This window comes from Cyanistes caeruleus, chromosome Z, assembly GCF_971803275.1.
Source record: "Cyanistes caeruleus chromosome Z, bCyaCae1.hap1.1, whole genome shotgun sequence".
NCBI classification, from domain to species: Eukaryota; Metazoa; Chordata; class Aves; order Passeriformes; family Paridae; genus Cyanistes; species Cyanistes caeruleus.
In genome coordinates this window covers 5,896,826-5,967,923 of record NC_141732.1, presented here as the reverse complement: position 1 = coordinate 5,967,923, position 71,098 = coordinate 5,896,826, and the positions used below count along the sequence as shown (strand labels likewise).

The 71,098-nt window shown below is 45.4% G+C and overlaps 2 protein-coding genes across 4 annotated transcripts in view; both read left to right on the top strand.

The window, feature by feature from the left end:
- Positions 1-39,777: 39,777 nt before the first annotated feature.
- On the top strand, positions 39,778-54,568 carry LOC111941184 (serine/threonine-protein kinase PAK 2-like). Of its 3 annotated transcripts, XM_086867782.1 has the most exons (15): positions 39,778-40,038; positions 40,938-40,975; positions 41,418-41,540; positions 44,468-44,602; positions 44,880-45,224; positions 45,671-45,835; positions 46,157-46,271; positions 47,654-47,717; positions 48,419-48,467; positions 49,211-49,323; positions 50,002-50,119; positions 50,806-50,905; positions 51,348-51,544; positions 53,267-53,404; positions 54,198-54,568. In XM_086867782.1, exons 1-15 carry the CDS (start codon positions 39,960-39,962, stop codon positions 54,294-54,296), a joined length of 1,878 nt encoding a protein of 625 aa, XP_086723908.1. In that variant the 5' UTR covers positions 39,778-39,959; the 3' UTR covers positions 54,297-54,568. The 3 variants fall into 3 exon arrangements, with proteins under 3 accessions (XP_086723908.1, XP_086723910.1, XP_086723909.1); XM_086867784.1 differs by lacking the exon at positions 41,418-41,540 and having other exon boundaries at positions 39,795-40,038; XM_086867783.1 differs by lacking the exons at positions 53,267-53,404; positions 54,198-54,568 and having other exon boundaries at positions 39,795-40,038; positions 51,348-51,728.
- Positions 54,569-68,647: 14,079 nt separating this feature from the next.
- Positions 68,648-71,098, top strand: part of LOC147648027 (uncharacterized) — a 12,707-nt gene continuing 10,256 nt past the window's right edge. The window contains exon 1 of the mRNA XM_086867823.1: positions 68,648-71,098. This exon is cut by the window's right edge and continues 975 nt beyond it. The gene's annotated coding sequence lies outside the window, so the exon portion shown is untranslated.

Here is a 71,098-nt window from a genome sequence, read left to right as displayed (position 1 = left end):
CCCTATCTACTATTCCCTTGTTCACATGACAACAGAGACAAAAACTTTGGAACTTTGGTGGTTAAAACAGTCTTAATTCCTGCTACAGTCTTTTCACCAGTCTTTGTAGAGAAACAGAAGTTTCTTTCCGTTAATTTATGGAGTTTCTCACAAGAAAACTATTTTTTGTTATAGTTCTCCATTGCCCTGATGTCAGCTGCCCAGAGCAGCTAGTATCAGAGCTCACTTCTCCCATTTCACATCACTCTGAGGTGTGTATCCAGCATCACTCTCTGCTGGAGAGCAAGTAACACAGGATTTGCTGTCCTTGTAAGGCCATAGTGTCTCTTAGAAGTCACTGCAAAAAGTGGTGTCAGTATGAAGACACAGAGAGCAGCCAATCCAGGTCTGCTCCAGAAGCTTCAGGCTGAAGACAGAGAAGTCAAACACCTAAGGCAGCAGCACTTCACCCCTGAGTCTAGGGATGGCATTTTAAGGATGAGGTATTCAAAAGCAAAAGTCTTCTTCATCTGTTTCTGTGAGCTTCACCAGAAAACAGTTTTTCTCATTGCCCCCCAAGGCTTCAAATTTTCGCTTCACTGTTTCCAGCACTTCACTATATCACAATCACTCTACTTTTTACTCGAAATTTTCACTTTGAACACTCTATTCCTCCCGATATACTGTCATGAATTAAAGGAGTTCTTTCAGGACCTTATTGTCCATCTCCATAGCTTTAACAGAAAAATATTTCATCTTAATTAAAGCATCTTCTTAATTCTCTACCTTTCCTGAAGCTTCTTTTCTTTCTTGTCACTGGTAGTTTATAAAGTCTCTTTTCATGTTGATCACTCTCTTTTTCCTTCTCTGGATAAAAAAAATTAATCTGCAAGTCTCATCTGGGTAATGAAAGGGTTAAAATCTTGCCCAAGCTTTGTAGATGGTTCTGTGACCTCTGCCGGTGCAGGAGCTGGAGCTGTCTGCGATGGAAGATTCTTCATGGCTGTTCTGGAAAGTGTAGTCGCCGCTTTAGCCTGCTGGAGGTTCAGAGCCTCTTTCTTTCTTCACTCGGCAGTCTCTAGTAAATTTAGTCACAGTAAAACCTGCAGCCGAGCCAGAGATCGGCCCGGCCTGGCCAGAGACCGGGGAAAGCCTTCCACAGGCCCCATCTCCCGGCCGGGAGCCGCTGGGCCCAGCCCAGCCCCCGCCCGGCCACATGGCCTGGGCAGGGAACGGGAGGCCGGAGCTCTGTTACCTTTCACAGCCAGGAAAACAAAAAGTACCAAAGTGCCCTGACTTTACATCTTAAGGTAGGGTTCACAAGTTGATCTCCCTTTTCAATGGTTAAAATTGCTGCCAATTCCCAGTAATGACCAATAATTGGTCAGGAGAAGACACTCCTTTCAGTCCCCAGCAACTTCAACTTCCTTAGCTCTCACAACCACCTTAAAGGTAAAGTCACCTCATGACAACATGATAGTCAGAAAACCATTGTTATTGTCCTGAAGCCATGGGGTGTTTCCTTTAAGAGGAAGAAAAAAACAAAAGATAGAACCATAAAATAGAAAATGAAAAGTTAGAAAAAAGTTAGAAAAGTTAGAAAAGAAAATAGAAAGTTAGAAAAAAGGATAACTGTTTTACTAGGCATGTTTTGAAACACTTGTATGTTTTTCTTCTAGTGTACCTTGACTAAATGATGCATTTTTTTGATTGAATATGTAAAATTTTGATTAAAATTTTTTTTAAAAAAATTCTCTAATCAGTCTCATGTGATTACTTATGGATATATAGCAGCACACTTGAGATTTACACTGGAGATACTTTTTGTAGCTTCTTAGAATCATAGAACCATACTGCCTTGGGTAGAGCCATGGCTTGGGTTGCAAGGCACTTAAAGATCATCTTGTCCCAACACTCCTGCCATGGTCAGGAACAGCTTCCACTAGACCAGGTTGCTCAGAGCCCCAGCCTCACCTTGCACACTCAGCTCCTCAACTGAGCACCCACTGAGCCACAACAGCAGCACTGAGCAGTGCTGGAAGCTGCACTGTGTCCCAAAAGCCAGAGTGTGTTCAGGCAGTGCAGGGAGGATTTGGGAGGAAGGCTTTGCTTTATGAGGCATTGAAGAAAGAGGGAAGAAAGAGAAAAAGGAAGCAGAGATCCCATGGGAGAGGATCACCAGGGCTGGGACCAGCATTGATCCAGCCAAGGGTGTCCAGGGTATTGTGAGCTCTCCACCCAGGCTCTGTGGGGGTACCTTTTTATAGGTAAGGCCATGTAGCCTCCCTGCAGTCCTGTCAGACTTTGCCAGTGGTTCTGAAAACAAGAGGCACAAGGACACCATTAAGACTCTTCTCCCATCCTCCCTGACACCACTGTAAACCTGTGGGAGCCTGCTGATCTTTTTCCTAAAAGCTTGTCTGGTGAAGTTTTTGTCATCTTGTGGCAAGCATAGAACTGCAAGAAATTTCCTGTGGGAAGGGATGGATGGGTGAATCATATGATTTCATGCAGAGGATTGGCACTGACTTGGCTGGAGATGGTGTCGTGTTTCCAGGGTTGTGGCATGGTAGCCATCGAGGATTGCCAGGGATGGTTTGTGCCCATTTCACTGCAGTGGTATTAGGGGAAGCTCTGCTGCTGGAGAGCAAGTAACACAGGATTTGCTGTCCTTGTAAGGCCATAGTGTCTCTTAGAAGTCACTGCAAAAAGTGGTGTCAGTATGAAGACACAGAGAGCAGCCAATCCATGTATGCTCCAGAGCCTCAGGCTGAAGACAGAAAAGTCAAACACCTAAGGCAGCAGCACTTCACCCAAGTATAGAGAGTGGTTTGAGGTGGAAGGCTGAATGCTGCTTAAAGTTATATTTTTAAAAGGTTTGAAGTTATTCTTCCTCTCCAGGTCTGACTTTCCAGCCATGTGATGTACTCACAGAATGTTTTTACTGCATGTGTTTTGCATTCAGTGTTATTAGGACAAAAATGGCTATTTTGAAAGCATGTATCTTATGAAATCTTGAAGCCATTCTAAGCCTGTATATGTGGCTGTCACATTTGGAAAGGAAGAGGAGGTTGAGGTCAAGTGGTGGGGAAAATCCCCCAAGCCTCCAGTACTGACATCCACCCCTTTTCTCACTTCTGCTCTGCTCCCAGCCTCTCCTTCAAGGACAGCTGAACACGATGGCTGAGCCCAACAAGAATATCACTCTATCAATCTTCATCTTGTGCAGGCAGCTGGCCAAGTTCTTTTTGTGTCAGGGAGGCAGACTTGGTCAGAGGAAAGCCAGCCCTGATTCTGACTTTTGTGGCTGCCAGGGTGAAGACTGTGTTTTAAGGTTTGTAACCTGAAAGATTTTCCACCTTACCTGGAGATTCCCCTGGGAACTCCCAGCTGAAGACATTCAATTCTCACTCTTCTTTCCTCAAAAGGATAAAGATTTGGGGGCTGGCTATAGACTCAAAATGCACAATCAACAACTACCTACATTCTTTTATATGTTCAGCCACATTCAGTTAAGATATTAGCTCGACAAGCCTGAGCCAGGACAGTCCCTTCTTTCTGAAGACCAAGGATACTTGTTCATATACAAAGACATTCTAAAGACTTTTTATTCATTAACCTGATGAGTTCTGCTCTTTCCAACAACAAAATCTTCTCACCTGCAGCAGGTGGGGACCACCCCATGCACAGGTGCAGCTTCACAAGCACTGCAAGCTGGGATGCTCAGATCTGGTTTGCACCAGGGCTTCTCCCCACTGTGAGCAGGCATGGGACAGAGGAGTAGTGACAGGCTTCTGGGAAAGCCAGCAGGGTGCCAACCCCCCATCACATTCCTCTGCCAAGGACACTGTGCCCTGCCCCACTCCCAGCAGTTTCCAGCAGCCTTCTGCTCTTCAGGGATATTCCTGCTTTGTTCCCCAGCTATGAACTTGCAGACTTAAATCCAAGCTACACCAAACCTCCCAAGCTCATACAATCATTTTTAACAGGTATATAAAGCAACTGTAATTTACTGAATTGGTGTCTTTATAATTGTAATATTCAGAAGCTCTTTTTCCATATAAGGCTGTTGAGGTTTTATTTTTTTCCTGTTTGGCATAGAGTGTTTTTTTATTTCTCCTTTGGTTTTATAGGGATGTGGACAGAAATGACAGCCAGAAACACACAGGTCTAAGGAGTATGTGGACATTACACATCCTTAAAGGCAATTGACAGCAAGAGTGAAATGTGACCCAGAATAAGGATGTGCCTCTAAAACCTCTGTCTCAGCCCACACTCTCAACAGCAGCACTCTTGCATGCTCCGTCCACCAGCAGCAGTCCCCAAGTGCCCAAGGGAAGGCACCCCAGCAGAATTCACCCCGTGCTCCCCAAGTCACCGTTCCTTGTGCTGCTGCACTGACGAGCTGTAGGAGTAGCCCCTGGCCCAGACAAAGCAAGACCCAAGTCTCAGGCTGTGGATGCTAAATGCAAGCGGCAAGCAGGGAACCCAGTGTCTGTGGAAAAGCAAGTCACATAACTTTCTCAGGCTTGAATGAGAAAGTAGCCTGGGAAATCATAAGGAGGAATCCAAATAATCATTAGAAATAGAAGACAGCCTTGCAGGTGTTTTCAGTTTCTTGTTTTACTGCAAGAGAAGGTCAAGCGGTGGTGTAGAACACTGACCAATGATGGTAATGTCTTAGTTTACTGACCAATAAGAATTTTACTTTTCTGGACCTTTGCATACTTGTCTATAAAACAAGATCTGCAGTAATAAACCTTGCCCTCCTGTTCAAATCACAAGAGACTCCATGTCGTTACTACCTCACTGTCCCCAATATAGTGAGACATCAGGATTTATAGAGGTGACATGTTCTTGAATTTCACTTGAAAAAGAACAGAAGGGCAACAATGGATCAGGTGTTCAATCACAAAACACCCCAAGATGTCTCATATACAGGGGGCTAAACATTGTAGGCATGCAGACAATTGAGGAATTGGTAAAATAGTCTCCAAGAAAGAAAGGGGCATTCACAGCCCCTTTGAATGTTGCCAGATATTGTCCTTCCTCAGTCAATTTCATATCCTTCCCCAAAAGAAGGTTATGGCATTGCTGGACACACCTCTACCCTGTCAGCTGAAGAAATTAATGGCACGAGACTTAGGTAAAAGACTAGACTTCAAAATCCCTTTAGGTCTGTGCAGGAATCAATATCTGTGTCTCTCTAGAAAGACTGGTTGTGACAGATTATTTTGGAAAAAACTGTAAAACAGACAGAGTCTCCATAAAGACATTTCAAGCCACTTTAAAATCTGTTGATGAGCCTTGCCTCCAACACTTCTCCATGTGTTTTATAGAACACTTGCAAAAGATCTGGATATTCCTTGGCTCACTGACAAGATGAGGCCATGATCTCCAGGCAGTCCTGGCAGCTGCTTCAGCTGACAGCTTAGAGCAGCCCATAACACATTCCTCTGTAACCCTCCCAAACAAGCTGACTGGGGGAGGGGGTTGTCCAAACTCCTACTCTTTGGACCACTTAAGGCAAAGAGTGTGCATTAAGGAGAACGGTTGGAAAACACCCCTATATGTATCATAAAGAATTTCCATTTCCTCAAATATTTTCTTAAAATGCGGGCAACCTCATAGTAGAGGTACTGAGCTTCAACCTTTTCCTGATAAATTTATTTCACTAGACAAACATACGTCTTGAAGAAAATAATTGGCCAGAAGAAAAAAGCCACTTCGATATGATACAAGCAACAATGAGAGAAGGAGTTGTCACAAGGGAAATTTCTTTATTCTTAAAGTTCAATAATATCATCTTTGAAATCCATTAACTTACTCAACTTCTTTGAACTAATTCTACATTTTTAGAAAGTCATCTATTGCTCAATGCTACCTACTGTTCAATACTAATGAAAATAATCCTAAAAACCTAATCTTCTAGTTGTGATAAAAAATCCAGAGTTCATAGATATTTCTGGCTGAAGCAGTTGCCTGGTGCCAGGACTCCACTTAATGCTTGTCAAATTCAGATATGAGGCTCTGATGAATATGTGACAGCTTGTTGTGGAGGTACAGGCACCTGTTCTTCATTTCAAAGTAGCTGGGGCTACCCTATGAAGGAGAAATAAAAAAATAAAAAAAATAGGGCAGGCAAAGACTTCTGCAGAGTTTACAAGATGTGCTTTGCTTTAAAAAGGCCTTGAGCCAGACTCAGCAGTAACCACGCTCTGCAGATCTGGTGTCAAACATACCTGTTGTATCTGCTGATAATCTGCTAGGATTCGATGAAGCAGCATCTTCAAGAAAAAACACACAAAGAATGTTTCACTACCACCATAAAATGCAAACTTTACTAAAGCACTACAATTGCACTCCATTTGACTTCCGAGATTTTCTTCTCTGTGAGCCACCACTCTTCTGGGAGGTTTGCAACAACAAATCCCCAACTCCCAGTATCACCCAAGATCTGCAATTAAGCCTCTCAACAGGCACCAGAAGGAGCACATGCTCTAAGACTCTGCTTGGGACACCTCTCACCCTACGGATTGTTCTCAGACAGCTCAAAAAGGGTTTTATGGGCAGGGTCTTGTGAAAAATCTGACCCAGCCCAAGCAGTGTCTGAGCATATATGCCAATTCCTCAGTTTCCCTGCATCTCACTGAGCAGCTCCAGGGAATCCAAAGGACTGCCCTGATGAAGCACAGTCTTCATGGCTTTATCCTTCTCTACCTGATGGGCTTCAGAGCCTATGGTCACAGACTTCCATTGTTCCTGAAGCTGTGTGAAGTGCTCTCTGATCTTGTCAATCTGAGTATATAAATTTTGGTATTCCTCATACTCTGCACTGAAGTCATCCTTGTAGCGCTGGCGTTGGTCCAAGGAGACTATGGCTACGTATTTTCTAATGGAAAAATCAGACTATTTTTCTAGGAGTGTACTCTAAGAGAACATTCTGATATGTTTCTATTCCAGAAAGCACACTTGTACTGTTACACCAAGCACGTGGTGAATGTCAAACACAGACCCCCAAACTCTCAGTCAGTCATTCTGGGACTCAATGATTCTACATACAAGCTGATGTACTTCAAGAGAATGAAGTCAGGTAGCTCTAAAAATCTGCCACATTTCTATGACACCTAGTAACTACTGTTTTATATTGTAGAGGTTCTCTTCATTAGCAAGTGGATCACATTTAGGAAATATCAGCACTGATTTCCAATGTCAAAGGACTAACAAACACAGCATCTTCAGGGAGAGGAGAAACATTGCCTAATTTTATCTTCTTTCTGGGTAGGAAAACTTTTTCATTTACATTTCTTTTTGAAAATCCATCTGCAATACTATTTTGGCAGGGACTGCATTTCTATTGAGTTGGGTGCAGAGTTGGACTTTTGAGCTTCATTTTTGTCTGTCTAACAGCAAAGTGAGTTAAGGATAAAATTTCATTTTTCTAGTGAGCAGCAGTTACATCACTGACCATTGAAAAGAGGCACTTGTATTACAGGCACAAGAACAAACTGCAGACTGGTCTGAAACCACAACTAAACCCCAAATCATATCACCTCTTAAGGAGGGCAGAACTCATTAATGCTTGAAGCCACTGATGGGAGTAAAGCCTTCTTCATTCCCTTCCCCCTCAAATCAACACAAGTGCAGTTCTATCAAACTCATGACACAAATCCAAGATGAAGTGGCAATGAGAATAATAGATATCACTTCAACACTGCCACACCAGTACTTCTGCTCCTCTGGCCCTGAAGACCGGTTTCTTTTTGGATGACAAGAACTTTCCTCATGGGAATGAATCCTTCAAAGCATCTGAGATTAATATTTACAAACAGGAAATCTTTAACAACTTGAAATTCATACCAAGACAGACAACATATACGATTGATGAACCCCAGGCCAGCTGCACCTGACTGGTGTGCTGCATGGTTTTGAAAAGAGAACTGCAGAGGCCTTTTAGCATTTTGGGAGGTAGCGGAGAAGCAATAGCCTGGACTACTGGCTTTTGCCCAGGGACATCCCCTAGCAAGAGCCCTACCACAGGCCTCCCTCAGCTGCTCCTCTGCAGGGCCCTCAGCCTCCCCACAGAACATCCCTGGCTGTATCCAATATGAGCCAGGGCCCTGCCGCGCCTGCTCCAAAGGCCGCAGCTGCCCCAGAGCCCAAGGGCTGCAGGAGGCATGACTGCCCTTGCCAACATCACAGCTCTGACAGAAGCTGAGAGCAATTCCCACTGCTTTATACCACACACACACACACACACACACACACACTTCCCCCTCCCCTCCTGCACTGCAAATCCCATGACAGGATGCAGCACCACTGCTGCAGCTGGCCCTGGGCACCTGCACTGCATCAAGGAAGGGCCTTTCCAGGCCTAACCCACCTCGGTGCTCATCTCAGCTCAGAGCCTTGGAGGCCCAGCCAAACCTTCCCCAACTTATCCTTTCCACACAGGAAACAGCTTGACACTGCACCCCACTGAGAGTGGCAAGGGTTAATGGCAGTTTTACTCACCTCAAGTCGTCTGGTTGGTTGGCTGTTGCAGAGCATGTAGAGGCAATGGAAGTATCTTTTGTTTCGCCTGCAGAAAAGTAGGATCTTAATTATAAGGTCTTTAGATATCCAAAAACACCCACTGGATGGACTTGAACAAGTCCTTTTAGAGCTTCCTTCTCACAGCAAATTACTCTGAAAAAGCTACAACATTTTATCATAGGAGGGCACATGTGATTTTCTCCACAGTAGCCAGTCCCAGGGTTTAGAAAGAGGATGGCCACTTTGTTCTACAGGTTCTGCATTGCTACATGGTGTAGCAGAAGTATAAACAGAAGTGTCAAAGGGGTAATAAAACTGGAGAGAAATAGCAATAATCACAGTATGTTCAATATAACTGGTAAGCTTTGGGGTGGGCATTTCATTTCCAAAAGTGCATTTGCTCTCATGGCTCAGTCCACACAAAAGCTTCAGCCTAAGCCCCAACTTGAAACACAGTACAGATTTTTCCAACAGCAGCCGGGCAGAATTTTCTAACAGGCTTCTGGAGAACAATGCTCACATCTTTAGAGACTCAAGCAGGAATCTTTCCAAAGACATCCCCAGGTTTGCAGCTACCATGTGTATGTGCAGAAGAAATGTGCAAAGACCGTCTCAAGGCACCTGTCTCTACAAGCACAGCACCACTTGTAAGAGTGCACACTCTACACATGCCTCCAGGCTAAAAAAACCTTGTCATTTGCAAGTTCAACCTCCAAAAGGGACAAGACATAGATTTAACAATACAACTGAACTCTGCCCTAGTGGGTGTGTCCCTGTGATCACAAATCAAGTGCTCCTTTTGGATATTCTGTTTAGCTTTTCAATGCTGTTTTCAGTCTGTACCACTTCTAGAGCTTTTGAAGACAGAAATTATGTAGCTAGAATGGAGAGGAGCTCCCAGGCCACTTCAAACTACAGCAAACCACAGGCCAGGTTTTGTAGCTTCCATGGAGTTTCCATGGAAAGGCTGAGTTCAAAAAACAACAATCAAATCATTGAGATGCTTACATGTTTCAATAAACTAGTCTGCAGTAAATGGGTGATAGGTTTCTATCTCCAGCATGCAGACTTGAAAAGCTGCTGATGGAAAAAGTGGTGGCTCAATCAACTGTCTGAGCCAACTGTGTGTTTACTAGAAATCAAATGGAAAGAAAAAATCCATTCCCTGTGACTTTCTAGTGCCTGGCTCTTCCTTTTAACCACGTTCTCCCAACAGCAATCTATTGGACATTTCTTTCTTCTTGATTGGTTTTGCACTACAGAGGGAGAATTTCTAAAAATTAAGAGTTTTAGATAAGGTTGCACAAGCACAGATTTCTGGCCTTTGCTGCTGCTGTCTTTTAAAACAAGAGTTACTATGGAATGGAATGGCAGAAAAAAGAGTCTTGGTTTTTCATGACCATCAAGCAAGGAATAATGGTAGAGCAGAAATGTAGAGCAGTGCCTTTATGTATGCAGCCTTCAAAGCTGCCTTTTCAGCAGGTGCAAGAACACAATTATCTACTTGAGAACACTGTCCAAGACGGATGTTCCCATAAGAGATAAGGCAGCACAAGAGGAATTTGAGAGAAGCACAGATGGAATGAAGGAAAGCACCAGCCTTGGCCTAACAGTGCTGAAGGTTTGCAATTAGGACACCAGACAAACATTCCACTGTGGGTAAGGGAATAAACACTTCCATCACTTCTAGCCCAAGGTGTGGGAACATCTGGATCCACTATAAAGGTGGTACTTCCAGAGCAACTTGGGAACCCCCACCACCAAGAAGACCAGAGTGAAGAAGGACCAATTGGACAACAGAGAATCCAGGTGGTACTGATATCTTCCTACTTAATGTCTTACTCTTCTCCCACCCTGCCTCTCTTCCCTAATTTCTTTTTATCTCCCAAGTTTGCATTTCCTGTTAAATAACATTTTTACTATTAACACTGGAAAAGGACTGCATTTGCACTTTAATTTGGGCAGAAGCTTCTCTTAATAACCAAATCTTTACACCACGGTTATTCCCCCAGGACTTAGGAAAGGCAGCGCATTAATACCTTCATCGAATTCCCAGGGACACAGCTGCTTCAGCCTCCCCAGTTGGTTTTTCTTTCCATTAGAATTGGGGATCTCCTCCTGCACCCCAGAAGGCTCTGGGATGCTAGAACTCTGAAATTTGTCTTGTTCTTGCACCTCACAGGTGCAGGGGGAAACGGAGCCAACACTTGGAGACATGTTCAAAGTGGAAGTGGATGTGGAAGGCAGCAGCAAGGAAGAGAAGTGGCCATCAGCTGCTGGCTGGTTGTAACTGAGCTGGCGAGCAATTCTCCGCTTATTGCTCATCACAGGACCACGAAAGTCAGAAGCCAGAGGCCGTTTCTGCAACAATAACAAAAGAACTCATTCATCTATATCCATACATCTATGGATCTAGTATCTAGATCAGGTTTCTCTCCCATTCTGGAAAAGTAGCATTTCTGAACTTGCCGTGCTTGAAAACACATCTGAACTGAGAACAACATTGAAACCAGGAAGTACTGCAGGTAAATACATTCTCTGTCTCATTTCTTGTTTCACATCTTAAGACTTAGCAAGTCTTTCTCCAAGTTATGGGAGAAAGACACTCCCTTCAGCAGCTCTATCAAAGGTTTCCCCAAAGAGGGAGAGGTCTGGTCTGTTTTGTCTAGGTCTCAATTTCCACTAGTACACACTAGGAAGAGACTCAGCTTTTGCTGTCACACACCCACATGATTTACTAAAGAGGCATCTGACTGGCTTCAGGTTTTATGTGGTAAAGACGGGATTAATCTTCACTGCCACAATCTGTCAGTACAAGGTGTGATGATTGGTTGTGAATTCTCATCAGGCTGAACAAAAACCTCAGTCACATGTAAGGAATTCCTGTGCTTTCAACAAGAGTGACCTTCACTCCAGCAGCCACCCCACACTTTACACTCAAAAGCTCATAGCTAGGAATCTTGAAATTTTTATAAGAGAGTTTCACAAGTGGTGACTAAGGGGCCCTCACTTTTCCTCAGTGCCCTTCAATCATCTCTCAGCACCTCCCAAGGACCTTCTCAAAGGTGCTGGCTCCAAAGCCACAGCACACGGCCACAAGTTCCCCACTCCCACTGCAAACTTCAGGTCCGAGAATGGAGTAGAAGAGGACAGCCATGCTGTGCCCAGTCAGAGTGAGACAGGAGAAAAATAAAGGCAGAGAGAGACACAAGAGAGAATATCAAGGGTCTGGAGATCCTGCATTAGTCCTGACATGTGCATAGTCTGGAGCTGGAGTCAACAATGAGAGTGAAAGAGAGAGAGAGAGAGAGAGAGAGAGAGAGAGAGAGAGAGAGAGAGAGAAAGAGAGGGGAAAGAGAGTGTGAGGGCCCCATCTGCTCCACCATGCTGCAGCCTCTCATGTACAGTAGATTTCTCATGTGCTTCTGTCGCACATGCACAGCTAATCCTTAGAGCCCTTCTGCAGGGAATGAGTTGAGGGTGGAGACTGCCTACAGTCATAAAGGCTTCTATGCAGACCACACCAGAGTAGTGAGAGACACCATGGCAGAGCTACGAGACAGGCTGTCTCAACAGAAGGCAGAGAGAGAAGCCCAGCAAAGCTGGTTCCAATCTTGGTTTGACCAATCTCCGTGGCTAACCACCCTGGTGTCTACCCTGACTGGACCAGTTGTGATGATTTTACTTGTGTTAATTTTCGGACCATGTATTTTAAATAAGCTTGTGTCCTTTGTTTAGAGCCAACTAGAAAAAGTTAATATTCTGCTTATAGAAAGGCAATGGATGCTCTAAAAATGCACTTAGTCACTGCATGTGTCTTATATTTACTAATGAAAACTGCAGTATCCATTTTATAAGCTTTTAGCCTTTTAGTTAAGTATAGTGTATCCTATATTTTATTCAAGTTTATACTATCTATTTTTAAAACTTTTATAATATAGATAAGTTAGACAAAGTGTTTAGAGATACGTATATAGAAAATAACATTAGAACTTTTTAAGACTAATACACCTTATATTCTAGCAAATTAGTTATGCATAGACGGGGGGAATATGTTGAAGAAAGGGTCTTGCGTTCAGAACACATCGGGTTGTGACAGAAAGATAGAGTCACCCCCCTTCTCCACATAGTATGGTAATGACTTCTGCAATTAACCAATAGCACCTAGCTGTGATGAAAGCAGATGGGAGTACCATAGTAACCCTAGGTTATAAAATGTCAAATTCTCCTGCAATAAACACCATTTTCGCCATCCATCACATTGATGTCTTGTGGGTAAATGGTCTGAGTGGCCAAGGGGGACCGCCGTGCTGGCTCTGAACCAGGGTGTTGCCTTGCTTGAAAAGCTGCAGTTACACTGGGAAATAATACTTTTACTGATGGAGAAATGAGATTTTAGAATTTTTAATAACTCTTTAAATAATAAGTACAGTAACTGTTAGATACTCTATTACAAAACAGTAAGAGAATAACGATAAAATAACTACAAGGATAACAAAGGTTAATTGTAAGAGAAATAGACGAGAGTTATTGGAGAGAGTGGTTCATGGTGGCTTTTCATCATCTTGCAGTGGTGCTACTGGACCTTTCAGTTGCCTAGTGTGGGTCCAACATTTCTCTAGTGTCCAGATGGCTGTCTCTGTGGTTAATTGAACTTGGAATGGACCTTCCCATGATGGAGTCAGGGACTTTTCTTTCCATGTTTTAATAAGTACCCAGTCTGCAGGGGAGATGTTATATAGACTGAAGTCTAAAGGAGGATTCTGGGATAAGAGACCTCTTTCCCTGAAGTCATTTAGATTCTGGGCAGTCACTTGAATATATTTTTGCATGTTCACATTCCCACACTCTTTAGCAGTTACCTCATATGGGGTGATTAAGTAGGGTAATGCGTATAACATTTTGTAAGGCGAGCAGCCTAAGTCTGCTCTGGGTTGAGTCTGGATTCTAAGAAGGGCAAGAGGTAGGCACTTTGTCCAAGCCCACTTAGTTTCTAACATTAATTTGGTTAATGTTTTGATGGTCTGGTTCATGCGCTCTACCCTCCCCGCACTTTGAGGATGCCAGGGGTTTTGTAGTTTTCAAGTTATTCCTAATTGCTGAGCTACTTGTTGCAATACTAATGATGTAAAATGGGTACCTTGATCAGAATCAATTTTACTTATAATTCCGTATTTTGGGACTATCTGTTCCAGGATTACCTTACTCACTGTTTGAGCAGTAGCACTGACAGCTGGAAACGCTTCAACCCAGTGGGTAAGGTGATCTACAATTATTAATAAATACTTCCATCTTTGGACCTGGGGCAGTTCAATTTGAATACGTTGGAAGGGTCTAACTGCAATTTCTATTCCCACAGGTCTTGTTTTCCTCGTTAATTTCCTACTGACTTTTTGGTATATTATACAACCTTTGTTGTACTTTGGTTAGCTAATTCAGAGATTCCCTGACATCCGGAAGTTCGAAGAAAGTGGTCTGCCACTTTCTAAAGCTTTAGATCCCCAATGTGTGGATTGGTGGAGATTCCATAATATTTCCCTAGTAAGCTCTTTATTTAACATCTGGTGGCCATCAGCGAGATGCCTGTCCTGTCCCTCTGGATCTTCTTTCCCATCCAGTGATAAGAGCTTTTGTTTTTCATTGTCTTTAAAAGTAGGGATAGGAAGAGCATTTGGTATGCTCTCAGGTGTATCTTTTTGATGGAAACAGTATATTTCTACTTCAAGAGCATCCTCTTTCACAGGGTGTTTCCTCTGGTTTCTTGGGAATTCCCTTTTTGATGACCTGGAACATGTACTATTGCAATTTCTTCAGGTAACTTAAGTTCTTCCAGAATTTTTAATATGAGTTCTTTGTGTAGAATGTCTTTGCCTTTTGATGTCAGAAACCCTCTTGCAGCCCGAAATTTCCCGAATGTGTGGGCTACTCCATAGGCATATTTAGAATCTGTATAAATTGTTCCAGTAGCTCAGTCCAGTCTGCGCAATGCCTTTTCCAAGGCATGTAACTTGCATACCTGGGCAGACCAGGAAGGTGGTAATTTTCCTTTTTCTAGCACACATTCTAGCACACACTGTTTTCCATTTATGATGGAGTAGCCAGGGCACCTCTTTCCATTTACTACTCTGGATGATCTATCAATAAACAGCATTTCTCCTTTATCTAACGGACTCTCCAGGAGATCGTCTTCAATTTTTGTTTGTAAATTTATAATATCTATATAGTTGTGCATGAGATCCTGTTTTTGGGGTGTTCCATATAAAAACTCTGCAGGATTGGTATGTGTGGTTGTTTTCAAGGTTACATTGGTGAAATGAATGAGGGTGCTCTCACATTGTGTAATACACATTGTGTATTGTATCTCACATTGTGTTAGCCATTCAACTGCTCGTTGTTTAAGAATAGTCTGGATGGAGTGTGGAGTGTATAGCATCAGATTTCCCCCGAAGGTGAGTTTTTGGCTCTCTGTTACTAGGATGGCTGCTGCAGCAACTGACTGAATGCATGTTGGCCATCCCTGGGACACAAGGTCCATTAATTTGGACAAGTAGGCTACTGGTTTATGGATTCCAGCCCACTCTTGGGCCAAGACCCCGTAGGCAATTCCTTTCTCCACATTAACATACTGGTGAAAATCCTTTTCTAGAGAAGGAAGGGATAAAACTGGGGCTCAAATCAATTTTTGCTTCAAATTTTCTAAATTTTTATTATCTTTTTGAGTCCAATTAATAGGTTCTGATTCAGTTAACTTTTCATATAAAAAATTGACACATTGTGTGTATTCCCCAATCCATAATCTACAAGACCCAATTAAGCCTAATAATTGTCTGTCTTCCCTCTTTGTTTGGGGAGGTTGTAAATTTAGAATTCCTTCTATCCTTTTGGTACTCAGTTTTCTGGTACCATGACTAATTATGTGTCCTAAATATTTTATTTCTTGCTGAACAAATTGCAATTTAGATTTGGATACTCTTAGTCCATTCTTTCCTAGAAAATTCAGTAATTGAATAGTGCTCAATTTCACAGTAGATTATTGCTCTCCAGAAAGTAGCAAATCATCTGCATAGTGTGTTACCTGTATTCCTGAAGGTGGAGAAAAGGAACTTAACAGGCTCTCCAAGGCTTGACGAAAGAGTGTGGGAGATTCCGTATACCCTTGGGGTAGCCAGGTCCAGGTGAGCTGCTGTTTCGTCTCTGTGTCTGGATCTTCCCAGGTGAAGGCAAACAGGTGCCTGAAATGAGAATCTAAAGGGCATGACCAAAATGCATCTTTCAGATCAATTACTGAGAACCAAGAGTGTGTAGGGGGTAACTTACTTAACAAAGCGTAAGGGTTTTCAACTAATGGGTATGCTGCTTGCACTCTTTTATTTATTTCACATAGGTCTTGAGCTAGCCTGTAAGTATTACCAGGCTTTTTGTTGGCTAGAATTGGGTTCTTGTATGAAGAAGTGCATGGTTCTAATATATTATCATGCAACAGTTTGATTATGATGGGTTTTAGCCCATCTCTTTTGGTCTTTGAAAGAGGATACTGGGGTACTTTTACTGGTTTAATGTCTGGAAGGAGATTAATTACAATGGGTGTAATATCCATTCTACCTCTGTTACCTGGTTGGGCCCACACTATAGAATTGATGAGTTGTTCATCTTGTGTGGATAAAATAAACAATTTGACTCTCACCTGCCCTGCTTGGGGAACCACTCCCACTTTCAAAGGTATCTGGTGATCCTGGCCAAGCAAGTTGTTACCTGCTTGAGGTAAAAAGAGCAAATCTCCTTCTCTGGTTAATCCATTGCCTTTTATAGTAACATTCTTAATGATGGGAACAGGGAAGGATTCTCCTTTGGCACCACAAATATTTAAAGTGTCTTTGGTTATTGTGCATCCGTTTGGTTTCTCAACCACACAAGTTCTCTCTGCTCCTGTGTCCACTAAAAATTCCATTAATTGCTCTTGGGGTCCTATTCTTAATTTTATCAAGGGCTCTTGGAGATATTTTTGTGTCCCAAGAGGAAGAGCCCCTGACCCCTTCAATTCTCCAAGGGTTGATTCTCCACTTGGAGAATCTCTAGGTCTTTCATTTTCTTAAAACAGCGGGATTCTGTATGACCTACTTTCTTACAATAAAAACAAATTAGTTTCTTTAATTGAATATTCTCCCCATCCTGCTTAGTTAGTTTAAAAGTTTGGACAGCAGCCATAAACTTAGCTTTGGCTTTCATTTTCTCTTCATCTCACTGAACATAAACCTTCTGTGCTTCACCCAGTAACTCATCTAAATCTTTCTCTGGCCATCGATCTAATTTTTCTTATTTTCATTTTATGTCAGGCCAGGAATGCAACACGAAGTAGACTTTAAGCATTGTCGTTCCCCCTTCACTGTTTAGATCTATTTCTGAATACAATTGGATGTTATTCCTCAAGTGAGTCATCCAAGCAGTTGGGCTTTTGTCATTTTCTTGTTCACCACAAAAGGCTTTCCTCATGTTATTAACTCTGGGGACTGCTTCTTTTACTCCTTTGACAATTAAGGTTCTGTAATCTGCCATGCTTCTCCTTCCTTGGTCTGAATTAGGGTCCAAATCTGGATCTATTAATGGTAATTTGTTCTCTCCAATTGGTCCTACATTATTTTCTCTATCCCATATATTAATTCCGGTCCAAGTAATTTTTCTCCTCTCTAGAGAGAAAAGGGTTTGCATGATTGAATTTAATTCCTTCCAAGTGTAAATACTAGGGCCTAAGAACTGGTTGAATTGTTCTGAGAGACCCACTGGGTCACTTAATGACACTTCCATTTCCTTTTTAAAATTCCTTACTTCTGAAGAGGTGAGATGTACATTCACATACCCTATTCCACCTTGCGCTCCCCACGTTGGGACTTCTCTGAGGGGTAGCATCTTTGGTTCAGCTCTACTACTGGAACCAGTGGAATATTTCTGTGTTGTAAGAGTTTTTCTCCAAGTGAAGAAGGCTGGACCTTCTTGACTGGAAGGAATTTCTGGTACAGTTGCATTTGTACTTTGGTTGGAGAAGGATGGTAGATCACATCTTACTTTTATTTTCAATTTCTACAGTCCTCCTGGTTGGGTGACTCATTGAGGCTTCCAATGACTCAGCTGCAATTGCAGCTGATTCGTCAGAAGGTGCAATAGGGGGGAGGAAATTCCATGGGTCCCACTTAGCTTGGTTGAATTTCCTTTTAGTGTCTTTATCATTGGTCATTACAGGGAGGATTTGGATTGTTTTATCTGTCTCGTTTTTCTTTGTCTACATTCCAATTTATACCAGATTTCTGCACATTGTAATTCAATTGAGTTTATATTTGATTTATTTTGAATATAATTGTTAAGACCTTTATTAATCCCCATCTCGGTAGATCCCATGTTTCTGCCAACGAAGACCCCCCTGTTTCAATTTTTTCTTTGCCCATTTAAACATGCAATATTCAATTATAAGCTGTGGATCTTTATCTTTAGTAAGTTGATGTTCTTCCCATTGCATTAACACGATTCCCAGGGGACTCTCGGGGAAGATACTGTATTTCTGTAACTGCTTGTTGTTCTTCCTATTCTTTTGTCTCATTTTGATATTAAGAGGAACAAAATAACTAAATATATATATATATCAAGAAATATTGAATTAACTTAGGTATGTACAATAAAATGAATAGAAAAGCTGTATAAAACAATGGTGGGAAATATTAAACCTTGGGAATCAATATGGAGTACTGTGGGAGCTACAAAAATAAAAACTAAAACACTCAAAACAGCTGACTTCTTGTGAGAGGAAATATGGTTCCCTCTTCACAGGAGGTGGGAGAAATCAATATGACTGTCTAGAGAAATAGCTGACAATTTAAAGGAAAAAGATCAGAATAGTGGCCCCACCTGCTACAATAAACAAAATAAGGTTCCGGTAGGTGCTAATTTAAAATGGTGGCCCTGCCCACCTAAGATACTGGACACTCTAAATGATTAGAATACAAATAGTAAAAGAAAAATAATTAAAAATATTACAAAGTACAAAATTGGTATTTTAATATTAAAAAAAACAGCGCACGATAATACAATAGTCCACTGGATGATACTATCTGTAGCAACTGAAAGAATAAAGGTACTGGCTAACACTGGCCATAAAAATCTAATTCAAAATAGATCACACATATACAACCCTCAAGTAACTTACAATAGTGGCACTGCCCACCAGTAATTAACAACTGTCTAAATAAAATATACTTTAAATAATAAACGGTTCAAGTAAACAAAATAAGAATCTAATATTCCACAATAATATTTATAACGTAATATGCAACATAATATATAATATCCGCAACACTCTAATAGAGGTGAGTGAGTTCTAGACTTCACACATTTAGATGCACAGCCATAACTTTAAAATAGGGCTCACACTGCCCCCCCAGTCAAAATGGTCTGTCCTCCTTTTGAAGAGTGACAGCTTTTGATCCCCTCTCCCTCTCAGAGCCCCGTGGGGAGGAATGGATCTCTCACTGCACTCTCCACATCATGAACTTGTCACTTGTTCCTCACTCACACTGAGGTTGGCCACACCTCACACTCACACTCTGCACACAGGTCCCACTGGGAGATCACTCTAAAATAAAAGGAAAAAGCCCTTTAAAAGAGTTTTCCCTGACTTAAGGTCCCTTCCATATGGGATTCGGTCTCACTCACCTGAGTTCCTGCATTGGGGAAGGTCCTCTCTTCCTCAGTGTAATCTGATTATGGCCCAAAAACGCAAGACAGAAAGAAAAAGGTGAAATGGCCAAAAGGAATTCCCAGCCAACGCACCAACAAGTTGTGAGGAAAAAGACACAACTTTGGGATTCAAATAAACTAGGGTGTTTATTAAGGGGAAAAAAAACAAAGGGGAGGAAAGGATAATGGGTGAGGGAGTAAAAAAGAAAGGAAAGGAAAAAAGTCCTGGGTCTGAGGATTGAGGAATCCTCTGGCTGAACCGGCGTTTGGTCCCAAAGCAAGAACTCAGCAGCACTGCAGTGAATGCAGCTAATCTGCACTCAAATTTATATTAAAAAAAAGTCTCTAAAAGAGATGTAGACCATAGTGTACGGTGTCGGGTCCTCTGCTGCAGCTAATCCACAGTTAAAGGGCAGTTCTTTGAATCTCTTTGTAGCTCCTTTTATAATCTCTGTCCCCTCAGCTTGTTGCTGGCAGTCCCACCCCTAGAGTTGTTGTTGATTGGTGCTGGTAAAACCTTCTCCCACAACAGTTTGCTGTCCTTGGGGGTAACTGAGGTTTTGGAGGGAAAGTTCCTCATTAGTATGCGCTGTTCCCGTGGCGTCAAGCTACAACTCCTCTGGAGCAGGCTGAAAATTCTTTGTAAGATGCTGCATGCTGCTGACGAGGGGATTTGCTTTGAAGCCCTCAAAAGTGACAAACTTAAAAGGGATTATTAAACTTACAAATAATAAACCAATAGCAACAAATGAGTAATGGACTACAAAAATAGGGATAATGCTTATGACAACTGACAATCTTGTTGGCAGAACTATCAAACATTCAATTGGAAGACACAAAAAACAACCAGTACAGTTCTACAATGACCAACTTCTAAACAGCAACTTCAAATAGTTTCACATGCAAAAGCCAGTCAAGGGGTTTTATAGATGACACTCATCCACAAGGTAGCTGAAAGAAGGAAACAAGGGCATGGAGATACACATGCATGGCTACTTTGGTTTCTTGGTTGATTCTTGTTTCTAGGTTTCTTTGTGACTAGGACAGAATAACAGGAATAGCCATCCCCTCTAGGCTGTGCAGTGTTTGCAATCTGTCTCAAGGAGAAAGACACAAACTGCAAAAAGGAGATGTCTTAGATGGCCAGCAAATGAAAAATGCAGCTTAGTAACAGATAAGAAAAGCTGTCATGCTGCGTGGTTCTGGAAAAGAGCACCTAGTCTTTCTGGCATGGACAGCAATGAATAAAAGGGGACACAGTTCAAGGGAAATCCTTGTTTGTTTATCCACATGGAAGGAATCACTTGAAAAAAATCAAGCCCCAAAAGAATGTGGTGAGTACGTGAACTTACAGGCTATTGATTTAGTAAGATATGGGGTTTTTTTAGTAAGATATGATCTGGGTTTTTGAGCAATTCTCAAACTACATGTGCCAGAGAAGACTCATGCAGACAAGATGCACTCTCTACTGATACACTGGAGGTGAGTAGAGCATAGTCATTAACCAATAATTAACAGCTCTATTTTCTGCCAGGGATCAAAGTGGATTTTTACCTTGCACGTTTGTAGTATGTAAACAAATATTCATGGGCAAAAAGCACAACTCATCTGTCTAAACAGGTAACCACATTGGGATTCCTATTCATCTTCATGACCCTGAGCTCATTCATTGACTCTTAGTTCCTTCTTCCTCAGTCCTCGGAGATTTATTTTCTTTATGGCCACCTAGAATGACATTGAAAATCAGTAACTTAAGAAGTTGGTGGCACCAGACCACAACGCACATGGCGTGAGTGATTTTGCAGTGAGTCAGCACAGCTGAGCTGTGCCAAAGTGCCTTGTGATTAGACATTGGAGTAATTAGGAACTGATATTCCAACAGCACATCTCTCTGCTCCCTTGCGGGCCAGTGACAGGATACATGGGCACTGACACTTTGCCTTGTCCACTTAGTAACAACTATCACCCACAAACCTCTGACTACACTCTTTTCTGCTCAGTCTGGGATTCAGAAGAAACACTCCATCCCATCCATTCTCTGTGGCTACATCCTGGGCTACAGGCAGGACTTAGGGCTTCTAAGGGCATCTTGCAGATCTCTCCCTGTGTGTGGCTCCCAAGTGCAGGTGGCTAAGAAGCTACCAGTAACATTCAGATGTATTTGCTGGCAGCCAGAAATGAGGATTCAGGACTCTGAAGCTGCAGCCCCAAAGAGCAGTGAGATGCTCTAAACCTTGGCTTTAGCAATTGAGAGCAAGTGGGCACGTCCTTCTCTGCAAGGAACTGCTGCCCTCCTTGCCTTCCTACTGGCAGCTGAGAAGGGCAAAGACTGTCCCAAGTGCAATTTGCAGGCTGGCACCAGTCTGTGCCTCTTGTGCCTTTCCTGCACAGGTGTACCCAAAGCTCCAGCCATAGCTCTTCTCAGTGGGAAAAGGCCTTGAGAAGAGTCTTGAAGGCTGCTCACACCTATTTCTCCTCCTGTGGCAGTGTCGAGTATTCTTGACAAACCTCTCCAAAAGCCTTAGAAACAAAAGAATAGCAAAGGAAGGAGAAGCCATTTAGATCTTGGAGTGAAAGCTGTCGCCCTGAAAATCAGGCTCTCGATATTGTTTTTCTACATGTTCTAACCACTTTCCCGGGAAAATAACTATAAACATAGGTGTTTATACATTCTGTTTTAAGTGTTTTAAATGAACTCTTTTATATAGTGTTAAACTAGGGTTTGAATAATTGTAATTGTTGGTTTTGTGGGTATGTTCTTGTCCCCCTCGCCCTGCTATTAACTGTGTTGGTTTTGGCCCCCGTTGTCTGTTATGTAGACCCCTCCTAGTTTCCCTGAACATTCCTTATCAATCACCTCAACCCTGCCCCTACCCCCTATCCATCATTGTAAACCCCACCTCTTCTTCCAGACCCTTCCATGTCTACCATTCCTGCCTCGATACTTTATTGGTTGTTATGCTCCATTCCCGCCTTCCTTGTATCCCCATTGGCCCCTGAAAGTGTAACCACCGCCCCTCACTCCTCTTCCCGAGAGCTCCTATTGGACCCTGGGTTGTACCCGACTCTGGAGATCGGGCTGTATTTAATCTCTTGCACAGCTGTGTTCAGGGGCTCTCCTTGTCGGGTTATCACTGAGGGATTTCAGGCTAACCTGGGTTCCAACTCCTGTTGGTTCTTTCATTGAGTTATCAAATAAAAGGTTTGGCTACTTGCCTTTTTAACATCTAGTAAGAGTCCAGAACCTGTTTTTGACACATTCCATTAAAGGTATGCTTTTTGATGGACGTCTCTCATGGCCAGTGCGGTTGGGAAGGTGTTAACCTGACTATCCAATCCCTGGTCGTGGTCAGAAGTTTATAAATACTGAAAGGAAAAATAAAATTTGCTCTTTCTTTCACCACACCTCAAACTGCGTCCGTGTGACTCATTTCATGTCCAACAGTCATAAAAGCCAGTCCAGACAGGAGATCTCTGTTGTAAATGCCTAAAAGCTGCAGGTTGCAGGAGGGGTCTGCCAGAAGGCAGATGATGCATTTTTCCCTCAAGTGCATGGGCACTGGGCCTGTTCCTGAAGCGCAGGGCTTTCCTGCCTCAGCTCAAAAAGACAGCTTATTCCTTCATCTCGGCTATCAGTTTATAAACTGTACAGTTCTAATCCTGAGCACGGCATATTTCCTTTAGCAAACTCTTGGAAAGAAATGCTCCCGAGAGCTGTTATCTGACAGCTCTCATTGGGGGTAGATTCTTCTCCTTTTGTTAGTGTGGATGTATGATTTGGAGATATGCAAAAATGCTAAGGAAATTACCACAGAGCTGTCCCACACTTGAGAGACAAGGCTGTCTTCTTCCATGTCCTCCTCCTGCTGCAGGCAAGACCTTGGTTGGCAGCATGAAGATGTCTTTGACAGTGTCTTCCGACCACACTTGCCAATTTGAGCCAGCACTGAGAGATGGAACAATCAATCCCCAGTGTCTGAACATGTTTGCAGCTGGTCTGACTTCACACTCGATAGACATTCCACCAGTGAAACAACACCTGGCCCATGGTTTTGGAGAAGTAACTGTGGTTGGACTCACCCGCTGCCAATATTTCCCAGTTCAACGTATTTTGTTATGGGATTTTCCACGTTCACCATTTTCCCTGAGGGAAACAAAATGCAAGATGCTCACTTTAAAGCAGAGATCCCAGCTTCCAGGAGATACAAAAGGCAGCCCCAGTGCCTGGGGCTCTGAACCCTTTGTGGCTGGGTAACAGCAACAGCAATCACACAGACAGCTCTGCAGCACAGACAGACGGGCAGCACAGAGACTCATTCTCTACAGCAGTTCCTGTGGGGAGTCCAAAATGTCCCTGCGACATCAAACTGTGGAGGATCATTTGGTACAGCTTTGCTGGCACGTGCACACAATACACTGTCCCTTGGACAAGAAATACACAAGACATACTCAGTAGCTCCAGGGAGTCATCCTTGCTCTGGTGTTGCTGAGCAGCAGCTATGTCAGTGCTGGACATGAACAGTCTGCCTGGGCTCCGCTTCTCAGGTTGGGAAACAAAGGCTTCTTTACAGAATACTGATGCTGCAGGAGGTTCAGTGACAGAGGCTGTGTAGATCTGAGAGTAGAAATGAGTTTGTGTCAGAAAGCTGGCTGTCAGAGGTTACCCTGAGATCCCATTTCAAGTGCAAGCCCTCAGCAAGATGCTGTCAGCCATATGCAGGGCTCTTAAAAAGGATTTTTGGATGTCCACTTCTCAAACTGCATGGGTCAAAACCAAAGGTTGGTTTTACTTGAGTTCATGGCCAGATTCATGTTAAATTTTTGTGGATTTTCTGAAGAACGACTGCAACAATGACTGTCCCACTTCCTCCAAAGGATCCCTTTCCCCCTCCAAGGGCTGCAGACACAATTGCAGCTCCTTGTCCAAATGTTGTACCTCCTCCCACTGATTCCACTTTTCCTCCACCATCTTGGAGACATGCTCAACCTTCAGCATCTCTGCTTGGGACAGTTGCTGTGCCTCACGCCAACCTTGGGGCTCTTCATCACCAGTCATTTGCTGGAAGCCTTCACAGGCTGCCAGGTGAGATGTCAACACTTCCACCTCAAGTCAAACAGTCAGAGACTACAGCTTGGCCTTGTCAGCCAAGAGTCATTGACTGTGAGAAAAGGCACAGAGCAGGTTTATAAGGGCTACAGACAGCTGGTTTCAGTCCTTCCTCTGGGGCACCATGTTCTCCTGTAAAAACACCTCAGGAAACAAGGACACCAGGCACAGGCCAGCAGGAATCAATTTGGATGACTGCTGGCCAAAAGGCCAAAGGATTAGTCCCATTGTCCAGGGCAACATTTGAGAATCGGCACACCAAGAAATGCCCTTCAGCGTGGCTGTGATAGACACTACAGCAGGATGGCACTCAGAGGCATCCCACTACCCCTCTATGCTCTGCAGTGGAAAGGTGAGAAGGGCAGAATCCACAAGGTTGCTGACTGCAGTGTCTATTGCTGTTTCATTCACTTGCTTTTGTAGAGTCTGAAGGAGGGGACAAAATTTCTCTCTGATGGTTTTCATGTCTTCCAGCAGCTTCTTCTCCCTTGCGTTGAACCTAGCTTTGGTTCCATGCAGCTCTGCCTGCAGCTTTTCCTTGATGTTTTGTGAAAAACAAGAGAGTGGAAGTTTCATGAATGAAGTGGCTGCCACTCTCACTCTCCTGGTTTTGTTTTTTGCCCTTCTGTTGGTGGAGATTCATTTTCTCTTGGACGCTTCTCAGGTTTTCCTTGTGCCTCCTCTTCACTGCCACAATGGCACTCTGAGCTTCAGGCAGGTCTGCTTGTGGCTCTGCCTTGATACTCTGTACACACAAATGGAGAACAAGTGACTGGGAGCTGCCATCAGGCTCAGCTTTTTCCTCTTTCAGCCTCAAAATCACACTCCTTCAGTCACTTCTTTCTGCTTCCCTGCCCACCTCTGCTTCCACTGTAACCCTGTGTCTCAGAGCTGATCTCTGCAGATTACAAGGCTCTGTACTTTCAGTGCTTCTAGGACTCCTGGCCTCCTCAGTCCCAAGAGCTGTGTTTTATGCCCCTCTTCCTGCCCTGCACTCTGTCACCTGATGAGTCAGGCTTACCTGGCCATTCCAGTGGCTCTCGCACCTTCTGACCTGTATGAGTATATAAGGAGTTTGTTCATAAAAACAAGAAAATAAAGGGTTAAGCAAGGTATTGGGAATTGCAAAGTTCCAAGCAGAACTGGTAGAAACCCCAAGGACATCCTGTTGTTGAGCATAACTTGTATATTCATTATCTTAGCCAAATATGGAGCTTGAAGCATAACTTGTGTTTCCAGTATTTTAGCCACATATGGAGCTTAGCTTGCAGGTCAAGGGTGATGCTGTGAGGAGGAAGAAGAGTACCTTCCTCCCCACGACCACCGAAAGGCAAAACACGACCACCAAGCAACAAGCCACGCAGAAGCAAAAGCAACCCGGATGACGCAGAAACCAGAACTGGAAAGACAATAAGGACTCTAAAGTTTGGGGAGGGAGGCGCAAGCCGTTGGTGGAGCGGTGACTCCCCCGGCCGCCCAGCGCTGTTTTGCTTGCTGCCGCTTGCTAAAATAAATCCAATTATTTTTATTCAACAAGGATTTTGATTTTTATTAATATAACCCATAACAGACCAAGCTGCTCTTCCTGCTCTTGGGCTGGCAACAGCTCTCCCTCAGTCTGGCATGGCATCTCTGATAAATCAATCTGCTCCTGCTCTTTCTCCAGAACAACCTGCACAGAAAGCAAGAGAACATGGACTTCAACTTCCCATAAAACATTTGTGGCCCAAGACTCAAACACTGATGGGCTCACACGTTCCCAAAGCACTGTGCTGCTGCTCTCCTGGCTTGTTCTCTGCCCATGGGGAGACACAGATTCCAAAGTGACAGTACAATCAGGGTCCAGCTGGGTCTGAGTCCCCAACAGACTCTTGGGCAGCTGACAGGAAATGTGTGCCACTTCTCAAGGGTCTGCTGAGGGCCTCCCTCCCCTTCTGCTCTGTCCTCTTTGTCTTTCCATAGTCACTCACACTCAGCCCTGTCCTACAGCTCCATCCTGGCTCTGCAGGTGTTTTCCTGTGTGATTTCATCCCTTGTGAGAGACACTTGTGGAGTTCATGTTCTCTTCAGGCCTGCACCACCATTCCTGCCTTTCTGACATCTACACTCTTGTTAGAAATCCTGCTCGGTCAGGAGATAAGGATGTGTGCAACTTGATCTTCTGATGGAGGTCAGAGAGCCCCTATGGCCACCTGAGTATATGGAAGAGGACCAAGGTGTTTATCCTCCCTCTTTTGTCAGCTGAGAATTCTGAGCAGCACTAACAGAGATCCTCCAAAGGCCCCATCAACAAATGAATTGACACACCCCAAGGGATGCCAATGATGGAAACCATGTGTCATGTAATGCATGTATGACCAAAGTCTCCAAATTCCACCTAGAGCTTGAGATTGTTCCACTCCCTTAGGACATGCAGCAATTTGTTGCATAAAAAGAAGGTTTCACAGCAGAAGAGAGTGGAGGAGGAAAACAGCTCTGTGGGGTAAAATCAACGATCTCTGCAGGGGGAATCATCTTTGCCTGCTCCAGATCACTCAATGGAACCTGTCTCTCCTCCTCTCTGAAAGGGATGCCTTTAGGTGGCCTTTATACCTCCAACTGCTTTGGACAAGAGATGGGAAGATTCCACAATGTAAATGGTAGGTAAATGGTAGATAGGTAGATAGGTAGATAGATAGATAGATAGATAGATAGATAGATAGATAGATAGATAATAGATCTCAGATATAGAGATCTGATTATTACATATAAACTGTCTTTACTATTCTTTCTGTCCCAGCACATATTAACACTTGGTAGCCAGTGCCGCCATCAGCAGCAATGCTGAACTTGCTCTCCTGTTGCTTCAATAAATCACACTCTTGGGGAATCTGGAGCACGCTGGTTCTTATGGAATGTGATCAGACCCAGAGCACTGCTCGGGGACTGCACTCTGTGCATCTGTGCTGAAAGAAGTTCTTCTCTTGGACTCGACCACACTGATGGTGCTGAAGTGGCTGCAATCAGAAATGAAGCCCTGCCCCTCTCAGTTCCACTAATCACTGAGGACCAGCTGGAATGCAAGGCCATTGATTTCCTGCCCAATTTCCAAACACAACAAACTGCTCCCGTGACAGGGGCTGGGATGAGAGCTGCCAAAGACACGGACACTGTTAATCTAAACTTGATGTGCAAGGCCCAGCTGACTGGCCAAGAACCAGAACAGCTCCTTGTGCACCGAAGTCCCCACCTCAAAATAAGTGTTCTTGTGCTAAAATACTCCATCGTTCACAACTGTCATATGGAAAATTAAAATTATATCAGAACCTCTCAGTACTGGAAAAAGGCAGGAAATATGCAGCAAAACAACTTTCCATTGTGGAAAAAGTAAAAAAAAAAAATACAACAGGTTTTGATTCCTAAGATTGCAAAAATGCAACCAAAAAAACCCATAATAATGTGACTCCCTCTAGTGTCTAAAATAATAATTGGATGCAGTGAGGGAATGCTGATGGTCCCTCATCAGCCTGCCTGTCTCCAGGCTAAAGCTTCCTCAACACCTCCTCATTGGACCTGTCTCCCACAGCCTTCCCCAGTGCCCTTGTCCTTCTCTGGACACACTCCAGCCCCTCAATGACTTTCTGATCACAGGGGCCCAGGACTGGACACAGCACTCCAGCTGCGGCCGCGGTGCTGCCCAGCACAGGGGGACGCTCACTGCCCTGCTCCTGCCGCCCCACTATTGCTGACACATGGCCAGCATGCCCCAGGCCTTCTTGGCCACCTGGGCCCAAGCTGGCTCACGTTCAGCTGCTGTTGAGCGGCACCCCTGGGTGCTTTGGGCCCAGGCAGCCCCCCGTGCACCACGTTACACATTTGACTTCAAAGACAGCATCCGGAATTTGGAGACGCCTTTCCTGTTCTTAAGGATTTTCAGTCACTCCGCATTCGAGGCTTCAAAGCAGCTTTCAAAGCTGCAGACTTCACCACAAAATGTATCCACAGAAGCTTGCTGCTTATGCTTTTAACCTCAGAGGAAGGCTTCAGAACCACGCAGTTTGTTTCTTTGGCCTCATGGGACAAGAATGGCCTTCACAGCTTCATGGATAACATTATCATCTCCTGGCAGTGTTGTGGTATATTTTTATTCATTTTATTTGATCCAATTATCTTTTGTATTGTTAAGTCGTACCCCCCACCCTTGGTAATAGTTTATTCCCAGTTGTGCCCTCCTACCCCGGTTGCCAATCCACCCTGATACCTGCCCCTTGTTCCCGAATGTTCGCTGTTCCCCCGCCCATTAAGTTGTCAATCCTCCCTTGTGCCAACCCCTGCCTGGACCGCCCCGTTTGGAATTCCCCTGCTCCTCCGAGCCCCATTGGCCCATGTGCCCCACTCTCCTCCCCTTGTGTTCTCCATTGGTTTATGTATTTTGTAACCCCGCCTTGTGCTCCTCCCCTAAGTCTTCCCTGTTGGGTTGTTATATGTACACGCCCCTTGCTCCTCCCCCGCAGAGAAGTTGCTGTACACCCCGTTTCTTTTGTCTTTTGTTTCTGGATCCTCCAAGAGAATAAATCCCTTTTGAAGCCACATGTAAGACCTCTCCCTCGTCCTTGCTCCTGCCCCTGACGCTGGACAGCCAGTGCCATAGAGCATAAGCCCTAAGCTCCTGCGCTTCCCCGGAGCAGCCCACTCCTGGCCCGGTGCTGGGAGCTGGCTGGGGAAAATGCGGCAGCATGTCATGGCAACAGTTTAACAAAAGCCAAAGGACAGATGGGCCACCAGACTCTGTAAAAGTGAAGAATTGTTCACAAAACTACAGAGCTGTTTCACTAGCTGAACACAGAATTCTAAAAAGGGAAAGCAAACAAACCAAGCCCCGTGAGGCCCAGAACTCCCCCCAGTGCCCTTGGCCATGGCATTGGAGAAGCCAAGAGACAGAGCTGCACTGAGCCAAGCAGCCACATGCTTGTTAAGAATAATATGTTACAGTTGCTGTTTGTAAACTCCTTACTTACCTTGTACCCCTGTCCCAGGATATTGTTAAGAATAATATGTTACAGTTGCTGTTTGTAAACTCCTTACTTACCTTGTACCCCTGTCCCAGGTTTGCTTACCTTGTACCCCTGTCGCAAATTGCTGTACCCCATATTTCTTGTTCCTTGTTCAGCCAGGCCCTGCCCCCTCTCCCAAGTTGCTGTACCCTGTGTTTCTTGTTCTGTGTTCAGCCAGGCACTGCCCCCACTGCTCCTAGACTCCCACATGGCAACATTGTATCCCTTTCCCAAGTTGCTGTACCGTCCTGCGGAGGAAGATGACATACTGACTTTTATGCAAACGAGAGAGACCAGAGACTTATGGGATGCACCCAGACTGGAAAAGACCCCAAAACAACGAGCCACGCAAAAGGGAAGGAATAGAACCAGCACCATCTAACAAGGAAGACCCAGAGGAGTCCCCTGACTTCTTTCCAGAGGCCGACGTAACCTCGAGGAGACTCGACTGGGATGACAGCCTAGACTACGAGCCCTAAAGAACGAGTCTTCCTGGGGACTCCCGTGAGGAAGGAAGGCCCAGCTCTGCCCTAGTGACAAAGCTGCACGGATCCTCCTCTTCTGCGGTGTCCAGTGGGAGCAGTGGCGGTGTGCGCGACCCCTCGGGCCCCCACCCCAGAGCTGTGCTGCTTAATAATGGCTTTTTTAAAAGGAGCTGGTCTCCTGGCCCGTTTATAACAATGCTCACCCACAGGCACCAGCGCTTTGGTGCCTCAGCACGACAGCTCAAAGCCCAATTCCCAGTGGTCTTGTGCTGGAGGGAATGGCTAGGTGCTGCCAGGACTCCAGCCCTCAGCACCCTCAGCCTCCAACAGCAAGCGCTGGCTGGCCAGAAACTTGCAGCTCTGCCCCTCACTAAAGACAGCTCCACCCAGAACTGGCACTTACTGTCTGGGATGGCTCCACCTCTTCGGTGAGCACAGCTGCACTCTCCTGCTGCTCTTGCTCAGTTTCCCCCTCTTTGTTTCCCTCTCCAGGAGCAGAGGGAGCCAGGGCTGAAACTGCTCTTGCTTCTGGGCTCTGTGTAAAGAGACAAGCACAAGGGACAGGCTGTTACTTATCACTTCCAACTTCCTTGCTTTTTGCATCTACAGCCAACCTGCTCTACTCAGGAGAAATCATCAGCTTGCACAGCAAAGGGATTCTAAGTCACTCCCATTAAATGAAAAAAAGGGCTAATTCAAGCCTACTGCATATGGCTCTGAATTCCATATTCCTCCTTGGCTACTAGCAGCAAGCAACATTCCCTGGGCAAAACAAGGCTTGTAGTTCTCTAAAGCCCTTACGTAGAAAAGGAGGAAATAGTGCACAATGCCTTTGCAGTTCCTACTGGAGGTCTGCAAAGTTAAAAGTGTATGGGAATCTCATCCAGTGCTGGAAAAGTGCAGCAAAGCCTGTGCAGAAGTAACTTTCTTTGCTGGAGCAAGGGAATAAGGAACCGGCCTTCCCCCCCTAGCAAAACAAGCAACCAACAGATGAAAGAAAGTGTCACCTGCTCCAGTGTCTAATGTACTTGGAAGCAGGGAAGGGATCTTTCCCAGGGAAATGGCCCTTGTGGTGAGCACTGTCACGTAGGGATTGCTGGAAGTCTGCCTGATGCTCCCTCATCAGCCTGCCTGTCTGACACCAGACTAAAGCTCCCTCCGCACCGCCTCACTGAACTTGTCCTTCTAGTGGTTGACATTTGCTAATTTCACTTTTCTGGCTAATGTACTAAAGAATGACGTGGATTTTTTGCGCTCGCCACAATCACCAGGGAACTTACTCCATTTTCTTTTTATTTTTTTTTTTTTTTAGTGTGTTGTGCATTAGGAGTAGGTTAAAACAGGTTGAAAACTTAGCAAGAATAAAGAAACTTTATTATCAGGATTACAAGTATAAGAAACCAGAATAAAACTCCTAGATACTTTTCCTCCCCCTACCCAACTTTTTCTTCTCCTAACTGACAACACAGAGACAAAACTTGGGATGGTAAAGCAGAACTAACTATACACTAGTCTTATATGAGTTTTCGTAGGATGAGGAGGGGGTGTTTGGTTATGTTAGGGAGACTTGTTTAGAGAAAAGCAGGTTCTTGGTGTTTTTTTATTATCAGGAATTGCAGGAGCCCTGGAAAAAAGTTGCTATCCTCCTATCCTTCGCATTTTCACAGCTTTCTTACAAGAGTGTTTATGGGCTAGGAACTCATGGGGTATTATTTTATGGATGAGTTGTTTAAAGGCAAAGGTTTTTCTTAGTTGGTTTTTGCAATCATCTCTGGAAACAGAGCCTTTTTTCTTCTCTCCCTGGGCGCAAAGGATTTGCATCCCTCTCATCTCTTTCTCTCTGTAAAGTTTTGATGGGCTTACAGCTACTTTAACATTTGCTTGGCTTTATTAATGGATGTTTTGGTTCAGATTTACAGTCTGAATACTTCATCCCCCCCTACTCTCATGAATTAAAGGAGATATTTTAGTATATTATTGTTTATTTCTATGGTACTACTGAAAGAATATTTTAGTCCTATTTGCCATTTTCTCATCCCTCTTTGATTTCAGCTTTGACTCATTCTTTTATTGACTTCAAGGTTTTTAGGTTGCTTTTCCCCATGTTGTCACTGTCCTTTTCTCTCCCTGCAGAGAGGAACAAGGTCTGGAGGTCTCATCTGCCTATCTGACAGGGTTCCATTTTTTATCTAGTGGCCGCAGCAGGCATGGTGCTGGATGTCAGGCCACTCAGGGCACCTCTCTGCCCTGGCAGGGGAAGTAGGCTCGGCCTGGAGCTGCCAAGCACCACGGAGGACTCAGCGTCGGCAAGATGTCAGCAGCTGTGGCCAGGCCCAGCCTGGGGCCGGGCTCCTGCCGCCTCCATTCCTCGCCCAGGAGCCGCTGGCGTCCGGCCCGGCCTCCCCCAGGCCGCCCAGCCCGTGGGCGAGCAGGGCCGGCCTCATCACAGCTCTGCTACCTCCTGGGTCCGGAAGCAAAAGGGTCAGTTCCCAGACTCGTGCATTTTACACTGGTGCATTCCCAGGGGCAGATTGAGTTTTTCAGTGCTGTTGTAAAATGTTGTCACTTCCCACAACTTGCTAACTATTGGCTTCTTTTAGGCACAGAGAAAGTGCCCAGCACCTTGTCACAAAGAAATCACTTTTCCCCTGTGTTCCTTACGTCTTTCCCCAAATAACCATTAAAATCACACTACCATAGTCATCCACAGCCTTCCCCAGTGCCCTTGTCCTTCTCTGGACATGCTCCAGCCCCTCAATGACTTTCTGATCACAGGGGCTCAGGACTGGACACAGCACTCCAGCTGCGGCCGCGGTGCTGCCCAGCACAGGGGGACGCTCACTGCCCTGCTCCTGCCACCCCACTATTGCTCACACATGGCCAGCATGCCCCAGGCCTTCTTGGCCACCTGGGCCCAAGCTGGCTCACGTTCAGCTGCTGTTGAGCAGCACCCCTGGGTGCTCTGGGCCCAGGCAGCCCCCCGGGCACCACGTTACACATTTGACTTCAAAGACAGCATCCGGTATTTGGAGATGCCTTTCCTGTTCTCAGCAACTCAAGACAGCACCCCACAGAGTCACCCCACATTCGAGGCTTCAAAGCAGTTTTCAAAGCTGCACTCATCACCACAAAATGTATCCACAGAAGTTGCTGATTCTGCTTTTAGCCTCTGAAGAAGTGTTCAGAACCACGCAGTTTGTTTCTTTGGCCTCACGGGACAAGTATGGCCCCCCACAGCTTCATGGACATCACCCAGCAGCATCTTAACAAAAGCCAAATGACAGAGAGGCCAACAGGCTTTGTAACATCGGAGGTTAATTTTCTCACTAGTAGGATGGGACTGCCAGGTGACACGTCATGAGCTTTTCTTTCAGACATCAGTCTCACCTATAGATACAGGAGATGGCACAAGATCACCTCTACCATAAGCAGCTTCAAAATCTCTTTTTTATAGAACATTTTATGAGTGTTTCAGCCAATAGCATATTGCTAAATCTTACTGACAATTCTTTTATCCAATCACTCGAAACATACATACGTCTTCTTCAAACAATGCTTGCTTGTTTGCTTTCTATTAACAATACTCAATACTCTGTTATTAGACTTAAAACTTGCTACTATCTTGGTAAGCATATTTTTGCAGTCTTAAGGTCTAAGGCCAAGCCTAAAGACTCAACTCTTGTTTTATGTCCTTGCATGTCGTATTATTGTATCTTCCTCCCTTTCAGGCCTTGCAGCTGCAGCTAGCTCTAAGTTCTCAGCTTTTTCTTTTCTGAGGCCCTTTTTCACAGCTTCTGAAAGCCTTCTTGCATTTACTCTTGGTACAAGCACAAAGAAACTTGCTTAACTTTGTCGCTTATTGACTACCTTGTGTTACACAGCTCTACTGCAAAACTTAAAGACTTTAGGTACTTAATATATTTCTCTTTACTTACTTAAAGCACTACTCTTGCTTACTTTGAGTGTTGTTATTTTAAACTACAGCAATTTTAATGCTGTAAAAGATCGGGTCTATTCCAAGGATGTAAGTCAAATGTGGTAGCAATTGTCATTTCTTATTCAAGTAAGTCTGATCCCTTCCAGGGTCGTAATTCAAAACCTTCATCTCTGTCTATACTTGGATGGTTAAGGCAACCCAAACATTTGGTTTTGTTTGTTCTACAGGCAATTCTGCACTGCACAGAACAAGCAAGATCAGCAAGTACCAACACAGTAATCAATTTTGCTCCATGCTTTTCGTCAGCTATTTTTTGGCAAAAGACTTTTCCATGTATCTTAATTCATTTAGAGACTATAACAAAAAAAGAAGGGTCAATTTCACCTTTGCAAATTTGATGGGGGAATATACTCTCTATAACAGGAAAATACCACACTTTTGCCAAAAGAGCTTTATGAAATCAACAATTTACACATTTACACAACGACATAAAAATCAGGGTTCGTAGGTTCCACAGGTGAACAAGGGATGCCAGCTGGGACTCATGAGCTCTCCGTTCGGCTCATGTCGACGTGCCTATTTCTCTGCTCTTACACTCATCAACACATTGTCGTGTGTGATACTGTTTGACATTCTTTGCTAGAACCCACTTAGGTCTGGCACCCGTGGAGACACAAGCATAGCCTTTGCCCCAAGTTATTAGTCAAAAAGGGCCTTCAATTTGTCCTGTCTCAGAGTTTCTAATTAAAACAGGGGGATTTTCTTTTCATTTTGCTTGTGTGTTATTTGAAAAATGCCTAAAAGCTGGTGGATCGGATTCTGTCAAAGATCTGTCCCAGAAATTAAAAACATATAAAGCTTTGCTCAGTCTCATCAGAGGTGTTGCCTCTACTCCCCCTTCTGTTGATCTAGAATGCGTTTTAGGGTGTGATATGTCCTTTCAATAATTGCTTGGCTTGTAGCGGAGTAGGGAATTCCAAAAGAGTGGCAAACACCCCTTCATTGTTGCCTTGAAAACTCAACTTTTCCACCTTGTTTACGTAATTTCTAAGAACTTTCCCAGGACAGTGACTGTTAACTTAGATAGATATACCTTCTTTCTGATACGCATCTTTTGATGGACGTCTCGCACGACCAGTGTGATTGGAAAGGTGGTAACCTAACTCTCCAATCCCTGGTCATTGCCGAGAATCTAAAAATACTGAAGTTGTAAGAATAAAACCATTTTTCCCCCTATCATACGGGAGCTGTGTCTGTGTGAGTCATTGCGTGTCCTACAGCGACAGTCCATCAAAAATGTGGCCAATTTTTGGGCTGTATATGCAGGGCCATTGCCTGGTTTTACTTCTTGGGGTAGTCCTAGTGAAGCAAATGACTGCAAAAAGTGTTGACAGGCATGATTGGCTGTCTCTCCTGTGTGAACAGAAGCAAAACCTGCACCTGAAAAGGTGTCAACTGATCTGTGAATATTTTTACATTTCCCAAAGGAAGGGTAATTAGTGATGTCTGTCTGTCACAACTGCAGGCTTTGCAAACCCCATGGGTTGACAGCTCCTGTAGAAGCAGAGGACTGCACAAGCTGACAGTCAGAGCAAGTACTAATGATGGCTTTAGCTTGACTTTTAGAAATGTGAAATGTTGGGAAGGTAGAATTAGAAAGAAATTATAAATATGATTTTGTAGCCAGAAAGGCTAAGGAAGAAATACAAATGATAGCACGGTTTGAATAATTCAAAGAAACCAACCGGGCTGGTATGCCAGAACACATTCTTTCCTGCAATAAAACCAAGCTGAGGCCCCTCATCCCAGCCTTATAAGGAAAGGTCTGAAGAACCCTGAGATAACTAAAAATATGCAAAAATAGCGATTTCTATAGGTTGTACACAAATGTTACTATATTAGTATACTTAGAAAGATTGGTTAGTAAAGGAATAGAATATTCAAAGGTATAGGTTATATAAGTAGTGGTATAGAAGAGCTCGGTCTCTTTTTTTTCTCTTGCTTGCTCTTTTTTTCCGTCTCTCTTGCCCTCTCTCTTGCCCTCTCTTGCCCTCTCTTGCTCTCTCTCTCTACCTCTCCACCCCACGCCCTGAAATAAACTTCTAACACTTAACTCGATTATAGAGGTCTTTGCCGTGTCTCTGACCGTCCCCAGAAAGCGTCTCCTACAGTGAAACCTCCGCACAAGTGCTTGTGCATTTTGGTGGAAGAAGGCATCACTTAGTTTTGCTTGTTCAAAAATGTTTGGCAAAGCATTACAACAACCATTGTCAGCTTATCCGCTCTTGCACTTCCTTCTGCTAAAAATCCCGGAAGTGAAGAATGAGTCCTAATGTGAGAGGCAAAATATGGATTAGTTCTGTATTGTGAAATTGCATCAAAGCTTGAAAGCCAACAATACAAGGTATCATTTCCAACATCTTTTAGAACTGATCCTTCTACTCTTTTAACTACATTACCAACATAAGCACAATCTGTAATTAAATTCAAAGGTTCTGGAAAAGCTGAAAGGCCCTGACTACAGCAGCTAATTCAGTAATTTGAGAAGATCCCTTCACTGTTTGTATATGCAATTCCCATGTTTTAGTTGTTTGATTTAGCCATACTATCACTGATTAATGTGTTTTCCCTGATCCATCAGCGAAGAGAGTTACAGCACTTAAAGGTTCTTCGCTTAACGTGGGTTTTTCTCTAAAACTCAATTTTGCTTGCAACCATTTATGAGCTGGGTAATGAATAGAACAAACATTCTATTCTGAAAAATTCAACAATGCATTTTGCAAATCATCTGAATTTTGCAATGCCCAATCAAGGTAGTCTTTTTTCAAAGGTAAACAAATAACTGCAAAATCTTGGCCTGCTAAGGTGAACAACCTTGTTCTGGCTCTAGTTATAATTTGTACTGTTATCTCCATAGTTGTAAAAATTGTCTTCAGGGACCTATGAGGAATATTTTACATCCATTATTAGCAAAGGATCTCTTTCAGAAGCATCCCATTGAAAAATGAGACCATAAAGTTGCAGTTTTTCTCCCAAAATTGCAAAAAAAAGGGATTTTCTGGAGGACATCAGTGGGCTTGTCTTCTTTGGAAAGCCTCTGTGACCTTTCCAAGGGCTACTTGAGCTTCAGGTGTTAGAGCCCTAGGAGATTTGATATTACAATCTCCTCTTAATAAGTCAAAGAGTGGGGCAAGTTCATCGTTGGTAATTCCCAAAATACGTCTGACCCAATTAATTTCCCCCAGAAGCTGTTGTAAATCTTGCAAGGTGTTGACACTGGTCCAGAGTTGTATTTCCTGTAGAGGAATTGTTTGTTCAGTCATTCTCCATCCCAGATTATTTCCAGGGCAGAACTTCTTGAATTTTGGATGTAGAAATTTCCAGTCCGGCCTTTTGAATTTCAGTAACAACACTGTCATGAGTTTGTTCCATTTCTGCTTGTGTTGGTGCTGCAATAAGCAAATTGTCCATGTAGTGTAAAATCATAGATTGTGGGCGCTTCTGTCGAGCTGGAGACAGAGCTTGTGCAACGAAATATTGGCATTATTGGAATTGGAATTATTCATCATTGCTTGAGGCAAAGATTTCCAGTGATATCTTTGCAATGGTTCTCCTCTAGTGATAGCTGGAACCAAAAAAGCAAACCTCAGTGCTGACGAGTTTGGCGGGAGAAAATACAGCACTCAATATGAATGATCAGCAAATCTCATTTATTGGTAACTATAAAACCACTTATATAGCATCAATAATTAGGCTCATACATAGTGCAAAAGCAAGCTCATTATTGGATATTTCATTTAAGGTCAACTCCACCTAATTCTACATTCCTGTGATAGCTCATCTATGCTGAATTCACATTCTTCTGATCACAGCATCCTGTTCTCAGTTAACAGTTATCACTAAGGCCTTCCTGACTTCTGCAACATCTCACACCAACTGTACTCCATTGTCTAACTCTTTCCCAGCTAACTGCTGCATGGGAATATGACCTTTGCTCGCCAGCCATTCCTCTACAGCCTGGTATTCCAAGATGACCTGTTGGTGGACCATGCTCTCTTGGTCCACTAAAATTATTTGCCCCCCACATGAGGAATTTATTGAATGCCAGTCAAAGTCATCGTCAAAGATCACATCGATCCATTTGAATTTTGATGAGACTTGTAATGCCAATGTGCAATTACCATCATTGGTGACTGTCATTGCAACATCTTTCCATTTACCAGAGGGAATGGCTGCCAGGAATGTGAAAAATAAAGCTCATCTTGCCTGTTGGGGAGACAAACAGTTGCATTTGACTAAGAAAGTGTTGAGTGAGTTGCTGACTGATGTTGATAGTATTAGGCATGCCACCCATGCAAAATCTTGCAGCTATAGATTTTTTGTTATTAGCACATGGACACGGGTGTGAAGATTTTGAAGGAATGTGTTGTTTTAACTTATCTGAGCACTCCAAAAATATTCATAAACAAATGGCAGGACTACACGAAAACATGAAGCATATCAGAGAATGACATGATCCTTTTTCTTGCTAGTTTGGGTTTAAGGGGTTGGTGGCAGGCCTTGGTCAAGAGGGCAATAATGTTACTGATTGTATTTCTAAGCTTTCTGCTGCTTCTTCCTTGTTTCTTACAATGCATTCAACAAATGTTGCAGCATTTAGTTCCTCCAATTTTAAAGAAAAGAAGGGGAGATGTAGGACCCTGAGCTGCATTAGAACAAATTTGACCATAAAGAGAAAGAGTTAAGAAGGTGGGCAAGGTTATCAGACAGGGAAGGAACAGTTGTGGTCAGCAAAAGAACACAAAGGAAGAGCCAAAGGAGATGAGAGATAGAGAAGTTGAACACACAAGTTGTGGTCCCATATACACAAATGTAATTATCCAATACAAATGCTTACAAAGATGTGTGCAGCCAGTTCTAGAGGAGATACTTGTATGAATAGATCTATATACAGTAAAAAAGTAACCAAGCTTAGAGAATAAACAAATGATCTGATCCTCATATTGGTGCTGTGTTATTCCTGTTCCTGCATGAAGAAATGAAGACCCTGGCACTGAACCTATGACAATGACTAGCAGAGAGCCTCAGGATACCCCTACTCTCATGTCAATAAATTCTGAGTTGTGATTTAAATCTGTCAGAAAATGAAAATGGTAAAAATGAAACATTTTCCAGCTGTTTCTCTCTGGTTTACCTTTTTTGAAGGTCAAAGCTCTGTACTGCAGGTGCCCCAAGTGTGTGCAGAGTAATTAGCTCCCAAAAACCCTTTGTTTTTCCCAGAAGTCATTATCACTTGTTCCCAGGTATGTCCAGATCTGGCAGTAGAAAGAGCCCACAGCACAGTGGGCACCGTGCCCTGCCCAGCCAGAGCTCTCTGGCACTGAGCAGCAGCAGCAGCAGCAGCAGCAGCGCCAGCACTTTTCAACCTGCTCCTGCCTTGGCTTCACCTGGGGGACAGAAGGCTCTGGAAATCAGCACTGCCACTCATGTTCCCAGCCTGGAGCAGCTGCTGCTGCTGGTGGTGAGCAGATCCTGCCAGTTCAACTGCTTCCAAATGGGAATAAAGGCAGAGATATATGTACACAGGAGCCCTGGGCATGTCCAATAAATATGCAAATATGTGGAGAGATTTGTTAAGAATTATTTCAGCTGTTATGGCAACAGTGTTTTCTTTCCTGGTTCTGTGCAATGCTTTGGGCCATTCTCTTGGTCTGGTTGCCTTGTCTTTGGTCCCATGTGAGTGCTCAGTTGGGGAACAGGCTGTAGGTGCTTGGACCACTCTTGCTTTTACTCTTGGATCCCTTGAACAACAGGGTTTGTTTCACCAGGGGACTTTGTGTAGCTTTGTGACAGAGGAGAACTTCCCAGGCTATTTGGTGTTTGCTGTAGGGGAGGTTGGGTTGCTTTGCATAAATTTGCATAAATTCCAAGGCAGAACACTTGCTTTGTGATGTCAGGACATGGCTGCCACATTGTCATGGAGACATCAGAAGGTTGCCTTGGAGCACGGAAGGCCTCAGTGTCAGAGCAGCTCTTGGGCTTGCTCACTGCAGGAGCATCCTGCTGCTTGAGGCGTTTGTCAGTGGGCAGCTGCACACTGACAGGAGCCTTGTTCTTCTTGAGTTGGAGCAGTGTCTGCAAACTGCCACAGCAGTGCTCCAATGATGGAGCCACTCGCTGCTGCAGTTTGCACTGTTTACGGCTTTATTTATTCCGGCTATTACCTGACAAACCTGGCATGTAAGTAGAGGTTTTCCCTGGGTGTAACCTAACTTGGCTTTTGTAGGTCTTCCTGCTTTTTCTTAGTGCCTGGATTGATTTTGAAACAGAAGGACCATTAGGATGCCACTGCTTTGCTAAAGCTCCTGTCAACAAGTTTAGCAAAAATGGGATGCCTGTAGCCAGGGGTCTGCAGGCAGCATTTGCAAGGGTTCCATTCCCTGCACAGGAGAGTCTGTGGCAGCAGAGTCTGTCCTTTCCTCAGTTTGCTGGCTCAAGCAGGATAGCTTTGAAAATGCAGAGACCTTCTCAGAAGGCCTTCTTAAGACTTTGTGGTTCTCCCCACAAATGAGGGAAAGCTTCTTTTGTTCTGTTTTGTCATGAAAGGATTTGACTAAGTTCACCCTTTTCTGAGTGCTAGAATAGCAATACCTTTTGCAATGAAGTGCAAACTCCAAAGCAGCGAGTGTGTGCTCCTGAACACTGGAGCTGCTGTTGCTGTGCTGCACAATAGAACTGCCACAGCTCAGGGGGATTTGGGGGAAGATTTTCTGGGCCAATGTTTTCAGCAAGTTAATGAGAATTACTGCATGCAACTTATCTTTTAAAAAAGTATCTGAAAGGGAAAAGAGCAAAAGCTACTTTATCTGTTGGACAAGACTCGAGAATTGAGTGTTAAAGAACACTTTGCATGTTCTTGATCAAGTTTGTGTTCACTTACTGGCAAAACAGGCCAAAGTGTAGGCACAAGCAAGAATATTGCCCAGTTCCTTGTTGGATGTGTGAAAGAATTGTGTCCCCTGAGGGATGCTGTTAGAGGAAAATACCCTCTTGGTATTTGGGTTCACTTATTCTATGGGATTCAGCAGCCCAGGCAGTTTTCTCACCCCATTGCATTCATTTTCCCTTGCTCACTGCAGGTCACCTGAGGCGTGTGTTCAGAGGTGCCGATCCTGAGGTGAGTGAGAAAGGAACCTTTGATGTTCCTGCTGCTTGGGAATTGTGGAGCAAGCTGGGATCTTGGCCTGTGGCAGCAGAGTGTAGGTGGCCAGCTGAGTAGGCTGAAAGGAAATCCATTTCCATGTCTGCAGCAGTGATAGCAAAGGCATTGCTGTCTATTTCCTCATTTTTCACTTCAGTGCTTTAAAAGAACCAGAAGACCAGTTTTGCAGAGAGAACACTGCTTCTTGATAGTAGCCAGGGTGGGAGATCTAATTCAGACAATTAGCAGTCCAGTTGAATTAAGCCATTTTCATTTAGTTGGAGTGACTTAGAATCCCATTGCTATCAAAGGGGATGATTTGTCCTTAGTCGAGCTGGTTGTAGAAATAGAGCAGAATAGAAGTAAGGTTATAAATGATAGGTAGCTGCCTGTCCCTAACACTACTATCTGTGCACAGAGCCCAGAACCAACAGCAGACTCTTCTCTGGCTCCCTCTGCTCCTGGAGAAGAGGCCAAAGAGGAGCAAAATGACCACGAGCCTCCAGCACTGGTCGCACCCCAGCCTGAACATTCAGAGACTGTAAGTGCCACTTCTGGCTGGTGTTGTCTTTAGTGCAAGGCAGAGCTGCAAGTTCCTGAGCAGCCGGCACTTGCTGTTGGTAGCTGAGGCTGCTGAGTGCTGGAGTCGTGCCAGCACCTAGCAAGTCACCCCAGGCAATGGCAGCTGAAAAATGACTTTTGATCTGTCATGTTTAGGCCCCCAATTGCTGGGATTCTGAGAGGGGCCAGCCTGAAGCATGAAGGCTCCCTGTGCCCAGAGGAGGGAGCATTTCAAAGACACTCTGCTCAGCCATGTCACATTCTGGAGAGGACACTGTGGTCTGGAGAGTCCTGTGCCCTACAGACTGGCCAAGTAGCTGCAGGCACAAAAGATGTGGATCTGACCACACAAGCGCTTTGGGGTGGTTTGTCTCCATGGCCTTCTTGGATGTCCTTACCTGGGAGTATTTCAGAGACACACTGGGGATGTGGAATTTCTGACTGAAATCAGGGATTTTGGTGCCTTTGTTGCCAGGTTGTTGTTTTGCCTCTTCAGGCAGAGCAGTCAGTAGCAGAGCTGACAGGTGCTCTGAGCCCACGTCTCTTCTGGCTTTTGATAAGCTGCAAAGAGATGATTTTGTGGTCCATGAATCCATGTGGGGCCACTCTTCTCTTGTGGCAGAAGACACAAATTGCACTGTCCTGAATCCTTCTTCTGAGGCAAAACCAGAGACTCCATATGTCTGTTGAGACTTTTCTTTCTGAAGTCTGCAGCTTTGAAAACTCCCCTGGAGCCTGGAGGCTGGGATAAAGCCGCAAGTCCTTGAGTGCTGTCTTGTGTTGCTAAGAACAGGAAAGGCATCTCCAAATTCTGGATGGTGTCTTTAAAGTCAAATGTGTAACGTGGTGCCTGAGCAGCTGCCTGGGACAAAGCACCCAGGGGTGTCGCTCAACAGCAGCTGAACGTGAGCCAACGTGAGCCCAGGTGGCCAAGAAGGCCTGGGGCATGCTGGCCATGTGTCAGCAAGAGTGGGGCGGCAAGGAGCAGGGCACTGAGCGTCCCCCTGTGCTGGGCAGCGCCATGGTGCTTCAAGTCTGCTTCAAGCAGACTTCCATCAATCCCTACATGACAGTGCTCACCACTTGGGTCACTTTCCTGCCAAACATCCCCTCCCTGCAGCCAAGAAGATTAGACCCTGGAATGGGTGACAATTTCATCTTCTGCTTTGTTTATTTGTCTGTTGGTTTGATTGTAAAAAGGACTCTGTGTAATTTCTCCTTCTGCAGCCATTAAAGGTGCTTTGGCTCAACCCTTCCTGCCCACTTGCAGCACTGGAAGAGACTCTGTTAGAATTTGAATTTGGAAGATGGCAGTTCTGGAAAATGCAGAATTTTTGCAGGAGAACACATAGTTTGGGGTGGGGATGTTGGGGCAGAAGGAGCTGTTCTGGTGATAGGCCAGACAGCAGGGCTTGCACATCACTTTCAGGTGAACAGTGCCCATGCCTTTTGGCAGCCCATGGTTGATCAATAGGTGTTGTGTTTGGGAATTGAGCAGGAAATCAATGGCCTTGCATTCCAGCTGGTGCTGAGAGATCAGAGATGCTGGGAGGGGCTGGTCTTCATTTCTGATTGCAGCCACTTCAGCACCATCAGTGTGCTTGAGTCCAAGAGAAGAACTTGTCTGAGCACAGATGCACAAAGACTGCAGTTCCCAGAGCAGTGCTCTGGGTCTGACAGCAAAGCACCAACACAATCCAGATTCCCCAAGAGTGTGATTTATTGAAGCAACAGGAGAGCAAGTTCAGCACTGCTGCTGATGGGGGCACTGGCTACCGAGTGTTGATGTGTGTAGGGATAGAAAGTATAGTAAAAGAGTTTACAATAGTGAGATCTAGCTGCCTATCTATCTATCTATCTATCTATCTATCTATCTATCTATCTATCCATCTATCTATCTATCCATCTATCTATCATCTATTTGACAGATATCAAATATTCCATTTGAATTTTCCCATCTCTGCTCCAAAGCAGCTGGTGGTATAAAGGTCACCTAAAGTCATCCCTTTGAGGACAGGAGGAGAGACAGGTTCCATTGACTGATCCAGAGCAGGCAGAGATGATTCCCCCTACAGAGAGGGTTGTTTTTTCCCCTCACAGCTCTTTTCCTCCTCCACTCTTATCTGCTGTGAAACCTTCTTTTTATGCAACAAATTGCTGCATGTCCTAAGGGAGTGGAACAATCTCAAGCTCTAGGTGGAGTTTGGAGACTTTGGTCATACATGCATTACATGACACATGGTTTCCTTCATTGGCATCCCTCGGGGTGTGTCAATTCATTTGTTGATGGGGCCTTTGGAGGATCTCTGTTAGTGCCGCTCAGAATTCTCAGCTGACAAAAGAGGGAGGATAAACACCTTGGTCCTTTTCCATATACTCAGGTGGCCATAGGGGCTCCCTGACCTCCATCAGAGGATCAAATTGCACACATCCTTATCTCCTGAATGAGCAGGATTTCTAACAAGAGTGTAGATATCAGAAAGGCAGGAATGGTGGTGCAGGCCTGAAGAGAACATGAACTCCACAAGTGTCTCTCACAAGGGATGAAATCACACAGGAAAACACCTGCAGAGCCAGGGTGGAGCTGTGGGACAGGGCTGAGTGTGAGTGACTATGGAAAGACAAAGAGGACAGAGCAGAAGGGGAGGGAGGCCCTCAGCAGACCCTTGAGAAATGGCACACATTTCCTGTCAGCTGCCCAGGAGTCTGTTGGAGATTCAGACCCAGCTGGACCCAGATTGTACTGCCAGTGTCACTTTGGAATCTGTGTCTCCCCTTGGGCAGAGAACAAGCCAGGAGAGCAGCAGCACAGTGCTTTGGGAACGTGTGAGCCCATCAGTGTTTGAGTCTTGGCCCACAAATGTTGTGTGGGGAGTTGAAGGCCATGTTCTCTTGCTTTCTTTGCAGGTTGTTCTGGAGAAAGAGCAGGAGCAGATTGATTTGTCAGAGATGCCATGCCAGACTGAGGGAGAGCTGTTGCCAGCCCGAGAGCAGGAAGAGCAGCTTGGGCAGCAGGTGGAAGAGGCACTGGAGAATGGCCAGGTAAGCCTGACTCAGCAGGTGACAGAGTGCAGGGCAGGAAGAGGGGCATAAAACACAGCTCTTGGGACTGAGGAGGCCAGGAGTCCAAGAGGCACTGAAAGCACAGAGCCTTGTAATCTGCAGAGATCAGCTCTGGGACAGGAGGGTTACAGTGGAAGCAGAGGTGGTTAAGTAGGCAGAAAGAAGTGACTGAATGAGTGTGATTTTGAGGCTGAAAGAGGGAAAAGCTGAGCCTGATGGCAGCTCCCAGTCACTTGTTCTCCATTTGTGTGTACAGAACATCAAGGCAGAGCCACAAGCAGAGCTGCCTGAAGCTCAGAATGCCATCGTGGCGGTGAAGAGGAGGCACCAGGAAGACATGAGGAACATTCAAGAGGAGATGACACTCTATCGGCAGAGAAGAGATCAACAAAACAAGGTGAGTGATAGAGTGGCAGCCACTCCACTCATCAAGCTGTCTCTCTCATGTGTTTTAGAGGACAGCAAGGAAAATCTCCAGGCAGAGATGCAGGATATTCGGGCTAGGATCAACGAAAGGGAGAAGAGGCTGGAAGAAGAAATGAAGATGGTGGAAGAGGAAATCAATCACCTGATTCAGGAGAAGAATTTTCTACATAAACAAGTGAGTGAAACAGCGATAGCCACTGCAGTCACTGCAGTCTGGTGGTTTGTGCCCTTCTTGCCTTTTCTCTGCAGAGCAGCAGGGAGCTGGGGTGATGCCTCTCAGTGCCATCCTGCTGTAGTGTCTATCCCAGCTGCTTTGAAGGAAACTTGCTGGTGTGCTGAATCCCAGCTACTGCTCTGGACAGTGGCACATGTCGCTTTCCCCTTTTGCCAGCACTCATCTGAGTGCATTCCTGCTGGCCTCTTCCTGCTCTCCTTGTTTCTTCAGGTGTTTTTGCAAGTGAACACAGTCACCCAGATAGATGTTGAACACAAGCCACAAGCTGTCTGTATCCCTTGGGGAATCTGCTCCTCTCCTGCTCGTTCCCTTTCCTCACAGTCAATGAGCCTTGGCAGAAAGGGACAAGCTGTAGTCTCTGACTGCTTTGTTCTGTTTGACTTGAGGTTGGAGTGTTGACATCTCACCTGGCAGCCTCGGAAGGCTTCCAGCAAATGACTGGTGATGAGGAGCCCCAAGGTCGACATGAGGCACAGCAACTGTCCCAAGCAGAGATGCTGAAGGTTGGGAATGTGTCAAAGATGGAGGAAAAGTGGACTCATTGTGAGGAGGTACAACATTTGAACAAGGAGCTGCAAATGTGTCTGCAGTCTTTGGAGGGGGAAAGGGATCCTTGGGAGGAAATGGAATGGTCATTGTTGCAGTCATCCTTTAGAAAATCCATGAAAATGGAATATGAAGGTGTCTATGAACTCAAATAAAACAACCTCTGGTTTTGACCATTTGGTTTCAGAAGCAGGTGTCCAAAATAATCCAGTTTATGAGCTTGGCATGTGGCTAAGAGCAACTTCTTACGGGCTTGAATTTGAAAAGGGTACTCGGGGTAATCTCTGCCAGTCACTTTTCTGACACCAACTCATTTCTACTCTCAGAGCTACCAAGGAGCCTTGGTTCCCCTCCCTGAGAAGTGGAGCCTGTGCAATTTCTTCATCTCCAGCACTGACACAGATGCTGCTCAGCCACAGGAGGATTTCCCGGAGCTACTGAGTACATCTAGTTTATTTCTTGTCTGAGGGACAGTGAATTGTGTGCACGTGCCAGCATAGCTGTACCAAATGTTCCTCCTCAGTTTGGTGTCACAGGGACATTTAGGTCTCTCCACAGGAAGTGCTCTGCTTCGAGGCAGGGAGAGAGCACTCTGCATGTTCCTGCTGTCCCTGAGGGCAGCCTGGACTGGTTAAAGTTTACCTGGCTTCCCTTTCTACTGAAGAAAGAAGCAGGAATTGTTGCTGGAGCAGTTGCTTGAGTTCTACCCATTGGCCCAACCCCTGCTCAGATCAGTCTCTAGGAAAACACATCAAGCCCTCTGTGATTCTGCAGCACAACCCATTTAATCTGCTTCTTGCCCATAAGAGCTGCCAGTGTTGTGCCCTCCCATAAAGACCTGTTGAGGCTGAGAAAAGATCACATTTCATTCTGTGTGTACCTTCACCTGTTGAGACAAAAAAGGGCATTGATCCACACCTTGGGGTGTCTGATGCCAAAGCCAATCCCGTTGTGTCCTGGATGGGGGCAGCAGCTTGTCAGGGGCTCAGGCTGGCTGTGGCTTGTGGCCATGGCTTGTCAGTGCTCATGCTTGGCCTTTGGCAGCCTTGCTGTGTGCCCTGGCCCTGAGGGCTGCTGTGACTGAAGGGGCTGGAGCCTTCCTTAGCTGGGTGAGTGGCGCTGCCGCCCGGCCGGCCGCTGCAGAGCCGAGCTGGCCCGAGGCAGCAGCCCCTCGTCTGGGCCGGCTTCTGCACGGCACGGCCTGGACTCCCGAGAGGGACAGCATCTCCTCTGGGCAGCTGTGCGTGTCACAGCGGCGCCTGAGCAGCACTGCTCTCCTCGCTGCCCTTGCCCGCTGTGCCCACTTGGGAAGGTGGGGGGGACGTGTGCGGTGCTGAGAGGCCGAGTCCAATGGCAGCCACTGATCCGCGCTGTCAGGGTGAAGGGAAGCACTGGGGTTCTTCCCATGGGCCCTGGGCAAGGGCGTCTTGGAGCTCAGCCTGCTCATACAGGGTGAGGGTGCTGATGCCAAAAGCCCCCTTGGAATGGGGTATAGCATCAGCTGCTTGGCTTTACAGATGGAAAGGCATTCATTCTGTTGGCAAATGCTGCAAGCTAGAGAAGATGCCCTCCTCTCCTGGGAATGCATCTCCCTGGGCTTTATTTCCTGACAAGAGAAGTCTTCAAAGGACTGGACAAAACCAGTCTCTCTGCTGGCCATTTGGACTGCAGAACTGCCTGGCTTGTTGCTCTTGCTCTTGTTGTTATGGTTGCTGACCAGCTGACCACAAAGGGTTCAGAGTCCCAGACAGTGGGGCTTTCATATCTCCTGGAAATTGGAATTTCTGCTTGAAAGTGAGAATCCTACATTTTGTTTCCCTCAGGGAGAATGGTGAATGTGGAAAATCCCATACGAAAATTCACTGAACTGGAAAATCTCGGCAGCGGGTGAGTCCACAGATACTTCTACACAGCCTTGGGCCAGGTGTTTCGCTGGTGGAATATCCATCAAGTGGGAAGTCAGACAAGCTGCAAACATGTTTAGACACCAGGGTTAGTCTGCCCCATCTCTCAGTACTGGCCAGAATTTGTAAGTGTGCTCAGAGGGCATTGCCAAAGACCTCCCCATGCTGCCAACCAAGGTCTTGCCTGCAGCAAGGAACAGAACCTGGTAGATCTCCTTGTCTCTCAAGTGTGGGACAGCTCTGTGGTAATTTCCTTAGCATTTGCATATGTCTCAAGATCACAGAATTTTGCCACACGAATGACAGAAGAAGAACCCTGCTTACCTGAAAGAGCAACCCGTCCCCTTATGATAGCTGTCAGATGACACTTCTCAGGGACCTTTTTTTCCAAGAGTTTGCTAAAGGAATAACTCCGTGCTCAGGATTAGAACTGCCCAGTTTGGAAACTGATAGCCGAGATGAAGGAATAAGCTGTCTTTTTGAGCTGAGGCAGGAAAGCCCAGCACTTCAGGAACAGGCCCAGTGCCCATGCACTGGAGGGGAAAATGTATCATCTGCCTTCTGGCAGACCCCTCCTGCAACCTGCAGCTTTTAGGTATTTACAGCAGAGATCTCCTGTCTGGAGTGGCTTTCACTGCAAGATCTAAATGGCTTCTCCTTTCTTTGCTGCTGTTTTGTTTCTAGAGCTTTTGGAGAGGTTTCTAGAGCACTTGACATTGCCACAGGAGGAGAGGTAAATGTCAACAGCCCCTGCAGACTCTGCTGTTCTCAAGGCCTTTCCCTACGGGTGACATCTGTGCCTGGAGCTTTGGGTAGAGCTGTGCAGCAAAGGCACAAGAAGCACAGACTGGTGCCAGCCTGCAAATTGCACTTGGGACAGTCTTTGTCCTTCTCAGCTGCCAGTAGGAAGGCAAGGAGGGCAGCGGTTCCTTGCAGAGAAGGACGTGCCCACTTGCTCTCAATTGCTAAAACCAAGGTTTAGCATCTCACTTAGAGCATCTCACTGCTCTTTGGGGCTGCAGCTTCAGAGTCCTGAATCCTCATTTCTGGCTGACAGCAAATACATCTGAATGTTACTGGTAGCTCATTAGCCACTTGGGAGCTGTACGTAGGGAGAGATCTGCAAGGTGTCCCTAAAAGCCCAAAGGCCTGCCTGTATCCACAGAGTACCAAGGCACAGATTACTTCTCTGGAAGTGCAGGCAGAGCAGCAGAGAGTGTGGTCAGAGCTTTGTGGGTGAGAGTTGATACACCTTTGTTACCAAGTGGACAAGACAAAGTGTCAGTGGTCAGGTGTCACGTAACTGTCCCCAAGGGAGCAGAGCAATGGGCTGTTGGATTGTCACTTCCTAATTACTCCAATGTCTAATCACAAGGTGCTTTGGCACAGCTTGGCTGTGCCTTTCCAGGATCACTCACTCCATGTGAGAAGCTCCATGCCAACTTCCAAAGTTACTCATTTTCAATATCATTTTAGGTGGCCATAAAGAAAATCAATGTTCAAGGACGGATCAGGAAGGAAGCAATTGCTTATGAACTCATGGTCATGAAAATGAATAGGAACCCCAACATGGTGACCTATTTAGAGAGGTGAGGGATTCTTGTTTTATCCCACCAATATTTATTTACATACTTCATGCATGCAAAATTAAAACCCACTTTGGATACTGGCAGGAAAAAAGAACTCTTAATTACTGGTTAATTATGATTTCTCACCCTATCTCCAGTGGATGGAAGAGATTTTTGCATTTTGTCTGCATTATTCTACCCTGGCAAATGCAGTTTGAAAATTGTCCAAAAATCTGGACCAGCCCTATCTTAAGAACAAAACACCCTGTAAATTCATTTCCTCCACATTGGATTGGGGCTTAACTTTTTCAAGTTTTTAGGAGCACCTTTGAAGTGCTGATAAACCACCCTAGAGAGAAGATTTCCCTTGCATTGCTGCCCTTTTTCCATTGCTGTGAATGCCAGGAAGACTCGGTGCTTATTAAAAGAGATACCATGTGTGACAGCTTTTTTATCTGGGCTGTTACAAAAGTGCATTTTTTGCTTGCTGGCCATTTAAGACATCTCCTTTTTTGTACATGTGCCATTCTCCTTGAGACTGCACAGACTGCAAACCCTGCACAGCCTAGAGGCAATGTCTATTCCTTTTATTCTGTCCTTGTCACAAAGGCACCCAGAAACAAGAATCAACTGTTGTCTTTTGCAAACAGCAACGTAGCCATGCATGTTCATCTCCACACCCTTGTTTCCTTCTTTCAGTTACTTTGTGGGGAAGCACCTTTGGCTGGTGATGGAGTACATGGACGGAGGCACTCTGAGAGATATCATCAATGAGACTCAAATGTCAGAAGGAGAGATTGCAGTTGTCAGCCGTGAGGTCAGGGATCCCACCTGTGCTTCCAAGGGCTTGAGCAAGATTGTCTGGGAAACTGGGGCTCAGAATGGGAGTGATTTCATGGGCCAAGCTTGGTTTCTGTCTTGCTGGTATGCTATGGGCAAGCAAGAGCCTTTCAAGTGAACTGCCTGCCAGTGTCCCTGCACTCACTCTACTCACTCCTTGTACTCTTATCTCCTGCTGTTGTATTCTAGTTCTGTTGCTTCTATTTGGATTTGCTGTTCTCCACCCTGCCTATCTAAACTTTTGCCTGTCTGCACTACATTCCTTACCTCTAAAGCAAAGGTGCTGGTGGCAGGATTTGAAACAAACAGCAAAGAAAAAAAGAGGGACTAATTTCTTTTAGGTCTCAGCAGAAAAGGATAGTAGTGCAGCCCAAATGCTGTTTGCTTCTGAGCACACCCACTGCAGCTGCAGTCACTCTGCCTGGTTTGCAGGGGACAGTCTACAACAGCAGTTGCTGCTGCTGTTTCAAAAGCTGCCATGCCTTTCCTGACAAAGGTCCTGCTCTGCTCCTGTTGCAGCAGCAGGCTCTTCCTCTCAGTGGCACTGTGTTCTGCCATTACTCCCCATTCCCCTGCAAAGGGAATTTTTACAGCTGTTTCCTTGCTTGTGTGATGAAATCACATCACTCATTTTTGCCCCCCTGTTTCTGTTTTCTCTCGCAGTGCCTGCAAGGACTGGATTTTCTTCACTCCAACCATGTGATCCATCGAGATGTGAAGAGCTGCAACATCCTTCTCAGAACGGATGGCTCTGTCAAGCTGGGTCAGTGTATTCTTGGTGAGGTTCAGCCTCCCAGGGATGTGGGGTGTGGGGCTGCTTTCAGTGACTGCCAGCTCCCCAAAAATGGTGCTGATGGCAGTGCAGGGGCCCCTGCTGTGAGCTGAAGGCACAGTTGTGATGTGCACAGAGGTATGACAAGGTACCACAAGCAGTCAAGAGTGGCATTGCTGTGTCCCATCCAAAGGGAAGGAGCTACAATCTAAAGCTTCAGAAAAAGAAAGGCCATTGCTGGAGGAAGTGTAAAAAAGGTGGGGATTTTTTGAAGCAGCCAATTCCATATTTCCATGGTTAAAGCCCTGAGGAAATTGAGCAGGAATGGATTTCCAGCAGATGACAAAGTGCATTCTGCGACTGGGAGTGGGCAATGCTTTTGCTTGGTTTCCTAATTGGAGCTGCCTTTCATGGTGTGTTGTTTTCTCCACAGCTGACTTTGGCCTCTCTGCTCAGCTCACCCCTGAGCAGAGGAGACAGATCTCCGTGGCCAGCACTTCTGGGTTGATGGCGCCTGAAGTCGTGACAGGTCACCCGTACGGCCCCAAAATGGACATATGGTCTTTTGGAATCGTGGGCATCGAAATGGTGGAACGAGAAGTTCCTTACTGGAATGAAACTCCTGTCTCGGTAAGGTGCAAATACTCACTGATCCTGCTGACTTTCTCACCTGTCCCATGTTCTGTGTGCCACTGGACAAAATGCCATTGCCATCTGCTGGCATTACTTCCACCAAGGTCCCCTTCTAGAAATGTCCCTGCAGCACATCAGCATCTGCTGTAGGTTTGGTTGCATCAGCAGGCAAGTGGCAGGTACCCAGTTCAGAAACGTGCCATTTTGGCCTGCAGCCCTGCTGGCCTCCGTGACATTTCTCCTTTGCTTTTTGAAAATTCTTGAAGCTTGTCTCTGAAGGAGAAGAATTTTTCAGTGGAGAGTTCAGCAGTGTGATAAATATCCTTTGAGATGGAGTTGGGACCTTCCCGGTTTCAATTTTCTAGAAAAAGAAAAAATGAAAATAAAGAAAAAAAAATGGAAAAGAAAAAGCAAAAAAGAAGAGAAAAGGGATGAGAAAAAAAGAAAAAGGAATAGGATAAGGAAAAGGGGGAGGAAGAGGAAGGGAAAAGGGAAGGGAAAAGGAAAGAGAAAGAAGGAAAAGGAAAAGGAAAATATAAAGTTAAACTTAAAATGAAGAATAAAAATAAAATCAGGAAAAGGAAAAGAAAAAGAAAAAGAAAAAGAAAAAGAAAAAGAAAAAGAAAAAGAAAAAGAAAATAATAGAACAAAAAGGAAAAGTAAACAGAAAATACAAAAATCAAAGTAGTTCTGCTTGCTTTTTCCTTTATTAAACAAAGCACATCCATTTTTGTCCAAATTCTAGTATCTTTTCCAAATCCTGTGGGACCTCCAAACTTTCAGGCTTTCAAGTCATCTGTACATTGTTCTGTCATGTGTCTGGGTGGCCTGGATAAATTCAGGATGTGTTTTTCTCCTGCTGCAGTTAGAATTGTGTGCCAAAGCCCTGGCTGTTTCTTGGTACTTGAACAGGAGGATGAGCCTGCAGTCAGGTGCCTGGGGCTGGGATCCAAGGGGTGCAGTTGACGCCGGTGCTGTTCCTTTAGCACAGGAGCAGGGCCATCCCTGGGCTGCACAGCGCTAGTGACAGTGAGGACTCCCCACCATGCCCACTAGCTGAGCTCAGCTGCAGAGGGACAGGGTAAAACCTCCTTTTTGACCTCTGCTGCTGTGGGAAAAGTGAAGGAAGTTTTCCTCTGGCTTGAAGAGGATCAAAGTCTCCTTGGTCAGCATCTATTTCATTGCCACCAGCACTGGTGGGCGTTTTCATGCAGACTCCTAGGCCTCTCCCCACTGTCATTTCTGTCTGTTTTAAATGCTTTCTGCATTTCTTTCAAGAAGTAAAACAGAAACTTGATGATTTTTGTTTCATGGAAGCTGAGCTTGAGGGACCAACCAGCATAGCAGTGATCCCTTTTGTGCAATAATCCTTGGAAATAGTATAGCTAGAGCAAATTCCCCCTCCCAAATGGCCTGTCAAGCTATTCACACAAGCTGGTGTGAATCCTCAGAGAAGCAAAAGCTGCATTTGGTGATGGAGTTCTCATTAACCAGAGAACTAGTCAGTGAAAATCAGCTGCCAAGGCAAGATCTGCTGGATGTTGGAAAAGCTGGGGCTGCCTCGGTGTTTAAGTTTTTTATTGGTATAGGAAAGTCATCTCTGCCTCTCTGCCAGGGCAAAAAATGCCACTGCAGAGTGGAGCTGAAACACTGGGCTCTGGGAGAGCAGTTGCAGATGGGAAAGAAGCAGGTGGAGCCTTGTGTTTCCTTTTTCTCCAGCCTCAACTCCTGATAAACATAAGAGGGACACCAAAGCTGTGGCAGCCCAACCTATTCTCGCTTTTGCTGCATGACTTCCTGAACTGCTGCCTGCAGACAGACGAGGCACAGCGCTGGTCTGCTGAGGAGCTCCTGCAGGTAAAATGCCAAGGGGCTGCAGGTGAAACAGTGTCTGAGGGATGGGCTCCTCCTCCGCTGAAATGCAAGGCATCAGATGTGCCCCCCTCCTCCTCACCTCCAATCTTCCTTCTGTTCAAATGGAAATGGTGAGGAATTCTAGCAGGACTGGCAGGGACCTGTAAAGCTCATGTGGTCCAAGTGCCCTGCAATGAGCAGGGACATCTTTAAAGGGATCAGGATGTCCAGAGCCCTCTCCCACCTGCCTGGAATGGTTCCAGGGACAGGACACCTACAAGCTCTTAGGACAACCTGTGCTAGTGTTGTTTGTGTGTCCAAGGAAACAAGTTCTTCCTTAGACTTCTTCTGATTCCATCCCCTTTTTCTTTAAACATATTAGCCCATGTCCTGTTGTCACTGGACCTATTAAAAAAGATGTCCTGCACACCCTCAGAAGCCACTCTGAAGTTTTGGAAAGTAGCTAGAAAGTCTCCCTGGGGCCTGTTCTTCTCCAGGCTGAATAACTCCAGCTCTCTCAGCCTGGCAGAGAAAGCACCATTTCTAGAGCCCTGCTAGGGCAAAAGTCCCATCAAAATGAAGAAAGAAGAATCAATGGATGAGTGGGATTCTGGGCCAGGTTTGCCTGTGATGGCAAGGTCCTGCACGTGAAGATGGAGATGCAGATGCCCCCATTGGTCCCCTTTCTGGGTCTGTCTGGGAACCAGAGGAATCCTGATGGAGGCTGTGAAGCACTGAGCTTGGAAAGTCATGGTTAATTGAGTTTTGCTGATTTCTTTTTTTCTCTTTTGGGCAGCATCCATTTGTAACATTAACTGAGCCTGTGTCCAGCCTGGTGCCGCTGATCATTTCAGTGAAGAGGAGGAAGGAGGAGAAAACATCAGGACCAGCGTAGAGTCAGCTTGTAGACTAGGATTGTAGAGTAGGGTTATAGAGTCAGATTGTAGACTAGAATTGTAGAGTAGGGTTATAGAGTAGGATTCTGAACTAGGATTGTAGAGTAAGGTTCTAGAGTAGGATTGTGGACTAGAATTGTAGAGTAGGGTTATAGAGTAGGATTCTGAACTAGGATTATAGAGTAGGGTTCTAGAGTAGGATTGTGGACTAGAATTGTAGAGTAGGGTTATAGAGTAGGAGTATAAATCAATAAAATTTCCGAAATTTTAACTCATCTGGAAGATTGCTTTCTTTTTTACCCTGTGAATAAACTCAGCATTTCCTTCTGACTTATCAGTTGTCTCTTCAAGGTGCAAAGTGATATTCATGTCTTCTTTGGTGTGCTTTGAAAGTGGGGAAGGCTCTTCTTCAGTCATCCTCTCCAAAGTGCATTGCCTTTGGAATTTGGCTCACTGGCTGGGTTTTGCCCAGCTTTGTGGTATGTCTAATTGAGGCAGAAAGGGCAATGGCATTTGCAGGTACAAGCAGTGGAGGGGTGGGGCAGCCGAAACATCCTGTGCAGATGCAGGCCTTCAGCTGTGACTCCAGAGCATTTGGGTTCCTGCCATTTGGATTTGTATCCCTGTGGTGGTTTCACATTGATTGATATTTGGAGAAGGAAGAAACCACCTATGGAAGTGATTTTTTGGAGAGGAGCTGCTGGGAGCTCCTTCTGTGCCTGGGAAAGGTCAATAGCTGGCTAGTGCTGAGAAGTGACAGCATTTTGAACCATTTAGAAATTAGGTCTGCCTCTGTGAGATTTACATTTTTAAAAATAAAGCTTGGGAAATCTCTCTCTTGGCTTCCGGACCCAGAAGGTGACGGAGCTCTGGTGAGGCCGGCCCTGCTCGCCCACGGCCTGTGCTCCTGGGAGAGGCTGGGCCGGACCCCAGTGGCTCCTGGACGGGAGATGGAGGCTGCAGAATCCCAGCCCCAGGCAAGGCTGGGCCACAGCTGCTGACATCTCGCTGACACTAAACCCTCTCCCCAGCACACACCTATGGCTCCAGGCCAAGCCTCCCCTCCCAGCAGCTGCCGGGCAGAGAGAGGGGCCCAGGGCAGCCTGAAATCATCATCATAATTGCTGCAACCACTGCCCACGACCATCTGCAGACCTGGCAAGATTTAAACCTTTCATTTAACCCTATCAGTGCACAGATGAGAACTGCAGACCACCATTCTCCCCTCAAGAGAAATGGACAAAGAGGGGACACGTAGAAGACAACATGAAGACGCTGGGGTCATTAAAGTAAGAATCAAAGAAGGTGAATGAGGAGATGTCTCAGTGTTGGGCTGAAAATTTCTTTTGGTAGGGCTATGGAGATAGAAAATGATACACAGAAATATCTCCTTCAATTCATGAGAGAGGATGAGGGAATGAAGCATTCAAACTGTGCATGTGAACAGAGGCATGCATTGATAAGAAGCCAAGCAGATGTTGCAGTAGCTGTGATCCCATGAGAAGTCTGAACAGAGAGTGAGAGAGATGAGAGTGAGGAAGACCTTTTGTCCCCAGGGAGAGAAGAAGAAATCTCTGTTCCCAGAGGTGATGACAGAGACAGATGAAGGGAACATTTGCCTTTGAACAACTCATCCTTAAAATAATAACCCATGGCTGTGAAAATGGGAAGGATTTCACAACTGCAGAACTTAACCTGGGCAGATGCTATCTGTGGAAATGAAAAGCCATGAGAGAACTGTTTCTTGTAGAGAAGTCTCGGTGGCATGGCAAGAGAAATCTTCTCTCCCTTCACGAACTGACAGAGGAGTATTGTATTGTTGGTACTGATTTAACATCCCATGTTTTGAGTCTATGCTGTCAGCTTGGAAAGGAAAGAAGTTCGTCAGGGGGAGGAAAGGAGTCCTGGAAGTCTTATTCTGATGCTTCTTCTTCTTGTAGTCCTGTTAATAAAGTTTCTTTATACCTTTTATGTTTTGAGCCTGTTTTGCCCTTCTCCTAATCCATATCTCCCAGCAAAAACAAATGAGTAAGTGCACTGGTGATTTTAGCCAGTGCTAAACCCACCACATTATTTAGTAATTATAAAATAGAATTATTACAAGAAAAATAATTGTCCTGGTGTGACTTTATATATCTTGAGTTCTGCACCTTCAAGGTTTGCTTTGGGAGCTGGGGGGAAGTTGAAGCTGCTGGAGGCTGATGGGACTTTTTTCTCCTGACCAATTACTAGTCATTTCTGAGAACTCCCAGTGATTCTGACCATTGAAAAGTGAGATCAACTTGTGAATACCTATCGTAAGGCTTAAGACTGGGAATTTCTTGTTCTCTTTGGTTTCCATCTTTTGAACAGGTAACAATGCTCCGGCTCCGGCTCCGGCTCGGCCTCTTCCTCCCCAACCAGGCCGGACAAGGCCGCGGAGGGTGGGGGAAGGAGAAGAGCGGAGGCGGCCGGCCTGACTTGGTTTGCAGTTTGTGTCACTGAACTGAAACCTGACTCCATGAACATCTGCAGCTTTCCAAGACTTGAACTCTTTTACTACCTGGATGAGACTTACAGATTAATCCTTTTTTCCCAGAGAGAGGGGAAGAGAGAGAGAGAGAGGGATAATCAACATGAAGAAGGCACAATAAAACCATCAAAGTCAGTGAAGAAAAGAATTAAGTTTTAGATGGGGAAGAGAGAATAAGGAGATGCTTTAATAAGCTGAAATATTTTTCTGTTTAAGCTATAGAGATGGACAATAGTGTTCTGAAAATAAAATTCCTTTAATTCATGACAGAGTATATTGGGAGGACTGGAGTGTTTCAAAGTGTGGATTTTAAGCAAAAGGTGGAGTAGTTGTGATACAGTGATGTGCTGGAACAGAGGGGGAGAAGTAATAGTTGAAGATTTGTGGCTTTGTAGAGGCAAAGAAAAACCTTCTGTTTCCAGAGAGGCTCAGAGAGACAGATGAAGAGAACTTTTGCCTTTGAATAACTCATCCCTAAAAATGACATCCCTAGAATCATTTGACCCATAACGCACCTCAGAGTGATGTGAAATGGGAAGAGACAATTGATGGCAGATTTTTGCGCAGCTGGCATCAGAGAAATAGAAAGCTATGAAGAAAATTAGTTCTCTTGTGAAAAACTCCATAGATTAGCAGAAGAAGACTTCTGTTTCTCTACAAGGACGGATGAAAAGACTATAGCAAGAATTGGGACTGTTGCAAGCACCAAAGTTGTTTTTTTGTCTCTATATTGTCAGGTGAACAAGGGAATGGTTGGGTAGTGGGGGAGAAAAGGGTTTTCTGGAGGTTTTATTCTGGTTTTCTTATTCTTACAGTTTTTGTTAATAAACTTTCTTCATTCCTTTTAAGTTTGCAGCCTGTTTTGCTCTTGTTCTAATCCATATCTCCTAGCAAGAAATAAGTAAGTTTTCTAGTAATTCTTTAAGTTACTGCTTTAAAACCACAACATTTATTTGGTGTGTTGGCCGGGAAACAAAATTAGCAAATCTAAACCACTACACAAATTAATTTATTATTCTTGGTGTTTGCCAAGAAGCTGAAATTAGCAAATCTAAACCACTACAATCCCTAAGTGCAATCTCTTTGGCTGGATGAGAGTCTTGCTCAAGTGAGAAAGGAGAAAGATCAGTGGTGGTGCTCTGCAAGGTCTCCTCTGGTGCAGAGCTGTCAGCGACTGGGAGGTGAGAGCAGGCTGTAAGAGACGGTGCCAGGTTTCCCTCATCTGCCTCACAACCATGGCAAGAACAGAGACCGAGACCCTGAAGACCACAAGGGACTTTGTGCAGAGCTTCTGGCCTGGTTGAGGTGGATGTTTGCTAAGTGATTGTTTGGAGGTGTGCTTGTCCTGACACCAGCTTTCCAGAGCAACAGGTCACAGCACAAGAGTGATGTGGTGCTGGTGAGCAGGGACTTGTGAAGAGCGGCCTGCTCTGTGCCTTACACCGGCTTCTCAGAGCAACGGGTCACACCACTATAGCCTATAAATCTCCCCACCTTTTGGCCAACTGCCCCTCACTTTGAAACAGACTATAAAAGTGACTTTTCTAAGTTACTTTCAGAGAGAGATATGTCCCCACAGAAGACACCAGCACCCCCATCTCGTCCATTGGTAGCTATAACCCCCTCCTTTTTTCTCTCTTTACTTTGCTTCTTTGTCCCTCCCTTCGCTCTCTCTCTCTCTCTCTCTCTCTCTCTCTCTCTCTCTCTCTCTCTCCTTCTCTCTCTCTCTCTCTCTCATTCTCTCCCTCTCATCTATTGCATAACCCATGTTGCTGGCACTAAAATAAAGGTACATTGTTGCTGTTATGATTTAACCTGAAATTCCTTGGTGTCCTTTTTGCACTCGGAGATCATACGAACCTCTCACAACTCCCGCTTGTGTTAGAGGATCGTGACAGAGGCCCTGCCATATTTGATCCATGTTTGAGCAGGTCAACAAGACAATGAAGAAAACGGTATCAGTTACGGGGTGGGAACTTGACCCTTGCAATAGAAACAATGGATTGGTCAATGGGTGGGCAGTTAACTTTTGAAAGAGGAACTGTTCATAATGGAGGCATTGTTGGCATGGAGTCGGTATTCTGAGCCATTGTGGTCTCATCTCACGTGCCGGCCATATGGGAGCTGATGCTGTCACTGGGAAAATTCCACTCCTGAGCAGGAGATATAAGGCCTGCTTCTGGGCTGGAGGAGTGAGAAGGACAAAATGCAGACAGATTTGATGCAGGGGATGTCCTGAAATTGCACTGCCTACCTGCCTCTTCTGCCGAGCCCCATGCTTCATCTCCTTCTCCTGCTCAGTGGGTTTCTGGGAATCCAGGAGTTGGTATGTATTATTTGCTACTGCAACTAATGGAATAAATTTTCTTTGCAACCCCCACTGTGTCTTGGCTTCTTTTCTACATGGGTCTCCTTCTGAAGCTATGACAATGACTACCAGAGAGCTTCAGGACCACCCTATTTCCATTTCAATATATTCTGAGACAGGATTTAAATATGTCAAGTAATCTGGGGAAATGTTTAGCCTGTGAGTTTCAGCAAAATATTGACTATGTCTTAGTTATATGGATACAAACTAGTAGGTGAGATTGCTACATGTGCACAATTTAGGGAAGGGATTCTCCACACACCCTGCACTGAAATAGAGTAATATTTCCTTTTGAACCCTGAGCTGGCTGTGGGGATTGGGCCCTGCTTGGTCACTTTCATTTTGGCCATTTCTCTTGAGCAGGTAAGAAAGATCAAAACAAAATCTTTTCCAGCTGTTTCTCTCTGGTTTACCTTTCGGGGGGCCAAAGCTCTGTGCTGCATGTGGCCCAAGTGTGTGCAGAGCAATGCCTGCAGAGCCTCCTCAAAATCCATCAGTTTCCTCACAGGTCATCATCACTTGTTCCAGATCTGGCAGGAGAAAGAGCCCACAGCACAGTGGGCACCGTGCCCTGCCCAGCCAGAGCTCTCTGGCACTGAGCAGCAGCAGCAGCAGCAGCGCCAGCACTTTTCAACCTGCTCCTGCCTTGGCTTCACCTGGGGGACAGAAGCCTCTGGAAATCAGCACTGCCACTCATGTTCCTAGCCTGGAGCAGCTGCTGCTGCTGGTGGGCAGATCCTGCCAGTCTGACTGCTTCCAAATGGGAATAAAGGCAGAGGCCGAGACGGACACACAGAGAAGCTCTGGGCTTGTGCAATAAATGGGAAAAGGTATGGGGGAATGGGTTAAGAATTATAACACCTCTTTTGTCAACAGTGCCTTTTCTCCTGCCTTTTTCTACCTTCTCATTTCCTATCTTTTCTCCCTTCCCAATCATGATTGTCACAGCTGTCTTGACCATTTCTCACTCTTGTTTCCCAGCCTTTTCACCTCATCTTCCTCGCACTTTTCTTCTCACCTTTCCCACCCTTTTCTCCCCTCTTGTTTCCTTATCCCAGGTTGCTTTCTCAAAATTTCTCCTTATGTTTCTCACTTTTCTCCTCATGCTTCTCACTCTTTTCCTCTCATGTGTCTCACACTTTTTTCTTCACATTTATAATTCTTTTCTCTTCATGGTCCTTATACTTTTTTTCTCATATTTTGTTCCCCTCTTTCACTCATGTTTTCTGACTTTTCCCACCCTCGGCTTTCTCTATTTTTTTTTTTTGTTGTTCTTCTGCCTCAGGTTTCCACAATGTTCCTCTCACATTTCCTGCCTCTTTTACTCTTTTTACAAATAAAACTTCTCATGCTCTTCCCCTCACATCCTCTCCCTTCTCTCCCTTTGTTTCTCACCATTTTGTACTCATGTTGCTTAGAATTTTCCCATCATATTTCCTGCCCTCTTCTCCCCTCACCTTCTTCTCCTCTTTTCACTCACATTTCTCACCATTTGCTCCTCATGTTTCTCATCCTTTGCCACTCGTCTTTCCTACCCTTTTCTTCCCTCCTGTAGTGGCCAGGGATCTGGCCAGCAGTGTGGCCGTTCTTCCCTGGAGGGAGGAGACCCCTTAGGCTGCAGATGGTTGCCCTCTCCTTGGGAGAGAGACCCTGGCTGGCCACCTTTACAGGTGTGCTGAGGTCAAAAAGCCACCCCTGGCATGCCTCCAGTTTTATGTACATTCTGTGTTTCTCACTGGTTATTCCCTTTGACCCACCCTTTTCCACAGCGGATAGAAATCAAGTTCTCTCTGACCCTAGCAGCTTTTGAACTGGGATTTCTTGGAGGAGAAAGTTGAATTAAAACCTCCTAAGAGATCAGAGCTACAAAGATCTGTCTCTTTTCTTCTGTATTTGCCTTAAGAGCTGTTTTCACTCCAGCAGCCCTTTTGAGGGCTAAAGAGCTGAAAGCCCAGAAGCAGCTGCTGAGGTGCCCGAGCCCTGAAGTTCTCACCACCCCACCTTCACACACAGCTGACTTCTCCTTCCCATTTCTCTCCTTTTCTTACTCACATTTCTCACACTTATGACCTCCTATTTTCTGCCTTTTTCCTCTCACATTTCTTCACCCACTGCTTCCTGTCAGTGACTCTTTCTCTTCAGGAGTTGATGGGTTTCTCTTGTTTTCTTCCTGCAATCCCCTACTCAAAATATCGGGTGCTAGAGCAGCAGCCCAAGAAGCCTCTGCCTGTGCATCTGCTGAACACAAAATCTCTGCTCAACCTAAAGCATCTCAGTTAAGAAGAACCTAAGCCACAATGGATTTCCTGCTGTAGTTTGAAGGGTTATTTTCATTCCTACATAGTCTTCATAGTGTTCTAAATAAATAGGTACCCTGAGGGATAGATATCACAGGTGAGCACCCATTGCACAGTCTGCTTTCAGTTAAATTCCATCTCCATTTTCATCACCTCACACTCACTATGAGTCCTGCATGGAAGACCTAGGCTCTGATGCCTCATTGTGCTTTTGGTACTTTTTCTTTAAGCAAATGAGATATTCTATTTTAAAACATTCAAACCCTGGAGTTTCTTTCTATTTTCACCTGAGACTACTGCCAGCCAAGGTGTCCTGGGGTGACTTTATGATACTGGTATCCCCAATCGTCTGGTTTGTGTTATATATTAAGTTCTGAACCTTTAAGCCTGGCTTTGAGAGTAAGAGAGGGAGAAGAAGAAGTGCGCAGTGTGTTAAGGAAAACATCACTCCCACACACCCCGCTCCTGGACTGTGTTGTCTGCAGCATGGACAGACAGCAGAACAGAGTTTTCTCTGGCTTTTAGTTAGTTTTAGCTAGCTGAGGCAGAGGAGCTCCCTGGACCTTTGTTTTTTTTCCAGTTTTCTTGGATCTGTGCAAGCCTGCTATGGACTGAACACCCAGCCAAACCCCGGGAGCTCACGCCTGTGGCCCACCGGGGCCTGGGCCTCGGCACTTTCCAGCGCTGGAGAGACTGATAAGAACCTGAGAGAGCCGAGCTGCACCACATGAAAAAGACTTTTCTTACTAGACTTACCATCCCATCGAACAGGAAGAGGTTTTATTATTTAATATTACTCAATTTCTGTTAAATAAACAGCTTTTTCCACTTCTCTCCACAGAATTTTTTTTTCTCTTTTCCCGGACCTGTTAGTGGGGAGGGGCATTTCCCTGTGGAGATCCCCATTTAGAGTTTTCCTTCCTGATTTGCCCTAAACTAGGACAAATACAGGTTTTTGGCGCCCAATGTGGGGCGAGAGAAAGTGGAAAAACCTGGACTGATTGTTAGTTGTATTTATTCTGTATTGGGATAATGCAGTCAGTAGTCATATTGTTTGGATACATAATGTCTCTTGGCGTGGAAGCCTTCGTGTGAACCTGGTCCCTAAAAGTTTTTGAGGTTTTAATACCTGTCTTTGCCCTCTTTCACAGTAGAGGGGCACGGATTAGAATGGTTATTGTGCTGGGCTCGGTGATAATGATTTATAGGAAGTTTATAGAACTACTGAAGTTTCTGTCAGGTATGTTTAGCTTATGGTTTCTTCGCCTGACCCTGCCTCCCAGTCCTAGTATCACATTTTGGGAGTTTATTGGTAATTGCACCCAGTTTGTTAGAGGAAGACCAGGGGATGAAGCTCTTCAGCCTTTTCTTTCCTTCTTCTCCTTTGAATCTGTTATGCCCCTCTTTGAGAATATCCAGTTTCCCCTGAGTGTTAAGGATACCACTTTCCTGGTAGTACAGCTGGTTCAGCTGTTAAGCTTCCTCCATATAGTCTGCAGCTTCTCTAGGATGAGGGCTGAGATATCCAGAAGAGGCAACGAGACCCCTGCCCCAGAAGTAGACTCAGGTGTGGGAAATCCTGAGTAGTGTAGAGAATGGGAGAGAATTGGCCGAACTCTGAAGGAATTTTCTGATCCCCCAGCCTGGGAATTTTCACGTGAACAAATTCAGAACCCAGATGAAGTAGGGAAATATCTAGAAGAGAATTTCTGTGATGATTCTAAAAAAAAAAAATCTCATTGCAATAAGCTGGGCCCTAGCATATGCTTATCACACGCTGCTAGATACTGTAGGGCAGGCAGATAAATCAGCAGCTACCCCAGTGACTCAGGCTAAACCAGACAGTGAGCCTAAGCCAGCAGCCAAACCAGACAGTGAGCCTAAGCCAGTGTCTGTTGCTCCTGCCACAAGAGGCATGAAATTCAAAACCAAAACCGATCGGCCAGTAGATGATGATAATGGTGATGCGGGGGAAAGACCCTCAAGACCAGCAACTAACACAAAATCAGAAGGCACTGGTGAACCTTTCTCCCTGAAGGACCTTCGTGGCCTGAGAAAAGATTGCACTCGATGACCTGATGAATCTATAATTAGTTGGTTAGTCCGTCTGTGGGATGTTGCAGGTGAGGCTACAGTTCTAGATGGCACTGAAGCGAGGCATCTGAGATCCCTGTCACACGATCCGGTTATTGACCAGGAGATGATGAGGGGGACTGACCCTTATAGACTCTGGGAAGGGGTCCTAAGAAGTGTAGCACAAAGATATCTGTGTGCAGACGATCTCTATATACAGCAAACTCGTTAGAAAACCATAGAACAAGAGATTCAGCGCTTGAGAGAAATGGCAATAGTAGAAATTGTCTTTGTGAGTGACTTAAGTACTAGAAATCCAGACCTGGTGCCATGCACATCTGTGATGTGGCGAAAACTTGTTCGACTTGGGCCACAAGAATACGCTTCTGCTTTAGCAACAATGAAGCAGGATGACCGGGAAGAGACTGTGCTGGATATGGCGAAGAAGCTTCGAGCATATGCAAATACCGTGCATGGCCCCATACAGACAAAAATTGCAGCTATGGAAACACGTATGCAAAACTTCCACGACAAAATGGAGGAGAATTTCAAGAAACTCAGGGAAGACCTTCTTCCAGTCTCAGCAGTACAGACCAAGAGCCCTGGTACTCAACGCAAAAGTTCCCCAGATAGAGGAAAAAAAGCTACGAGCTGAGCTGTGGTTTTCCCTACGTGACTGTAGAAAAAACATGAAAAGATGGGATGGAAAATCTACTGCTGCTCTGGCAAAAAGGGTGCATGAACTGAAAGACAGCAAGACTCAGGGGGAATACTCCACCAAAAAGAAAGCCGCTCCAGTAGCCTGTAGTCAAACTGACAAGTATGATGATAACCAAGCTTAGAGGGGCCCTGCCTCTAGCCAGGTAGAGGCTAGGGAAAACCGTGTCTTTTGGACTGTGTAGATTCGTTAGCCTGGCACATCAGAACCACGAAAATATGAGGCCTTGGTTGACACTGGTGCACAGTGTACCCTAATCCCATCAAGATATGTAGGGGCAGAATCTGTTTCTATTGCTGGTGTGACAGGGGGATCACAGGACTTTACTTTAGTGGAAGCTGATGTGAGCCTGACTGGAAATGAGTAGAAGAAGCACCCCATTGTGACTGGCCCAGAGGCCCCATGCATTTTAGGCATAGACTACCTCCGAAGCGAGTATTTTAAAGACCCAAAGAGGCTTAGGTGGGCATTTGAGATAGCAGCTATAGAGAGAGAGAGCATCAAGCAATTGAACACTTTGCCTGAACTGTCAGAGAACCCATCTGTAGTAAGACTCCTGAAAGTGGAAAAACAGCGAGTACCAATTGCCGCCGCGACAGTGCACCGCCGGCAGTATAGGACAAATCGAGATGCTGTGATCCCCATCCACAAGATGATCCGAGAACTGGAGAGCCAAGGAGTAGTCAGCAAAACTCACTCACCCTTCAACAGCCCCATCTGGCTTGTGCGTAAATCTGAAGGAGAATGGAGATTAACTGTGCATTGAATGAAGTGACTCCACCTCTGAGCGCTGCTGTGCTGGATATGTTGGAGCTCCAGTATGAGCTGGAGTCCAAGGCAGCGAAGTGGTACGCCACTATTGACATTGCCAATGCATTTTTCTCCATTCCCCTGGCAGCAGAATGCAGGCCTCAGTTTGCCTTCACGTAGAAGAGAATGCAGTACACCTGGAACCGACTGCCCCAGGGGTGGAAGCACAGCCCCACCATCTGCCATGGACTGATCCAGGCTGCCCTGGAAAAGGGTGAGGCTCCAGAACATCTGCAGTACATTGATAACATCATTGTTTGAAGAAAGACGGCTGAAGAAGTCTTTGAGAAAGGAGAGAAAATCATCCAGGTTCTCCTGAAAGCCGGTTTTGCCATCAAGAAGAGCAAAATTAAGAGACCAGCTCGTAAAATTCAGTTCCTGGGGGTAAAGTGGCAAGATGGACGGCGTCAGATTCCCACTGAGGTCGTCAGTAAGATCACAGCAATGTCTCCACCCACTAGCAAGAAAGAAACGCAAGCTTTCCTAGGTGCCGTAAGTTTTTAGAGGATGCACATTCCTGAGTACAGCCAGATTGTGAGCCCTTTTTACCTAGTCACCCGCAAAAAGAACACTTTCCAGTGGGGCCCTGAACAACAACAAGCCTTTACTCAGATCAAACAGGAGATCGCTCATGCAGTAACCCTTGGCCCAGACAGAACAGAACCAGATGTGAAGAACGTGCTCTACTCTGCAGCCGGGAGCCACGGTCTGTCCTGGAGCCTTTGGCAGAAAGTGCCTGAGGAGACTCGAGGCCGACCACTGGGATTCTGGAGCCGAAGTTACAGAGAGTCCGAAGCCAACTACACTCCCACAGAGAAGGAAATTTTAGCCGCCTATGAAGGAGTTCAAGCCGCCTCAAAAGTGATTAGCACAGAAGCACAACTCCTCCTGGCACCCCGACTGCCAGTGCTGGAGTGGATGTTTAAAGGAAAGGTTCCTGCTACCCACCACGCCACCGATGCTACATGGAGCAAGTGGATCGCCCTCATCACGCAGCGCGCCCGTATTAGAAACCCAAATCGCCCTGGGATTTTAGAGATAATTACAAACTGGCCAGAAGGTGAAAACTTTGGTCTCACTGATGAAGAGGAGAAGGAACAAGTGACACGGGCTGAAAAAGCTCCACCGTACAACCAGCTGCCAGCAGAAGAAACGCGCTACGCTCTGTTTACTGATGGTTCCTGTCGCGTCGTAGGGATGAACCGGAAGTAGAAAGCAGCCGTATGGAGCCCCACATGACAGGTCGCAGAAGCCACTGAAAGAGAAGGTGGATCAAGCCAACTTGCTGAACTCAAAGCTGTTCAACTGGCCCTGGACATTGCTGAAAGAGAGAAGTGGCCAAAGCTCTACCTCTACACTAATTCATGGATGGTAGTCAATGCTCTGTGGAGATGGCTGGAAAAGTGGAAAAAGACCGACTGGCAACGCAGAAGAAAGCCAGTCTGGGCTGCTGATGAGTAGAAAGACATCGCCACCAGGGTAGAGAAACTGTGAGAGTCCGTCATGTAGATGCCCATGTCCCCAAGAGTAGGGCTAATAAAGAGCACCGAAACAATGAGCAGGTGGATCAGGCTGCAAAGATAGAGGTGTCAAAAATAGACTTAGATTGACAACACAAGAGAGAGTTGTTCCTAGCTCGATAAGCCCATGATGCCTCAGGCCATCAGGGTAGAGATGCCACCTATAAGTGAGCACAAGACCGAGGGGTAGACCTAACCATAGACAGTATTTCCCAAGTTATCCATGACTGTGAGACGTGTGCCACGATCAAGCAGGCCAAGCGGTTGAAGCCGCTATGGTACGGTGGGCGTTAGTCCAAATATAGATATGGGGAAGCCTGGCAGATTGACTACATCACACTGCCCCAAACCCACCAAGGCAAGCGCTACGTGCTCACAACCATCACAACTGGATGGTTGGAAACCTACCCTGTACCTCATGCTACAGCCCGTAACACCATCCTAAGACTTGAAAAGCAAGTCCTCTGGAGGCATGGTACCCCTGAGAAGATTGAATCAGACAATGAGACTCATTTCAAGAATAACCTTATAAACAGCTGGGCTAAAGAACATGGCATTGAGTGAGTGTACCATATCCCTTACCATGCACCTGCTGCGGGAAAAGTGGAGAAGTACAATAGACTGTTAAAGACTACCTTGAAAGCGTTGGGTGGGGGATCTTTCAAAAATTGAGAGCAGCATCTAGCAAAGGCCACCTAGATAGTTAACACCCGAGATTCCACCAATCGAGCAAGCCCAGCCCAATCCGAGCCCCTGCATAAAGTAGACGGAGACAAGATCCCAGCAGTACATCTCAGAAGTTTGTTAAGAAAGACAGTTTAGATCAATTCTACCTCGAGTACAGACAAACCTATTCGTAGAGTTGTTTTTGCTCAAAGACCGAGTTGTACATAGTGAATAATGTGGAAAGATAGAACAACACAATGTGTACCACAAAGAGATCTGATGGTTGGGTGAAGATTATAAATAAACGCCCTTGCCTGTATATAATGTATGTGTTGTAAGGTTAAAATATATATATATATTAATTTTGATAATAAGTTGACGATATGAGGATAAGGGGTGGAATGTCCTGGGGTGACTTTATGATACTGGTATCCCCAATCATCTGGTTTATGTTATATATTAAGTTCTGCACTTTTAAGACTGGCTTTGAGAGTAAGAGAGGGAGAAGAAGAAGTGCGCAGTGTGTTAAGGAAAACATCACTCCCACACACCCCGCTCCTGGACTGTGTTGTCTGCAGCACGGACAGACAGCAGAACAGAGTTTTCTCTGGCTTTTAGTTAGTTTTAGCTAGCTGAGGCAGAGGAGTTCCCTGGACCTTTGTTTTTTTTGCAGTTTTCTTGGATCTGTGCAAGCCTGCTCTGGACTCAACACCCAGCACAACCCCAGGAACTCACGCCTGTGGCCCACCAGGGCCTGGGCCTCGGCACTTTCCAGCGCTGGAGAGACTGATAAGAACCTGAGAGAGCCGAGCTGCACCACATGAAAAAGACTTTCTTCCTAGACTTACCATCCCATCGAACAACAAGAAGTTTTATTATTTAATATTACTCAATTTCTGTTAAATAAACAGCTTTTTCCACTTCTCTCCACAGAATTTTTTTTTCTCTTTTCCCAGACCCGTTAGTGGGGAGGGGCATTTCCCTGTGTAGATCCCCATTTAGAGTTTTCCTTCCTGATTTGCCCTAAACTAGGACACAAGGTTACAAACTGTCTGGTATGTGTTTGTGTGCACAGACCACAGATGCTACCCTGTGTCCGTGCCCCGGGTGTCTGTCAATGTCCATTGAAACAGATGCCTGGAAGGGGGGCTCTGACTGCCCTGTGCTGTTCTGGGGCTGGGGCTGGGCTGGTAGAGGCTGCAGAACGCTCTGAGAGGCACGGCCTCATCTCTGGCCACCATCTTGTGCATGGCACGGCCTCATCTCTGGCCGCCATCTTGTGCATGGCACAGTGTCATCTCTGGCCGCCATCTTGTGCATGGCACAGCCTCAGCTCTGACCGCCATCTTGTGCATGGCACAGCCTCAGCTCTGGCCGCCATCTTGTGCATTGTGGCAGCTCTGAGGGCTGTGTGAGGGACACTCTTCCCCAGCGCTGTTTTGTGTCCTTTCCATTCCAGGGATGGCATTTGGAAATTCTGCTTCTGTCCTGGGTTACCCTGTTTCAGCCTTCTCATTACACAACTCTCTCTGTTACTCTTACTATGATTAGAAGATCCTAAGAAGAAAATGAAAGTCATACCAGGATTATGATGCACAAAATGTAGTCAAGAAAACAGTACTCCATAGTACAGGGCCTATAGAGCAAGGATTTGTTCATGCAACACCACAAGTGAGGGGAATAGCTCTGCCACTTGTCCATTCAAAAAGCACAGTACAAACTTTTACACATTTTTAACTTATTGGGCACATTCTACTTTCCTGACCTTCATATTTTCTAATTCCTTGATTATGGAAGCCCTTGTAGCAGGGCTCTGCACAAGGTGGTCGTCAGCCTCCTGGTGGTCGTTGCGGATGAAGGCCAGAAGTGTTCCTCAGGCTTGAACTTTTTTATCTCTGTTTCTGCACGTGTTCTTTAAGATTGTCTGCTCAGATAGCCAGGCGTTAGCTTAATGCTAAGTTGCCTTGTGCTAAATTTGCTGATTTCTGAGAAGTGCTTGATTCCCATACCCTGTTACAAAGTAACTACTTTCCTCAGAGCTACAGCATTTTCCCCTAGCTCAAGCATTATCTCTTTGCCTCAGTATCCAAAAGAGGAAAAGGAGGAGGGGGAAAAGTTGGTAGGGTGATAGTGCAACATTATCTTGTTGCCCAGGGATCAATTCCTAGGTCAACTAAGCAGTAGTCTCGTCCATCTAGTAAGTGTGGGGGTACCACAGGGACAATGCCATTGCATGAATTTGGAGTGTTGGGGTGTTGGCACCAAAGTCCTGCTCTTGAGGGAAGTGCAGGGACACAGGGGCTGTCAGAGGACAATGAGACACGGGGGACATGAGGCCATAATGTGCCGAGCAAGATCCTGCCCAGGATGGCAGCAAAGGCATTTCCTCCCCATGGCTTGGCACTGCAGGAAATCCCAAAAGGGGCTGAGGAGTCCCATGGGTAACGAGGAGGGATGACTGACATCACTGTGGCTGCCAGCATTCCCCAGGCACTGGCCATTCCATGGACACTGGGGACTCTGAGGATGTGTGGATATGCTGGTTTTACATTAATTATTACTCAGTGAGGAGGGAAGAAGCCAGCAGGAAAAATGATTTTTCTGAGAGATGCTGCTAAGAGCTTCCTCTGTGCCTAGTAAAAAACCAATAGCTGTCTAGTTCTGAGAAGTGACAACCTATTAAATCATTTAGAAGCTGGCTCTGCCTCTGTGCATTCTACATTTTAAAAGACAGGCAAGCCCAAGGGGGCTCTCTCTTGTTTCCAGCCTTGAAAGGTAACTGGGCTCTGGCTGGGCCTACCCCGCTCCACCGCAGCCTGCGAGGCCTGGAGGGGCCGGGCCAGGCCCCAACAGGAGCCAGGTGGGGGATGGGAGGCTGCAGGGCCCCGGTCAGAGCTAAGCCAATTCACAGCTACTAACATCTTACTAACACCAAGCCCTGGCCTCAGCCCTGGCCCTGTCTGCTCGTGCCGAGCCAGAGTCCGCTGGGCCCTGGGAGTAGCTGCTGGCCAAGCCATGCCCCCTCCAGCGCGACCCTCCACAAGCGGCTGCCATCAGTGGGAAGGGGAAGCCATCAGTCTGCAGCTGAAATGAAAAACAGCAGGGGCCAAAGACCAGCCACACAGCAAGAACAGCCATGACCATTGTGATCAGGTCCCTGAGATCTTAGCACAACCACAACACAGCCTCAAATCCATCACCGTAACTATTGCAACCACTACCCAGCAAAAATCATCGTAACCATCTGCAGGCCTGGGTGAGATATTAACTCTTTCACTGCAAAGAGAAGACCTAGAGACCTTAATCCTCTCTCAAGAGAGAGAAAAATATAAAGACATGTAAAAGATAACATAAAAGTCAATAAAAAAAGATGAAGTCCTAAATCAAAGGAGCATGAGGAGATGCCCTAATATGCCATTGCCATCTGCTGGAAGTATTTCCACCGAGGCCCTCTTCTAGAAATGTCCCTGCAGCACATCAGCATCAGCACTAGGTTTGGTTGCATCAGTGGGGCAGATCAAGCCTTACCCCACGCAAACAATCTCCATTCTCAGGCAACATTTTGCTTTGGGCTATCATTCCAGCTCTTTTGGCTGTGTAGATGGCCCTAATAACAGGAAACAATCATCTCAGAACTGGTGCTATTTTTTCCAGCAATGAAGGAAAGAAACTCAAACCAAACAAAGTTTCTGAAATAGTGGTTTGGAGAGAAGAAGTGCACCCCCATTCTTCTCACAGGGAAACTTGCCTGCAACCTGGAGAGGATGGTTTAAAGGCAAAGAGTCCCTGCTGCTTCTTGTGCCGTGCTGCTGAAACACTTAATGACCATATTCTTTC

Bases quoted from the DNA above. Each gene is read 5' to 3' on its own strand.
- LOC111941184 (XM_086867782.1), top strand. From the start codon at position 39,960: ATGATGGAGCCACTCGCTGCTGCAGTTTGCACTGTTTACGGCTTTATT. The intron at 40,039-40,937 runs GTAAGTAGAGGT...TGCTCACTGCAG, and splicing joins TTACCTGACAAACCTGGCAT to GTCACCTGAGGCGTGTGTTC. The intron at 49,324-50,001 runs GTGAGGGATTCT...TCCTTCTTTCAG, and splicing joins ATGGTGACCTATTTAGAGAG to TTACTTTGTGGGGAAGCACC.